A 71817-nucleotide genomic window follows, 5' to 3' on the forward strand; every position below is an offset into this window, starting at 1 on the left:
CGGCACGTCCTCGTGCCCCGGCCTGGGCATCTCTGCGCGCCTTACGTGGCTTGTCACGCTTGCGGCCGCCTGTCGCGGAAGAAGGCTCCCCCTTCCTCCGATCACCTTGGCTGGCAAGCCACTGCTCCCGAGTGAGGAGGAGCTTCCCGCCAGTGGTGATGGGCCCCGAGAGGGACTGTGGCTCATCGCTGTCGATGACCTTGAGGCGACCTATCGCCTCCTCGATCGACATCGTGGAGAGATCCAGCAGAGACTCGATCGAGCAAGCCATCTGCTTGTACTTCTCGGGGACGCAGCGGAAGAGCTTTTTGACAGCTCTCTCCTCGCCGTAAGTGTCGTCGCCGAACTGCACCATCTTCTGCAACAGAGTGTTGAGACGGAGAGCAAAGTCATCAACGTCCTCACCTGGCTTGAAGGCCAGGTTCTCCCACTCCTTGCGAAGTGCCTGCAGTGTGGACTTGCGGGCGCAGTCGCTGCCGATGCGTGCCACAGCAATGGCGTCCCAAGCCTCCTTGGCAGTCCGCTTGCTGGTAAGCGAGAACTGCATCTCGAGCGAGACTGCAGTGATGAGAGCATCCAGCGCCCGTCGATCTAGGTCGTAGTCGACGTCGCCATACCGGACTGCCTCCCACATGTGCCGCACCTGGAGCTTTACCCTCATCACCGCAGCCCACTCGACGTAGTTGGTCTTGGTGAGGGTAGGCCACCCACCGCCGGAACTGACGTCCCTGACAACAGCCTGGAGCCCGTGGTAACCACGGTACCGATCCAGGGAGAGAGAGCCACGCTGCCTGTGAAGGCCGCGCTCTCCATCGACCCGTCGGTACCGATCCGGGGAGAGAGAGCCACGCTGCCTATGAAGGCCGCGCTCTCCAGCGACCCGTCCGCCACCGTTGCCGTGCGCGCCTCCTCTAGGAGCGCCGCCACCATGCGCGCCTCCTCCAGGAGCGCTACCGGTGCGTCCGCGCCTGTCTGGGCTGCCGCCGTGCTCGTGGGCGTGCGCGGCTGCCCCAGGAGCGCCACCGCCGTGCGCGCCTCCTCCAGGAGCGCCGCCGGTGCGTCCACGCCTGTCTAGGCTACCGCCACGCTCGTGGACGTGCGTGGCTACCCACTGTGCCGCCCGCGCTCATGCTGCCTCCCTCCCTAGCAGCTCAAGGTCTGCGTCGGCGGTGTCGTCAGCGGAAATGGAGCTGCCGATGCTGCCGCGCAGAGCCTTGACCTCCGCTACCGCCGCACGCGCTGCATTCGCCACCGCCGCTGCCTCTGCCTCCGCTTTGGCTGCTGCCAGCTCCGCCGCTGCCAGCCTCGACGCCCTTGCCGCCGCCGCAGCGATCTCTATCGCCGCTCGCTCGTGTTCCTCTGCCGCGGCAAGTTCGGCCTCCTACCGACGCCGCGTGCTCGAGGTGACCAAGCGCTGAGACTGCCCTACGGACATGACGTGCTACCGGGGGGCTGCTATGTGGGGAGAGGGCTGCTTCAGACGAGCTAGGAGAGGAGTGAACAGGAGCGGCTGGAGGAGCTGCTGCTGCCAACAGCTGGGGCTGTTGTGGGGCTGGGAGAGAAGATGAGCAAGAGATGCTCAGGCTACAGGATAATACGGCTCCGATACCAGTTGTTAGTCGCTGAATTCTCACTCTTGGTAGTAGGAGAATTCTTACTCTCATCGAGAGAGGATGACACTAGGAGTTGGGGCAATTTTCTTGTCTATTTCTCACACAAGCTCACACAAATACTATGCCAACCCAAGGGGTTGGGGTTACATATTTATAGGCTGCTAGCCAGCCAAGCATATGCCAAGATGCTAGTCTAAGATGCTAATATGCTGTCCTAGCTAAGATGCTGTCCTCTAGTCTAAGATGCTGTCCTCTAGTCTAAGATGCTGTCCTAAAAACAGAAAACAGCCACAAGGACCATGACCATGTGAGCATCATAGCCCCACAAAGACCAGCCACACATGAGACTTATCCATCATTCTCCCCCTAAGTCTTGTGCATCATCTTGTGGGAGAGTTGAACCATCCCGGTCCTAGAGCAGAGCTCAAGGAACTTGATCCTCCCAAGGGGCTTGGTGAGCAGATCCGCAAGCTGGTCCTTGGTGTTGATGTAGCTCGCCTTGATGCTCCCTTCCTCCAAACAGCCTCGGATGAAGTGGTACCTCACCCGGATGTGCTTGCTGCATTCGTGGAACACGGGGTTCTTTGCCAGGGCCAGAGCGGCCTTGCTGTCCACCCTGAGCTCCACCGCTCTAGTGTCTCTGCCGAGGAGATCACCAAGCAGTCGAGTGAGCCAGAGCGCCTGAGTCGAAGCAGTGGAGGCCGCTATGTACTCGGCCTCGTAGCTGGACAGGGCCACCACCTGCTGCTTGACCGACTGCCAGCTAACGAGGCACTTGCCGAGGAAGAAGAGGATCCCGCTCATGCTCTTGCTGGTGTCGATGTCACCGGCGTGGTCGCTGTCGCTGTACCTGATGAAGTGTGCCACCCCAGGGCACCTCGGGTAGTAGAGGCCATGGTCGAGAGTCCCCGCAACGTAGCGGATGATCCTCTTCATAGCCTGCTGGTGCTCCGTCGTTGGTCGCTGCATGAACCGACTAACGTAGCCGACGGAGAATGCCAAGTCTGGCCGTGTGTGGGCGAGGTAGCGAAGGCTCCCCACAAAACACCGGTACTGCATAGTGTCCACCTCCTCCGTCGTGCTGTCGCGGCTCAGCTTCAGCCTCTTCTCCATCGAAGTGAGAGCTAGGTTGCAGTCGGTGAGCCTAGCTAGCTCAACGACGCGCTTGGCGTAGGTGGTCTGTCGAAGCGTGATCCTAGAGTCATCCTAGTGTACCTCGATTCCCAGGTAGAAGGAGAGAGGCCCTAGGTCACTCATCTGGAAGGTGGCCTTCATCTCTTCCTTGAATGCCGCCACCTCCGCATCCTTGGTGCCGGTGATCACCAAGTCGTCGACGTAGACACCCACCAGCAGGGCATTACCTCCATTGCCCCGTCGGTAGATGGCCGCCTCGTGCGGGCTTTGCTCGAAGCCCATCCCCTTTAGCGTGGAATCCAGCTTGGCATTCCACGCCCTCGGTGCCTGTCGCAAGCCATAGAGGGCCTTGCGCAGGCGGAGCACCTTGCCCTCCTTGCCGGGGATCACAAATCCCGGTGGCTGGTGCACGTAGACCTCCTCCTTCAAGTCGCCGTTAAGGAACGCCGACTTGACGTCCATGTGATGAACACGCATGATGGATAAGTCTCATGTGTGGCTGGTCTTTGTGTGGCTATGATGCTCACATGGTCATGGTCCTTGTGGCTGTTTTTCTATTTTTAGGACAGCATCTTAGACTAGAGGACAGCATCTTAGCTAGGACAGCATATTAGCATCTTAGACTAGCATCTTAGACTAGCATCTTGGCATATGCTTGGCTGGCTAGCAGCCTATAAATATGTAACCCCAACCCCTCAGGTTGGTATGGCATTTGTGTGAGCTTGTGTGAGAAATAGACAAGAAAATTGCCCCAACTCCTAGTGTCATCCTCTCTCGATGAGAGTAAGAATTCTCCTACTACCAAGAGTGAGAATTCAGCGACTAACAACTAGTATCAGAGCCGTATTATCCTGTAGCCTAAGCATCTCTTGCTCATCTTCTCTCCCAGCCCCACAACAGCCCCAGCTGTTGGCAGCAGCAGCTCCTCTGGCCGCTCCTGTTCACTCCTCTCCTAGCTCGTCTGAAGCAGCCCTCTCCCCACGCAGCAGCCCCCCGGTAGCGCGTCATGTCCGTAGGGCAGTCTCAGCGCTCGATCGCCTCGAGCACGCGGCGTCGGCAGGAGGCCGAACTTGCCGCGGCAGAGGAACGCGAGCGAGCGGCGGTAGAGACCGCTGCGGCAGTGGCAAGGGCGTTGAGGCTGGCAGCAGCCAGAGCGGAGGCAGAGGCAGCGGCGGCGGCGAATGTAGCGCATGCGGCGGCAGCGGAGGTCGAGGCTCTGCGCGGCAGCATCGGCAGCTCCATTTCCGCTGACGACACCGCCGACGCGGACCTCGAGCTGCTAGGGAGGGAGGCAGCGCGAGCGCGGGCGGCGCAGTGGGTAGCCGCACATGTCCACGAGCATGGCGGTAGCCCAGACAGGCGCGGATGCACCGGCGGCGCTCCTGGAGGAGGCGCGCACGGCAGTGGCGCTCCTGGGGCAGCCGCGCACGCCCACGAGCGCGGCGGCAGCCCAGACAGGCGCGAATGCGCCGGTGGCGCTCCTGGAGGAGGCGCGCACGGCGGCGGCGCTCCTAGAGGAGGCGCGCATGGCAACAGTGGCGGACGGGTCGATGGAGAGCGCGGCCTTCACAGGCAGCATGGCTCTCTCTCCCCGGATCGGTACCGACGGGTCGATGGAGAGCACGGCCTTCACAGGTAGCGTGGCTCTCTCTCCCCGGATCGGTACCGTGGTTACCACGGGCTCTAGGCTATTGTCAGGGACGTCGGTCCCGGCGGTGGGTGGCCTACCCTCACCAAGACCAACTACGTCGAGTGGGCTGCGGTGATGAGGGTAAAGCTCTAGGTGCGGCACATGTGGGAGGCAGTCCGGTATGGCGACGTCGACTACGACCTAGATCGACGGGCGCTGGATGCTCTCATCGCTGCAGTCCCGCCCGAGATGCAGTTCTCGCTTACCAGCAAGCGGACTGCCAAGAAGGCTTGGGACGCCATTGCTGCGGCACGCATCGGCAGCGACCGCGCCCGCAAGTCCACACTGCAGGCACTTCGCAAGGAGTGGGAGAACCTGGCCTTCAAGCCAGGTGAGGACGTTGATGACTTTGCTCTCCGTCTCAACACTCTGTTGCAGAAGATGGTGTAGTTCGGTGACGACACTTACGGCGAGGAGAGAGCTGTCGAAAAGCTCTTCCACTGCGTCCCCGAGAAGTACAAGCAGATGGCTCGCTCGATCGAGTCTCTGCTGGATCTCTCCACGATGTCGATCGAGGAGGCGATAGGTCGCCTCAAGGTCGTCGACAGCGATGAGCCACAGTCCCTCTCGGGGCCCATCACCACTGGCGGGAAGCTCCTCCTCACTCGAGAGCAGTGACCACTCTTGGTAGTAGGAGAATTCTTACTCTCATCGAGAGAGGATGACACTAGGAGTTGGAGCAATTTTCTTGTCTATTTCTCACACAAGCTCACATAAATGCCATGCCAACCCGAGGGGTTGGAGTTACATATTTATAGGCTGCTAGGCAGCCAAGCATATGCCAAGATGCTAGTCTAAGATGCTAGTCTAAGATGCTAATATGCTGTCCTAGCTAAGATGCTGTCCTCTAGTCTAAGATGCTGTCCTAAAAACAGAAAACAGCCACAAGTACCATGACCATGTGAGCATCATAGCCCCACAAAGAACAGCCACACATGAGACTTATCCATCACTCCACCCCCACCCCCACCCCCCACATCCAAATCAAAATATAAGCACGTAGTACATGCCTCCAACAGTCCAACTAGAATTGAGCTTCTTCAAGGATCGGCGCGCGGCTAATGGAAACCGAGGAGGAGCAGCGATCTACGCAGCGCTGGCAACGGCTCCAGCGAGCGGCCGCCACGGAGGATTTGGTGGTGGTGCCTGCAGCAGAGCTAGACGACGACTCATGGGATCGTCGAGCGCAGCATCATGCAGGTGCAGCAGGCAGTGACGACGACGACGACGACGACCCTGAGATCAGAAGGGATCCTATGGTGAAGGGGTGCGATGGTTGAAGGCCGTGTCCATGGTGTTCTTCACCGCCAGCCCCAACAAGACGACGACGAACACGGTAAAATATATGCTTCCCTTCTTCATCTTTGTTTTCCTCGTCTTCATCCTTTGTGCACAGCTTTCATCACAAATTCTGCACTAGCTTAGCTTTCATCACAAATTCTTGACCTGTATGTACTTTTGCTCCCAAACTATTTATTTGTGACTAGCTAGATCAACAACTTCAATCCTAATAAAAGTAATTATAAAAAAATCCTAATAAAAGTTAACTTTAATTTGCTGTTTTTCTTTTTTCTTTTTATATAAGATGCTTTTTAAGTTTAAATAGGAGTAATTCATATCATAGTGTCATATATGTATGTGAATTCGTAACTATGTCATAAAAATATCTTGATTCTTTCCTTTTCACAATTTCCATGTGTGTTTCCATATTAATTAAAGTAGCATGAGATGACATAGCACCAATCAAATTAATTAACAAACCAAAAAAAATCTGATATATACTTTTCACATATGTTATGGTGTTAACAATTAGCCTGCAATGTCAAGCCAATACACAACGACTGTACAAGGATGAAGGAATAGAGGGAGAGAGACTTTGGATCCGTCTTGAAAAGGGCTGATAATAGCACTACACTGAACATATATGCAACAGATTTTATGGACAAGTTATCTAGAACATCTTGAAACTTATTAGTAACACCAGTTGACGGATAGCAACGCCACGTACGACTCTGACTCCCTTTTCGCACCACGGATCAACAACTGCTAGCAATGACCAAGGAGCAAGCTCTGGCCAATTGGTTCATGTGGGAGTGACGCACCTTATTTAGGTTGTTTATAGTCTCTGAGTACTAACGACTTCCTTTGTAATTGAGTATTCGGTCGCATCATCAGGCTTGGAGAGGAGCGTACACTATTAATCAATCCTGAAAGAATTAATGACTTCTTAAATGTCATCGTAGCGTTAGCACGGGCATATACTACACTACTGGAAACCGGCAATTTGCCGAGTGCCTGCGGCACTCGGCAAAGCCCTAAATACACTCGGCAAAGGCTTTGCCGAGTGCCGCACTCGGTAAAGAGCAGTCGGCAAAGAACCCGTCGGCAAAGGTTTCTTTCCCGAGTGTCACATCAGCACTCGGCAAAAAAAAATCCAACGTCAACTCTGACGGCCTCTTTGCCGAGTGCCACCTCAGCGGCACTCGGCAAAGATTGTTTTCTTTTTTTTTGAAAATTCTTTGTCGAGTGTCATACTCTTGCACTTGGCAAAGAATTTTTTTCTTTTTTTAAAAAAAAATCTTTGCCGAGTGTCATAGCTCTGGCACTCGGCAAAGCTGGGAAATTGGGTCTCTGCTTCCCAGCTTTGCCGAGTGCCATGGTCACGGCAATCGGCAAAGCCCTCTTTGCCGAGTGTGGCAACATGCTCGAAACTTTTTCAAATTTTTTCCACGGCATATGCATACGATATGGCGACAACTCGACAAGTTTCATGATTTTTGGAATTCGTTCGCATTTTATACAATTAAAAAACCACTCCCACACAAGTTGACGGCGTTGCCCCGTGAGCACGTTGATCGAAATTTCGAGACAGTTCTTGGATTTAGCCTAAATTTACACTAAGAAACAAGGATAACATTTTTGAACGAATGTAATCCATTATTCGATGCACCAGCAGTTCAAACTTACATTTTCTGGAAAAAATCAACAAAACAAAATAAACTATAGAAATATGCCTAAAGGCAATGAAAATGTCCCAAATTTAAACATATTGTTTGTGGTAGTGTACTAAAGCTTCAAAAAAAATTGGTGGCAAAAAACCAAATTTTTTTTACCGAGTGCCAAGTTTTGGCACTCGGCAAAATAAATTCTTTTGCCGAGTGCGAAACAGCTGGCACTCGGCAAAGAGCTGCTGAATTTTTTTAAAACTTCGCCGAGTGCTAGATCACGACACTCGGCGAAGAAAATTGACTTTGCCGAGTGCCGCCGATTTGGCACTCGGCAAAGCCGCCCTTATCCCTTCACCCGCGCCCGGCTGGCGCGCTCTCTCTCTCTTTCTCTCATTTCTCTCTCCCTCACACCTCTCTCTCTCCCTCAGCCGCCGCCGCCGCACATTGTCGGCCCGCGCCTCCGCCCTGTCCACCGCGCCTCCCTACGCGAGCCCCCACGGCGCCCGTCCCCGTCCGCCTCCCCGCGCCGGCGCCTCACGTGGTGGCCCACGCGGCCCGTCCCCGTCCGCCTCCCCACGTCGGGTCCTCGCGCGGCTGCCCACGTGGCCTCACCGAGTGGTGGCCCCTCGCCGGCCGGCGCCCCCGGGCCTCCTCCCCGCACGGGCCCCAGCGCCGCCGCGACGTACCCCGACGGCAGCCACCTCCCCCGCCTACGCGCCCCCCTCGGCGGCCACCTCCCCCGCCGGCGGCCAATGTAGAAGAGAGGAGGAGGAGGCGCGCCGCGGCCACCGCCCCCGCCCGACCTCCACCGCCCACCCGGCCTCCACCGCCCGCGCCGGCCCCCTTGGCGGCCACCTCCCTCGCCTACGCGCCCCCCCTCGGTGGCCACCTCCCCACCGGCGGCCACTGCCCCCGCCGGCGGCCACTGCAGAAGAGAGGAGGAGGAGGCAGGGGAGAAGAGAGGAGAAGGGGAGAAGAGAGGAGCAGGGGAGAAGAGAGGAGGAGATGGAGAAGGAAGGTGCCGGCCTAGGCCCGTCGACCCTCACGCCACTGCGGTCGTCCCTGCCATCGTCGCCAACCCTCGTTGTTGCCATTCTCATCGCGAAGGTATGCCCTACACCTGTAGTAGTTAGTAGTAGTACTTAGTAGTGTTAGTAGTAGTTAGTAAGTAGTAGTAGTTAGTAGTTAGTATTGTTAGTAGTAAGTAGTGATAGTAGTAGTGTTAGTAGTAGTAGTGTTAGTGTTAGTAGTAGTTGTAGTGGTAGTAGTACTTGTTGTTGTACTACTTCGATACTTTCATCTGCTTGGAAAGAGAACTAAAGTACATGGCTCATCTTGGTATATATATGTTTGTTGGCCTTCGTGCCTATGTTTGGTATATATGTGGTTGTTGGCCATCGCGCCTACGTTTCTTGCAGGTTTTGGAAACCTCCCCGTGCAGGGAAGGTGCTACCGAAATTTTCAATGGATTCTAACCTATTGCCTTTTTATGTAGGAGAAGGACCCGTGGGAGGGACTCGGCGACCCTGATCGTCTTCGTCGGCACTGCTGGTCTGCCTGCACCACACCGCCTCACCACTACAACGACACGCCACTGCCCCGCTAGCCTGACTCCACCGCCACCCTAGGTATAACCCCCTCCTCCTTTGCATGCATGTTTTATATGGTCATGTAGCCCAGTTAGGCATCTCCCGTTTGAAAGAGATACGGTCGGAGGTATGCAGATCTTTGCATATCTGCGATCGTATCTCTTTCGGATTGTCCACATATTTTGGACAGCCCGCGGATGCGTAGATGAGGTTAGTTTCCATGGTTCGCTCCAGTCCGAGACAGACTTTCGGCATCATGTCCCTATTGTTCTCCGGATACACACTCTCCCTTGTAGGACGTGTATCAAGAGAACAATGGGGAGGTGCTACTGAAATTCTATCTCGGATAAGAGCAGAGCATTGAAACTGACCTCATATACGCATCCGCGGGTGGGATTAGGACCTATCCTCACCTATTAGATGGTAGGAATGCCGTGCAGATGCAATTGCTGGTTATATTACTCGCTTACATATGTATATGCCAGAGGATGGAGAACCGTGATTGGATGTACACGGGCCATGCAAGTATGACCCCAGCATGGATGACTAAGACTAATGCTTTCTTGGAGCATTCATTTGGCGAGGCTGCTAGAGGGTCGAGTCAGATGCCGTGTCCCTGCAGCAAATGTGACAACCATGTAAGAAAGAATAGGAAGAACGTGGGGGAAGATCTTTGCAAGTATGGATTCACGCCAAACTATACCTGCTGGATCCATGGTGAAGCTGATCGTATTAGAGAGGAGGTGGTGAGACCACGCCTCGAGGCTTTTGATGGAGATGCCGGGGTAGCAGACTGGATGGATGACTTTCAGGAGGCACGGTTCGGTGAAGGATTAGAGGACGAGCCAGAGGAATCCGCAAAGGCGTACTACGATATGCTGTCTTTGGCACAGAAGCCCCTTCACGAAAAGACAATGGTTTCGCAACTGGATGCCATTGGACACCTAATGGCGTTCAAGTCACAGTGTAGCATGAGTCGAGACAACTTCGATGGTATGTTGGTAGTTGTTGGATCCCTTCTTCTGGAGGGTCACATTCTACCGAAGAACTTGTACGAGTCACAGAAACTTCTTCGTGCCCTTAAGATGCCGTATGAGCACATCCATGCTTGTCCGAATGGTTGCGTCCTATTTAGGAAAGATCATAAGAAAGCAACGCACTGTCCAAAGTGCAAATCCTCTAGGTATCTGGAGGTCGACACTAGTGGTGGCAAGAAGGAACAGCTTGGTATCCCCGCGAAGGTCCTACGGTACCTTCCTATCATACCGAGGATCCAACGGCTGTACATGACAGAGGAGTCCGCGAAACAGACGATGTGGCACAAATATGGCAAAAGATACAATGCTGATAAGATGGTACACCCATCGGATGGCGATGCATGGACCCATTTCGATGGCATACATCATGGTAAAGCTAAGGAGGCTCGGAATGTACGTGTAGCGCTGGCAACAGATGGGTTCAACCCCTATGGATTGCTGGTGGCCCCATACACTTGTTGGCCCATGTTTGTGATCCCCCTCAATCTCCCCCCCCCCCGACGTCATGTTTCAACCCAAGAACATATTCTTGTCACTGATAATTCTTGGACACCCGGGGAACAAGATGGGTTTGTTTATGGAGCCTCTCATTGATGAATTGATCCTTGCTTGGCAAAAGGGGGTACTGACATACGATCGAGCAGGAGGGGGTGGCACTTCCTCTGACTTGTTGGACCATGGGGAGGCGGTGATAGCGATAGCAGGGGGTTCCACTTGCACTGCCTCTGGCTCTACCTCGTCGGGAGTCTACTTGCGCAGGCCCTCGCAGCTCTCAGCGTGGTCGATCCCACTTCACCGGTGTTCGGTGATTCGACCCAGCGGTGACAAGTAAGTATTATTTCACTACTATTTCATATGACATGTTGAAAATCAAACTGGAGACTAACAATTCTTCTTAATGACTCTTGCAGCAACTGGGAAGTTGTGTCCGGAACGGGCCGGCACATCAATGGCACCCTGGGCCTTCTGATTCGGCAGCACTACCCTGGCATGGTCACCTACGCCTCGGTGACTTCACCGCCCTGGACGTGGGACCACTTCTACGCTACCGAGGATAGCGAGTTCGGCACCGTTGTGGCGTGGATCAAGGCCGAGTTCTGGGTGAGTCTTCATCGCACTAAATTGGTCAATACTACGCATTCATTGGTCGTTCTTGAAATAATGAAATGATACATGATGTCTGTATGTAGGACTTCTTCAGGTGCGACGAAGGGTTTGAGGACTGGGCGACACGAGTGTAGGACAAGGTCTGTAGGTCCCAACTCTTAGACCTATACCACGAGACGCGACTCTAGTGCATCATCAACTACAGTGCCGACGTCCTTGGTCAGGTGGTGAGGAAGGCCGATGCCAGGACCAGGACGCTCACCAAGGAGCAGTACCTCTCGGTAAGTATGAAACATTAATACTGACTCCTTCCATGAAGAATAGGTAGGCTTCATTTCATCTTCTGACATATCAATAACTTGATGGCATGCAGCAATGTCCTGATTGGTGCGCCAGGCACCGCCTCTGCTGGGAGGCCATTGTGGATAGGTGGCTCTCGAAAAAGTGGGCAGAGAAGCACAACATCCGTCGGGACTGCTGCCTGTAGATGGGTGGGGTGCCACACCACCAAGGCAACCGGAGCCTCAGCGCGTACGCCCAGACATGGGTAATCTTCTTTGTGTTTTCATCTTTATTTATTTATTCTAACACTCAATTCTCATTACTTGTAATCATCTTTGTGTTTTCCTCGTAGTCCCAAGTGCACCAAGGTCAGGAATGCAACGAGTTCATGGCGTACGCCCTGGCACACAAGGGCAAGGCGACGGCCCTAGAAGTCACCTACAACCTGGCTGATGGGCCCGAGGCGTACACCAACGCGAGTGTCCACAGCAAGCTTAACGAGTACACCTCGGCAGCCTACGAGCGCCATGGGGAGGACTTCGATCTGACCACCCAGCCCCTAGACACAGACCTCCTGATGAGGATGGGAGGAGGGAAGCAGCACGGCAGGTACTGGATGGCGGACAACACAGTCGACTCTGCCTCTGTTCCCAACCTTGTCGAGATTCGAGCAAGGAGCACGAACTCCTCCCTCCCCATATGCTCTCGGCAGCAAAGCTCACAACAGCAGATAGCGGAACTCCAGGTTAGTACTGTTTTATTCGTCGTTCATTGCTTTTACACATCTACCTTGCCTTTGCATTGTTTAAACATTGCGGGTGAAATGTTGCAGGCCGACTTGCGGAGGTTGGAGGCCTAGCAGGCGGCCCAGGCGGAGGCCCATCGGCTGGAGATGGAGGCTGTACAAGCCTAGAGGACGGCCGAGGTGCAGAGGCTACAGGACATGTTCAGCTTCATGGCGAACCTTCAGGCCTTGCCAGGTGTGGTCGTGCCCCAGTCGCTGCTCGCTCCAGTTGTGGCTCCTTCTCCTCCTGTAGGGACTCCGATGAGTATATATGGTTGTTTATTCCTTTAGCTTGTGCGGCCCTTTTGTAGATACTCATGAATTCGCTTCTCCTTTGTGCAGCCATAGTCGGCGGGTTCAAACCCGACTCCTCAAGGTGGCCCTTCTCCATAGGCTGGGTGGACAACTGGCCCTCCTCAAGGTGGCAGTTCACACTTCGGGTGGGGAGGCTGGCAGCAGGTACCGTTTATTTGTTTCTTTTCATGTTGCATGGACTTGTGTTAGACTTAGCCTTATGTTGAACTACTACTAGAGACATATATATATTGTGATGGATATTGTCATGGATGATGCGAATGTATGTGATGGATTATGGACAATGGATTTGTATGTGATGTATTATGGATGGTGGATGTGTATGTGATGAGTTATGGATGTGTATGTGATGGAATATGGATGTGTATGTGATATATCCTGTGCTGTGTGTTGATATATATGTGATTTCTTTGTTTGTGCTGATGGAAAGCAAAAAACCAAAAAAAAGCATTCTTCCCCTCTTTGCCGAGTGCCGTGACCATGGCACCCGGCAAAGCTGGGAAGCAGAGACCCAATTTCCTAGCTTTGCTGAGTGCCAGAGCCATGGCACTCGGCAAAGATTTTTTTTAAAAAGAAAAAATTTCTTTGCCGAGTGCAAGAGTATGACACTCGGCAAAGAATTTTCAAAAAAAAGAAAAAATTCTTTGCCGAGTGCCGCTGAGGTGGCACTCGGCAAAGAGGCCGTCAGAGTTGACGTCGGATTTTTTTTTGCCAAGTGCTGACGTGACACTCGGCAAAGGCTTTATCGAGTGCCCGATATATGGCACTCGATAAAGAAACCTTTGCCGACGGGTTCTTTGCCGACTGCTCTTTGCCGAGTGCGGCACTCGGCAAAGCCTTTACCGACGGTTTCCAGTAGTGAGGTTTGGTCCCTCAGCTCTTGCCTTTGTCTAATTTTGACTATTAACTACAAAATTAGGTAATTTTGACATCTCAACTATTAAAACGTTCCTTTTAATCCCAGAGCCTGTCATAAATGGTTTTCATGTGTCTCAGGCCCACCTGTCATCTTGGACTCACCACTAATATTTATGGAGGGTATTTTCTGGATAGCTAGGTAGCTACACCCAGAAATAGAGATGATTATATATAACAATAGCATCAACAACAATAAATAATATATTAGAATTGGCTAACATTTTTTTTAAGACTCACAATACATACACATACACACCTGAACACTTGGGAACAGTTACAGGAACCTTAAAATGTAAGCACCAGTGATAAGTTAGAGACTACAACTCAAGTGCATGAGTTTCAACATTCAAGTGTTTCACCGCAACAAACATAACTAATTGAGCTACAGTCAATTCCTGAACATATTTGTGTAATAATTTTGAAATTCCAATTTTTAGCTGGTTCGTTTTACATATAAATTTTAAACTTCAAAGTTCAAATGCCTTCCTAATACTTAGACATTCAACTTCATGCATCAACGTGCTCTGCGATGCGTACTTTGGAGCCTTTGGTACGTCTGAATCCATGTTTGATGCCTAATAAGCCCTGCTTTTGATGTCAGGAAATGGAGCCCCTGTATCCACCCCAAGAGCCTCGAAGTGATGATCAGTCACGGATGGCGGCACGTGAGGCAGATATCAGGTTGAGGAGTCCACAGCGAAGGACACATGAGGTAGATGTCAGCAAGTTGAACACAGGGCCCTGGTTGAACAGTCCACAGCGAAGGACCACTGCTCAGGTTAGTTCGGTGTACGGCCACACACATAGCATGGGTTGTTCTGTCCGTGACTGTACCCTTTTTCTAAACTTTATTTCTTTAACAATTCCTTATTTCATATTGATGGAAATTGAAATCCCTTATCACTAACAGTGGCACATAATGGATTGAAAAAAAAATGTAATGGTTGGTAAGAAGCTAGTAGTGTTTTTTCCAATAGGGAAGACCACCAAACGCACACCAACTCATACACGCACAGTGCACACCAACTGCTGCAACAAGTGTGTGGTTCCTATTAAAAACCTATAAATAAAACCATTTTTATTTATAGTGTGCAAATCATGGGTATATATATCTATATATATATATATATATATATATATATATATATATATATATATTGATTTGAATCATAATTGGTTGTCATGCATACCTTTTTGTTCCAATCACCACATAAAGGGGTGGTTAATTTGTTTTGTTTTACTATTTTTCACATTTTAATTTGCTTAGCTTTTTGTAATATTTTTTTAGATTACACAGTACAACGCGGACACTCACTACACAAGTCTCTGAAGAAATTTGCATTAAGTCCATCCAAAAGTTTTGTTGAAACAAAAAGAGTTAACACTCATAGTCCAATTTATAAGAATTGGATTGGTGAACATTTTGTTTTGCACATCTTAAGAGAGAAACGTATGGACGCCATAGTTCCAAAACAAGTTTGTAGCCACATTCAAGGAATTATGTAGTTTGATGCCAAAGAAGCATCAAATTTCGCAGACTCATGGTGTACAAGTCGTTTGCATTCTACTGCACGAGAAAACACTCTTGGATCAACCCCTTCGGATGATATATAAGTATATTTTGTATGTATAGAGAAAAGTAAAAACGTCACAAACTTTGACCAACAATTAGTCAAATTATATAAAACTCAATCCATGGTGGCTAGATAGCCCCCGGGTATTCTGGCTTAAGAAGAAGATCTTCTCACATAGATCGAGAAAACCCCTGAACCCCTACCCCACCCATACACGGCGGCACCGCAGCTCCGTGAGATGAGCTGGCCACATACCTATGCTTTGGATGTGGGGCAAACGAGGGAGTTTTTTTCCCTTATCGTTGCGGCCGAAGTCACAAATAAAGAGTGAGTCCCTTGTGACTTGAACTTTAACCACCCCAGTGGGGTGGTACTGAGCCTGCACTGACCACTCGGTCAGCCATGTCGTTCCCTAGTCAAATTATATACATGTTTAGTCTATAAACTTTTTAAGTAGATTTTTTTGTATTCGAAGAGCATGTAAGATGATATTGATTCTCTTAACTCTTAAGCAAATAAAATATATTACGAGACAAATAAAGAGTCAAAATGTCTATTTTATGTCTTTTCCTCATCAAAATCAAGAAAATAATAACATGTTCCGAGTTCATCAACAAGAACATAGAAAAAAGATATTAAGCCAAGTATTATTGGTCAAAAAGATAATTTCATAATGGTCCAATTAACTAAAGCTATATATTACTCCATTCATTTTAAATTATAAGACATTTTGACTTTTCTAGATACATTGCTTTTAATTTGTACTTAGACAGTATATACATAGCTAAAACTATATATCTAAAAAAGTCAAAGTGTTTTATAATTTGGAACTAGGGAGTATATTCATTTCCATTTGGTTGCGCCTTATGCTTTCTGAACTACTCTCAAACTGTTGTATTCTGCATGGAAACGGGGAATGCCTATTGATTTCCCTTCCACAGTTTGCAACACTGTTATGGACACATCACTCGGGTTTATTCAGAATTTTGATATTACTTGGACTATTGCAATATGGCATATTCCCTTCGTACAAAAGAAATTTACAGAAGAAGCATATATATGAGGAATGTTATATTGTACAACTGCAGCATTATTGCAGTTAGGCCCCGTAAAATTTTGATGAACTGATTCATAATAGAAGTGCATGTTTAATTATTAGAAAGAGCATGTGGCAATGAAACTAGATTGGATACAGACGGGCATCAGTGATCCTGCATTGTTTGGATCTTGGAACTGGATAAATTTGGCTTATGCTGATGCTTATGCTAATTTATTGTGAGAGAAAAATAATGTTCGTTCGCTAAAAAGTATTGCTGAAGTAGTTCAAGCGAACAGGGAAACAAAAATTCAATTTGGAGTATTCAGATTCGAATATGGTACGGATATTAAATATTTGGATCGAAAAACAAACTATCCTTGTAGAATTTTGACCCTTTTGGGACGCACTACTGAAAACTCAAATTGTTCTGTGGGTGACGAATTTTTCTGTGCATTTTTTCGGTACACACAAAAAAATTACAATTATTCTATCGGTTCCAAAATATTCCGACAGAAAAATACGAAAACCCACAGAATAATTGTATGATTTTTCTGTGCGTGACAATACACACACGAAAAAATCAGCACTGACAGAAAAATACAATTTATTCTGTCGGTTCTTTAAAAACATACAGAAAAAATATATGCACACATAGATAAAATATATGCACCCATAGGATAAATACAAAAAATAAAGAAGTCCTAACCCTAACCCGCCGGCCGCCGCCCCCAAACACCCTCGCACGCACGCATTCGCGGACTTGCCTGCTTGGCTCTCCTCATGCACACACGCACACGATGCGCCGCAGCCACAGCTACGCACGCCCGCCCGCCCCGCCGCCTTCTTCTTCCCCGGCAGGCGGCCGCCCCTCCCCTCCCCCTTCTTCACCCGGCCCCAGCGCCCCTCCTCCCCTGCCGACGCCCCGCCCCTCCCCCTTCTTCTTCCCCGGCGGGCGGCCGCCCCTCCCCTCCCCCTTCTTCACCCAGCCGGATCCGGCCCTCCCTCTCCCGGATCCGGTCGGTGCCTGCGGCGGTGGTGGTGGTGGCCGGCGGCGGGGCATGGTGGCGGCGGCGGCCCTCCCCTCCCCCTTCTTCTACCCCGTTGGTGCCCCTCCACTTTCCCTTCTTCTTCCCCGGTGGGTGTCGGGTACCATAAAAAGGGGTCCCCTAAGCGAGAACTGAAAAAATCGCTTAGACATTGTAAATATCGAAGCCAAGAGACAACCACCGGTAAACCCCCGCCTTATCCGAGGCCCGGCTGGACCACCCGGCCCACCTTGAACAGTATCCAGGCTCACCCGAACCGGGCTCGGCCTAGAACGAAACCACAAGGCCTCGGACGAGGTATCGGTTTTCCGACTCGCCCGAGGCCCTGCACCAGAAGGCCTCGGACTAGGTACCGATTCTCCGACTCGCCTGAGGCCCCGCGCCACAAGGCCTCGAATGAGGTACCGATTCTCCGACTCTCTGAGGCCCCACGCCACAAGGCCTCAGACGAGGTACCGATTCTCCGACTCGCCCGAGGCCCCGTGCCACGAGGCCTTGGACAAGGTATCGATTCTCTGACTCGCCCGAGGCCCCGCACCACAAGGCCTCGGACGAGGTACCGATTCTCCAACTCGCTCGAGGTCCCACGCCACAAGGCCTCGGACGAGGTACCAATTCTCTGACTCGCCCAAGGCCCCACGCCACAAGGCCTCGGACGAGGTACCGATTCTCCGACTCGCCCAAGGCCCTGCGCCACAAGGCCTCAGACAAGCACCAAGTTACCGACTCGCTCGAGGCCGGCTCGGCATCAACCCCGTCACCGCCGCCTTGACCGACTTCTCTAACGGGACGTCACATCCAACCACTCCCGCGACGTCAGTCGAATGATGGCATGATACAGCGGAGTGGCTAATGAGACGGGAGTCACATCGATGCCATGCTGTCTGAGACAGGACAGGGTAGGGGTTACCGGCCGCTGTGCTCGGCACTGTGCCCACAGCTGACCCCTGTGCTGCACTATGCTACCTAAACCCTGCTCCAAGGACAGTGCGGCATGAAAAGTCAAGTTTGGGTCCCTGTAGCCTCGAAATCGACATACAAAACCGACTGCTCCCTCCGAGCCTCGGCTATCCGCTTCCGGGCTCCTGTAGCCTCGGGACTCGCACCCACTGAGCCCCCCACAATGGTTCAGCCTTGGCCCCGACTAGGCCTCGGCTCTCTATGTTGTCAGCACTCTAGGACCGGCACGTCGTCTGCAGTACGCACAATGCCCTGCATCAAGCTGCAGGAGCCCCCACGTCGTGCACAGGGCCAAGCTCCTGTAGCCTCAGAATCAGCGCACCCGCGCCGTCGCATCTACCCAGCATTGGCTCTTCGCGCCAGTCAAACATACAGTGACCAGCATGCCTCCAACAGAAGAAGGCGCACATGCCACCATAGGAGCTCCCACGTCGCACAGGATCAGGCATGACCGGCGCATCGCTCCAGTGCACTGAGGACAAGGCCGCACCACCGACCATGTTGCCATAGTGACAAGCTGCAGGGCTTGGACATACCGCCTCTACTCACAAAACGCCACATAGCAAATATATGTACTGCCCCTGTGCCTCCCTTCGACTATAAAAGGGAGTGACCAAAGCCGCTTCTAGGGGGGAAGGGACTCACACGTGCAAGCAACGCATAATGCTCTATAACACACATGCTCCCTCACCGCAAGAGATCAACATCTCAAGCAACTCACACCACTCTACGCAGAGACCTGGGACTAGCTCCCTCTCTCGCTCAGCTTGTAAGCCCCTACTACAAGCACCTCGGTGCAAGGAATACAAGATCGCTCTCTCAGACTAGACGTAGGGCACCTATTGCCTGAACCAGTATAAACCTTGTGTCTCTTTGTATCACCATCCGGGATTAGGGGCACGCAGTACACTTTCACTAGTGGGTTGAGGACCCGCCAGACCCAAAACACCGACAGTTGGCGCACGAGGTAGGGGCTATACTGCGTGTCAGCTTAGTCATCCCAACAAGTTCCAGATGGTGGACCCCGTGCGACCACTACGTCATGGCACGGTGATCTGGTTCAGGAGCCTAGAGTTCATGTCTCTAGGATATGAGTACAATATGGTACTCCTCCCACCCAGAGCCCCATCGACCGACGACAACATCACGCACCAACAGCCTAGGCGCAGACGGCGCCCAGGCCACCGCTCTCGTTGCGCTCGCCAGGCACGACGTGGGCGGGACCACGCCGACACCGCGTGAACTCAGGGCGACGCACCGTGCTTCGCCAGTATCCCATACCCGGCTGTTGGTACAGAGTCCCTGGCTGGGGACCTGTCTAGCTTAAGCCTAGGTAAGGGAAAGACGCTGGTGGCGTGCAGCAACGCCCCATCATCAAGCTCTGCCCCACCACCTCCTAAGGAGTCGACTCCGGTGGAGCAGAGCCCGGCGACGACATCATCCCCGTACCCCTTCGGGTTGGGCAATGCCGCCGCCATCTACGCTTCCGCTCACGCAAAGCCCCTAGGATGCCACCAACATTTTGCCCTCGACCTCATCGCCACAACCCCGACCCACACCCATGCTGACTCCTCAAAGGAGGACGTGGCATGGGCCAGAGCGGACTTCTTTATCTTTGTGACCCTAAAGCCATGCGCCACTTCATGGCCATGAGCGACTACTGCTTCGGGTACTCCGACTCCAATGATGAAGGCACTCACGATCCCACTCGTGAGTGCTTCAACATCGAGCTCGGGGTGCCAAGCGTGAGCGATGAGGACAAGAACCCCACCCCCGAGGAACTTCGACGCCTAGACCTGGAGTAGCTCTATGAGCTTCAGGCCAAGGTCAAACAAGACCGACTCCTTCTGCAGCAGCTCCAAGACACTCTCGAGCAAGAGCAGCGGGGTCGCGGTGATGGCGGAGCACCCTAGCGGAGGGCTCACGACGTCAACCACCGCATCAACAATGACGAAGGGGGCGAGCATCCCCCAATCTTCAATCGTGATAGCCAGAACATCACGGCAGCAGCAATGCTACTCCGAACAATGCTCGAGCCCTCTACCTTGGAGGGGCGACGGGTCCATGATGAGCTCCAAGACCTCCTTGAGACCGCCACGGTACAACAGGCCAAAAGTTCCACCTCTCGACAGTGCGGGGGCGCCTCAGAACTACTCGCGACACCGCCTCAGTAGGATAGAGAGGCCTCGGTTCGTCCTGAGCCTGCTCGGGCACCGACAGCTAACAAGGCCCCCTCGGTGCACGACTGCCTCAGCGACCGACGCGAGGCGCAAGGCGACCATGATGTGGTCAGCAAGCAACGGCGCCATGACAACGATGAGCCCACCCAAGGCTACCACCCGCACCAAGGCGGTCGCTACAACAGCGAGGAGGATCGCAGTCCTTCTCCTAGGCCACCTGGCCCTCAAGTCTTCAGCAAGGCCATCCGCGGCGCCCACTTCCTAGCCCAGTTTCGGTAACCGGCCAACCTCTCAAAGTACAGCGGTGAGACCAACCCCGAGCTATGGCTGGCCGATTACCGCCTGGCTTGTCAGCTAGGTGGCGCGGACGATGACCTGCTCATCATCCGCAACCTCCCCTTGTTCCTGTCAGACTCAGTGCGAGCCTGGATCGAACACCTCCCTCCCTTGCAGATCAACAACTTGCGCGACTTGGTAAAGGTCTTCGTTGGGAATTTCCAGGGCACATACGTGTGCCCCGGGAACTCCTGGGACCTCAAGAGTTCTCGCCAGAGGCCAGACGAGTCTCTCCGAGACTTCATCTAACGCTTCTCTAAGCAATGCACCAAGTTGCCCAGCGTTAAGGACTCAGAAATTGTCCAGGCGTTCCTCTCTGGCACCTCCTGCCAAGACCTGGTTCGAGAGTTAGGCCGGAATGTACCGACCATGGTGGTCGTGCTCCTCGACATCACCACCAACTTTGCCTCGGGCGAAGAGGCTGTCGGTGCCATCTTCCCCGACAACGACGCCAAGGGGAAGTAGAGGGACGAGGCCCCTAGGGCCTCGGCCCCCACCTCCCCAAGAAAAAGAAAAAGGGTCGCCAGGGGAAGTAGGAGGTCCTCGAGGCCGATCAAGTCGTGGCCGTAGATCGCAAGAATCCCTGAGGCCCCGGGCTCTTCGACGACATGCTTAAGAAGCCCTGCCCTTACCACCAGGGCCCGGTGAAGCACACCCTTGAAGAGTGCACCATGCTCCAGCATTACTATGCCAAGCTCTGGCTCCCCAGCGACGATGCCAAGAAGAAGGGCGCCGGCGATAGGGACAACGACAAGGACGATGGGTTCCCCGAGGTGCACAACGCCTTCATGATCTTTGGCGGGCCTTTAGCGTGCCTCACAGCGCATCAGCGAAAGAAGGAGCATTGGGAGGTCTTCTCGGTTAAGGTGGCCACTCCCTGATACCTCGACTGGTCTTAGGAGGCAATCACCTTTGATCGGGATGACCACCCTGATTATGTCCCAAACCCTGGGCAGTACCCACTCGTCGTTGACCCGATCATCGACAACACCCGGCTCACCAAGGTGTTGATGGACGGAGGCAGCGGTCTCAACATCCTCTACGCCAACACCCTGGAGCTCCTGGAGCTTGACCAGTCATGGCTCCAAGGCAATGCCGCGCCCTTCCACGGCATCATGCCAGGGAAATGCACGCGACCCCTTGGGCGCATCAACTTGCCCATCTACTTCGGCACTCCCTCCAACTACCGCAAGGAGGTCCTCACCTTCGAGGTGGTTGGGTTCAAGGGGACCTATCATGCCATCCTAGGGCGCCCGTGCTATGCCAAGTTCATGGTGATCCCCAACTACACCTACCTCAAGCTCAAGATGTTGGGCCCCAACGGCGTCATCATTGTCGAGTCCACGTACGAGCATGCATATGACTGCGACGTCGAATGCATCGAGTATGCCGAGGTTCTCGTGGAGGCTGAGACCCTCATCGTCAACCTCGACCGACTTGGTAGCGAGGCGCCTGACTCCAAGCGTCGTGCTGAGACTTTCGAGCCCATAGAGGCCATCAAGCAAATCCTGGTCGACCCCACCTGCTCCAACGACCGAGCACTGAGAATCGGCGCCACCCTTGATAGCAAATAGGAAGCCATGCTCATTGACTTTCTCCGCGCGAATGCCGATGTATTCGCGTGGAGTCCCTCGGACATGCTGGGCATACCGAGGGAGGTCACCGAGCACACCTTGGACATCCGGGCCAGCCCCAGACCAGTGAAGCAGCACCTACGCCAATTTGATGAGGAAAAGCGTAGGGCCATCGGCGAGGAGGTGCAGAAGCTTTTGGCGGCCAGATTCATCAAGGAAGTGTCCCATCCAGAGTGGTTAGCTAACCTCATATTAGTTAAGAAGAAAAATGGGAAGTGGAGGATGTGTGTAGACTACACCAGTTTGAATAAAGCATGTCCAAAAGTCCCATTCCCATTACCTCGAATCGACCAAATCATTGACTCCACTATGGGATGCGAAACCCTATCTTTCCTTGATGCGTATTCTGGTTACTATCAAATCAAGATGAAAGAATCCGACTAGCTCATGACTTCTTTCATCACCCCATTCGGCATGTACTGCTATGTGACTATGCCATTTGGCCTTAGAAACACTGGGGCCACATACCAGCGGTGCATGACCCAGGTCTTTGGTGAGCACATCGGGTGAACCATCGAGGCCTACATGGACAACATCGTGGTCAAATCTAGGAAGGCCAATGATCTCATCGATGACTTGGAGATAGCCTTCAGATGCCTCAGAGAGAAGGGCATCAAGCTCAACCCCAAGAAGTGTGTCTTCAGGGTCCCCCGAGGCATGCTCTTGGGATTCATAGTCTCGGAGCGTGGCATCGAGGCCAACCCAGAGAAGGTCTCGGCCATGACCAACATGGGACCAATCCGAGGCCTCAAGGGAGTGCAGAGGGTTATGGGATTCCTTGCGGCCCTGGGCTGCTTCATCTCGCGCCTTGGCGAAAAAGGCTTGCCTCTGTATCGCCTCTTGAGAAAATCCGAACACTTTTCTTGGACCCCCGAGGCCGAAGAAGCCCTCACCAAGCTCAAGGCACTACTCACCAATCCTCCCGTCCTGGTGCCGCCGACCAAGGGCGAGGCCCTCTTACTCTATGTCATCACGACGACCCAAGTGGTTAGCGTGACCGTAGTGGCCGAGAGGCAGGAAGAGGGGCACGCTCTACCCGTCCAATGACCTGTTTACTTCATCAGCGAGGTGCTCTCCAAGACTAAGACGCGCTACCCCCACATCTAGAAGCTTATCTACGCCATAGTCCTGGCTCGACGCAAGCTGCGTCACTACTTCGAGTCCCACTCGGTGACCGTGGTGTCGTCTTTCCCTCTGGGAGAGATAATCCAGAACTGGGAGGCCTTGGGTAGAATAGCCAAGTGGGCTATCGAACTCATGGGGGAAGCCCTGTCTTTTGTGCCTCAGAAAGCAATTAAATCCTAGGTCTTGGATGATTTTGTGGCTAAGTGGACCAACACCCAACTGCCACCTGCTCAAATCCAGGCGGAATGCTGGACCATGTACTTTGATGGGTCCCTGATGAAGACCGAGGTAGGCGCGGGTCTGCTCTTCATCTCACCCCTCGGAGTGCACATGCGCTACATGATCTGACTCCACTTCGCTGCCTCCAACAACGTAGCCGAGTACGAAGCCCTCGTCAACGGCCTGCAAATCGCCATCGAACTTGGAGTACGGCGTCTCAACATACGGGGTGATTCGCAGCTCATCGTCGATCAAGTGATGAAGGAGTCAAGCTGCCATGAGCCCAAAATGGAGGCGTACTGCAAGTTGGTACGTTGCCTAGAAGACAAGTTCGACGGCATCGAACTGAACCACATTGCGTGAAAATTCAACGAGGCCACGGATGAACTGGTAAAGATGGCGTCGGCACGGGCCCTGGTCCCCTCGAACATCTTCGCCAGAGACCTCCACAAGCCTTCCATCGACTATGCCTTGATGGTGGAAGAGGGCCCACCGATCGAGCCCACCACAGGGCCTGAGGCCCCCTCTGTCACCGAGACCCCTGTGGCCGAGCCTGAGGCCATGGAAATCAACGCGGAGCCTCCCGAGGCCGACCAGGGCTTGGATTGACGAGTTCTGTTCCTTGATTGCCTCGTTCGCGGAGAGCTTCCTATAGATAGGACCGAAGCTCGATGGCTTGCGCGACAAGCCAAAAGTTACGTCCTCAACTATGGCGAGTTGTACAGGCGAAGCCCATCTGGCATCCTCCAACGGTGCATCACCACCGAGGCAGGCCAAGCCCTACTTTCGGACTTGCACGCGGGAGCCTGCGGGCACCATGCAGCGCCTCGGACGCTCGTTGAAAATGCCTTCCGCTAAGGGTTCTACTGGCCAACGGTGGTTGCTAACACCACCAAGCTGGTACGCTCCTACAAGGGATGCTAGTACTATGCACGGCAAACGCACCTCTTAGCCCAAGCCCTCGAAACCATCCTCATTACATGGACATTCGCCGTGTGGGGGCTGGACATGGTTGGGCCTCTACAGAAGGCCCCCGAGGGCTATACCCATTTGCTGGTAGCTATTGACAAGTTCTCCAAGTGGATCGAGGCTCATCTGATCACTCGAATTAAATCCGAGCAAGTGGTGATGTTCTTCACTGATATCATCCACAGGTTCGGGGTTCCAAACACCATCATCACTAACAATGGGACACAATTCACTGGCCACAAGTTCCTGACATTCTATGATGACCACCACATCCGTGTGGCCTGGTCGGTTGTAGGACACCCTAGGACAAATGACCAAGTAGAATGTGCCAATGACATGATCCTACAGGGTCTCAAGCCAAGAATATACAACCGGTTGAAGAAATTTGGCAAGAAATGGCTTGCCGAACTCCCATCGGCCATCTGGGGCCTGAGGAACACTCCGAGCTAAGCCATAGGGTTCACACCGTTCTTCTTGGTCTATGGAGCTAAGGCCATCCTCCCCACTGACTTGGAGTATGGTTCCCCGAGGCTACAAGCCTACAACGAGCAAAGCAACCGCACTGCCCGCGAGGACGCCCTCGACCAACTAGAGGAAGCTCGAGACATTGCGCTGCTACACTCGGCCAAGTACCAGCAAGCCCTACGACGCTATCAAGACCGGCACATTTGAAGCCGAGACCTGAAAGTGGGCGACCTGGTGCTGAGACTGAGGTAGAGCAATAAGGGCTGCCACAGGCTGACCCCGCCATGGGAAGGGCCGTACATCATCGCCCAAGTGCTAAAGCCCAGGACCTACAAGCTAGCCAATGAGAAGGGCGAAATCCTCACCAATGCTTGGAACATAGAACAGCTACGTCGCTTCTACCCTTAAATTCCCAAGCATTGTATACATTATTTCTCAAAATACAATAAAGAAGCGTTCTTTAGTTGTTCTAATTTTTCGAGAAACCCCCCGAGCCCATTGATGGGGGATCGGCATTACGATAACACTATAAAGGAGACTCGGCTCTACCTCTAAAGAGGCGCCCACCGTGGGGCTCAAACAAGACTCAGCTCTGTCTCTATAGAACCAAGCCTCCCTCAGGGGCTAGAAGGGGGGACCCCCTTAAGTCCTAGACACTGTTTTTAGTCATTTTTCAAAAAAATTCTACGCCAAACTCTCTCGCGTACTCTGACAAATCGATTGTATAAAACATAAGGACCAAAAGTCTATCTCAGGGCCAAAAGGCCGACCAAGCCGTGAGATGGCCTACACCTCTGGGCTACGGCAACTCCCTCACCACCTTTTGCCCGAAGGTCAGCTTAGGCTCTGAAGAAGTTTTTTGCAAGAGATATGTTCAAAGACGAGACAGAGGGTAGAGGCTCGAAAATACAATAAAAATGATTAAAAAGCATATACACACAAGTACATTAAAAGGCCTCGACAGCCACAAGCGTCATGGTACAATGATATAAGTCCTAATCTACTTACATGGCCCCTTAGGCCCAGGTCAAAACTTAGGGTCTCCAGCATTGGCGGTCGGCGTAGGAGGAACCACCTCCTCTTTGAACAACCTAGCCAGTGTCGTGCCAGGGGCCTCAGCCGCCTCCACCAGCTTGATGACCTCCTCCTTGACCTTCTCATCATCCTCAGCCACGACGTAACCATCGCTGACGGCCTCGAGGTTGATGCCGATGTAGTGCAAGGAGACGACGGCCAGGGCGCGCTTGACGCCTGTATGCAGCGCCCCCTAGAGCCACTCGTGGACTCGACCGCTCAATGCGATCAAGCGGCTCCTGAGGGAGCTGCCCAACTCGACCCCCTCGACCTCTAGGGCCTCATAGGTGGTACGAGCGGCGCTCCACAGTGCATTGTGCTCCTGGATCTCGACCTCGAGCACCGCCTGCACTGCGATGGAGGCCTCAGCTGCCTGGGAGGTCTCCTTCTCCAACCCTACGCTGAGACAAGCGAGATGGGGTTAAGCACGAAAGAAAACAAGCCAACCAGGGGCGCAAGCCTATGAGACTCACCCTTGACTTTCTCCCTCTAGTTTTGGACCTCGACCCGAGAGGCCTCAACTGCCCTGGAAGCCTCCCTCTCTAGCTCTGCATCACATCGGGGAGTTAGGGGTCGAACGCAAGAAGAACAAATAAAACAAGGGGTGTGGCTCAACAGGACTCACCCTCGGCCTTTTCCTTCCAGACGAAGGCCTCAACCCGGGAGGCCTTGGCCACCTTGACAGCCTCTGCTAGGGCACCTTTCGTCAGCAGGTGCGCGCCCTGCTCTGCCTCCAGCTTCTCGGCGACGGCCTTGGCAGAGGCTGCCTCTTGTTTGGCCTGGGACCTGAAGGTGTCCCACTCACCGTCCACCCGGGTCAGCTCCTCCTCTAGCTCCTTGATCCGTGCTGCCAAAGGGGTGGCCTGCTCCTGAGCCGTGGCCACCTCGGCCTTCATGTCAGCATAGCAAAGGCGGAGGTCCTCTACCTCCGCACTTTGCGCCAATAGAAGCTCATTAGCATTGGTGAGTAGGTCTTTCTGCTGCCGGAGCTGGTCCTAGACGTCCCTCTCCCGCCGGAGGAACATCGACTTCTCGAGGGACCGGTCCTTGAGCTCCTGGATAGGCAGAACAAACGTCAAGAACTACGAGAAAACTCAGGAAAAAGACGACACAACATGAGAAAAGAAAGTGCGTACCTGGGCAACGCTGGGCAAGTTGTTAGCCACGATGGACAGTGCTGTCCATAGTGACCGCTCCGCCAGCTGGCAGAATTGCTAGAAGGAGCCCTAGTGCCTCCCCTCGTCCATGTCCTTGAGGGCGAATAGAGGTTCCCCCTCAGGGTCATCCTAGCTCTGCCACAAGACACGCAGGCTATCCCACCCATGGGGCTCAGGTCGTACCCAGACGAGGGCCGAGCTCCCCTCACCGAAAGTCAAAGCTGGCTGCTCCATGGTGCTGGCCACATCGGCGTCTACCACCTCCTTCCCTCGAGAAGTATCATCGGAGGAGATTGAATGAGCCTCCACCTCCTGGGTGCTCTCCTATGATGGCGGTGGGTCTTGGACCGGGGGCGGTACCGAAGCTTGCCCCGCCTCTGTCTCCACATCCTAGGCCGCTGGCTCCGCCGCGCCCAAGCTGGCCTCCGCCACCTCGCCCTCGGTGGTCCCGGGAGCTCCAGCCTCCGCCACCTCGGCCTCGGTGGTCCTAGGAGCCCTGGCGTCTGCCACCTCGGCTTTGGAAGCCCTAGAAGCCCCGACCTCCACCACCTCGGCCTTAGAGGTCCTAGGGGCCTCAACCTCACCCTCGGTGGCCTCAACGATTGAAGGCACCTTAGCTTCACCTGACTCGAGGGCCCTGGCCTCATAGGGCGTAGGCGCCTCCTCCCTCGCCTACTTCATGGCCACCTTAGTAGCCTCTCCTTGGGTGACCGGCTCCTTTAGGTCGGCCCTGGCTGACGCCACGCCACGCTGTATGGCGGCCTACACGTCCACCACCCATCAGGCGGTGGAGTTGGTGCTCACCTTGAGTGCCTTAAGTGGTGCCAGGGCGAGTGCTTCTGCCTAACGCTTCTGGCTAAAGACAAAACACTCACGAGGTCAGCATATGACCAAAGAACAAGTGGGAGATGCTGCAAACTCCACTAACAAAACACTTACCTCGAACGGGGAAGCAATAGCTTCCGCACCCCGTCCCTCATCCTCGGCAAAGGCGGCGGCGGCGGCGGTGGCACGACCCCTGTGTCCACCGGTACCGGCCGGCCCTTACCGAACTCCAACGCCACCTCGGCCCTCTGTGGAGGCAGTTGGGTCACCCCCGCCATCGCCCGCTCCACCTCCGCCGTCGAGCCCATCGGGCTGACGACGCGCTTCCTCAACGCCCGTGTCTCGGGCATGTCGACCTCGGCCCCAGGGCGAGCGATCGCCAGCCTCAAGGCGCCCTCTCCTCCTCCTCCTAGAGATGCCAGGCCACTCGCCGATGCCCTGAGCACCATCTCCCTGACGTCAGGGAGATGGTCCAGGGGACCCCGCCCTGCCTCGCTCTCATCGTCATCGCTCGAAGAATCCATCGACGATGATGACGGAGATGGCTCCTCCAGGAGACCGTCTTGCCTCTGTTGCCGGCGACATTTCTCTAGCTCATCGCACTCGAGGCTCTTCCTCTTGTGCCTTGCCTCCTCGACATCCTTCCACTCCTTGTATGCCTCAGCGTGTGCCCTGTTCTCCGCCCGCCGCTCTGCGTCCTCAGGAACGGGCGGCGGGGAGGCACGCACATCCCTCATCCCATTCAGGAATGGCAAACGCAAATATGGGAACAAATTGAAAACGTAAGGAGCAAGGAGGCCTTGGGGGCCGCAGCGATGCGTGACTCACCAGAGAGATGTACCCCCACGATGGGCGCATCAGGAATGGGGTCAGATCACTGCTCCTCTACCGCCCCTCCACCATCTCTCTCACCCAACGTAGAATCTCCTCATCAGAAAGGGCGATAGCGGACAACCGGATGCCGTCGATTAGCTCACCCAGTGTCATCTCGAACAGGCATTGCCGCCGAGCCATCAGTGGCAGCACCCTCCGGTGGTGGAAGGCCACAATGACCACAACCGCCATAGGGCCACGGCTACACAGCCTCTCCAGCGCCTTCAGGAGTGGCTGTAGCTTGGACTAATCAGCCAATGGGACATCGTACCTCCACCTCTCCGGCTGGCTCTCCATGACCCGCCCGGTATAGGGGGGAAGCCCGCCGTCATCATTGCGGAGGTAGAACCAGCTGTTGAACCAGCGGCGTTTGGACGACGCGAGCTGGGCCAGGATGTAGAAGGGCTGTCTGTCTTGGCGCACTTGGAGAGTGCAGCCGCTAGCCCTCAACGCCTTCTGTGTGCTCGTCGTACCCATTGGCTTGGTGTTGAGCCCCGCCCAAAAGAAGTGGAGCCACAGCTCCTAGTGGGGGGTGATGCCTAGGTACCCCTTGTAGACGGCGATGAAGATGGCAGCCTACGCAATGGAGTTGGGGTTGAAGTTGTGGAGCTCCACACTGTAGTAATGCGGGAGCACCCACATGAACCGGTCCACCGGCAAGCCGAGGCCACGCTCATGGAAGGCCATGAAGCTCACGATGTAGCCATCACGTGGCCTTGGCTCTGGCTCGTTCCCCAGAGCAATCCACTCTAGTCTATTGGGGTCGGTGACCGGGCGGAGGAGACCATCATCGACGAGCGACTGCAGCATCGTCGCGGACACGTCGGACAAACCCTAAGGATCCTCCTAGAGGACAATGGCGCTGCTGGCCATGGGTGCGGTGGAGAATGTGGCTATGGTGGTAAGGCGTGCTCTCGCTATCTCTCTCTCTCTCCTTTCCTCCCCCTTCTCCCTTCTTCTCCCCGGCACTCTCTTCCTCTGTTCTTAGCAACCGCTCGAGGGCAGAAAGGGCGAACGTAGGCAAAAAAAGGTAAGGAGGGGTGGGGTGCGGCTTGTCACGTATTTATGAGGGAGGAAAGAAGGCAAAATGGGTGGGTGATGAAACCGGGAAAGTTTCCCTCAGATCTAGCGCAGTTAATCCGGATCCGACCAAACCACCCACACGTCCACCTTTTTCTTATTAACCGCGTGCACACAAACATCCCATCCATAGACGTCGTGCCGCATTCGACCACAGCAACGGCAGGCACCGTTCTGTCTCCCTGAGGAACCGCCTCAAAAGGCGCACCCGCCGTCGTCAGCCAATGGGAAGGGAATATCCCCCACCCGATTCCTTTCAGACTAAGGAACTGAGCACCGAGCCCGTTATGGTCCAGGGGTTTGAAGGCTGGGCCCCCGAGGGTCTCAACAGCCGCCCCAGGACAAACAGAGTTAGGGATGACTATGGGCGAGCCCGTACATGGCTGAGGCCCAAGCAAGCAATTGCTTGGGATGCCCTAAGTCGTGTCTGAGACCGGCAGGGAGATCTTTGAATGGGATCCCACCGTAGGGAGGCACCGAGCCTCCGGAGCCAATCAAATGGCCCTAGGACCCACTAGAGAAGCCCTCTGGTACTTTTGGAGTGCATCTCTGGACCGCTAGCCAACCCCTATCGAATGGGGCACGGACCTCCACTCGGACTTACCCGGTAATAGCTCACCGGAGGTGTCACTGCTCACCCACCGAGGGTAGTCTGGCATACTCCACCCCTCCTTCCGAACGAAAAGGATGCACAAGGGCCGCACAAAAAAGACAGGGAAACTCCTGATTGCCCTCTTGCTCCAAGCAGAGGCTCGAGGGCTCTTCCTGTAACCAAGCCGAGGCCCAGCGACCCGAACTCACACTCGGGGGCTCGGCAAACATGATAAAACCCCTCACTCAACATGAAAAAAGCCCCTGACGGAATAAATCCACTCCTCCAGGGCGTTGGGGGCTACACCGGTGGGTGCGCTCACGCGCACCCACCAAAGCCTCAAGTACGAAACACCATCCTGCCAGGAGCTACCGCGGGCCAAGTAGTCTCATCAAAACCCTTAGGGAGAGCGCTCACACTCTCCTTGAGGCTCGAGGGCTACTATCGGGTACCATAAAGGGGTCCCCAAGCGAGAACCGAAAAAATTGCTTAGACCTTGTAAATCTCGAAGCCAAGAGACAACCACCGGCAAACCCCCGCCTTATTCGAGGCTCGGCTGGACCACTCGGCCCACCTCGAACAGTATCCGGGCTCACCCAAAGCAGGCTCGGCCCAGAATGAAACCACGAGGCCTCGGACGAGGTATCGGTTTTCCGACTTGCTTGAGGCCCCACGCCACAAGGCCTCGAATGAGGTACCGATTCTCTGAGTCGCCCGAGGCCCCGCGCCACAAGGCCACGGACAAGGTACCAATTCTCTGACTCGCCTGAGGCCCCGCTCCATGAGGCCTTGGACGAGGTACCGATTCTCTGACTCGCCCGAGGCCTCGCGCCACAAGGCCTCGGACAAGGTACCGATTCTCCGACTCGCCCGAGGCCCCACGCCACAAGGCCTCGGACGAGGTACCGATTCTTCGACTCGCCCAAGGACCCACTCCACAAGGCCTCGGACAAGGTATCGATTCTCTGACTCGCCCGAGGCCCCATGCGAAAAGGCCTCGGACAAGGTATCAATTCTCTGACTTGCCCGAGGCCCTGCACCACAAGGCCTCGGACAAGCACCCAGTTACCGACTCGCTTGAGGCTGGCTCGGCATCAACCCTGTCACCGCCGCCTTGACCGACTTCTCTGACGGGATGTCACATCCAACTAACGCGTCCAACCACTCCTGCGACGTCAGCCAAACGGCGTTAGTCGAACGACGGCACGATACAGCGGAGTGGCCGACGAGACGGGAGTCACATCGACGCCATGCCATCTGGGATAGGACGGGGCAGGGGTTATCGGCCACTGTGCTTGGCACTGTGCCCACGGTTGACCCCCGTGCTGCACTGTGCTGCCTAAACCCTGCTCCAAGGACAGCGTGACATGGAAAGTCAAGTACGGGCCCCTGTAGCCTCAGAATCAACGTACAAAACCAACTACTCCCTCCGAGCCTCGGGTATCCGCTTCCGGGCTCCTGTAGCCTCGGGACTCGCGCCCACCGAGCCCCCCACAATGGTTCAGCCTCAGCACCGACTAGGCCTCAGCTCTCTACGTTGTCAGCACTCTGGGATCGGCACATCGTCTGCAGTACGCGCCATGCCCTGCGTCAAGCTGCAGGGGACCCCACGTCGTGCACAGGGCCAAGCTCCTGTAACCTCGGAATCAGCGCACCCGCGCCGTTGCATCTACCCAGCCTCGGCTCTCCACGCCGGTCAAACATACAGTGACCAGCACACCACCAACAGAAGAAGGCGCGCATGCCACCACAGGAGCTCCCACATCGCACAGGATCAGGCGTGACCGGCGTGTCGCTCCAGTGCACCGAGGACAAGGCCGCTCCACCGACCATGCCGCCACAGTGACAAGCTGTAGGGCTCGGATATACCGCCTCTGCTCACAAAACGCCACGTAGCAAATACATGTACTGCCCCTATGCCTCCCTTCGACTATAAAAGGGAGTGACTAGGGCTGCTTCTAGGGGGGAAGGGACTCACACATGCAAGCAACGCACAACGCTCTGTAACACACACGCTCCCTCACCGCAAGAAATCAACATCTCAAGCAACTCACGCAACTCTACGCAGAGACCTGGGACTAGCTCCCACTCTCGCTCAGCTTGTAAGCCCCTACTACAAGCACCTCGCTGCAAGGAATACAAGATCACTCTCTCAGACTGGACGTGGGGCACCTATTGCCTGAACCAGTATAAACCTTGTGTCTCTTTGCATCACCATCTGGGATTAGGGGCACGCAGTACACTTTCACTAGTCGGTTGAGGACCCGCCGGACCCAAAACACCGACAGCGGGGTGGCCGACGGCGGGGCGTGGTGGTGGCGGCAGCCCTCCCCTCCCCCTTCTTCTCCCCCGCCGGCGCCCCTCCCCTCCCCCTTCTTCACCCGACCGGATCCGGCCCTCCCTCCCCCGGATCTGGCCGGTGGCTGTGGTGGTGGTGGTGGTGGCCGGCGGCAGGGCGTGGTGGTGGTTGTTGGTTGTTGTATTTTTTATGTGCAATCTGTGATGCAAATTCCCATTTCCTGAATCACTGTGATTATTGCAACAAAAATCACCATCTTTCAGCTGAGATTGCACCGCAAATTTAGTTTTTATTGCATTCAGAGTATGTTTTCTAGTGTAATTTGTTGTAGTCAATGCCATTTGGTATCTGACTTGCAGTCATTCTTTGTGATTGTGTGTCTCGAAACATGGCAGAATACAAGGGGGAACGGATCTTGCGACACTGGTTGCTTATTTATGAGTTTCCAGTTATTATATGCCCGTTTACATGTTCTGATTGTTCTAATGATTATGACTGAAAAAACTGATGATTGTTTTTTCTTAGCTAGTTAGCCAGCTAGGTGTAATTTGTTTTCTGAATATAGTCTTTTGTTTTTTCTTAGCTAGCTAGCCAGCTAGTGTAATTCGTTTTCTGAATACAGTCTTACTATTATTATTGGAGTTCACTTGATTAGCCTTTCTGCTAGTGGCATCTTGACTGAAAACTTATGTGAATGGATTAGTAGCATACTTAATAGTGAAGTAGTTGATAAGTAGAGTTTACAAATTTCCTTGGTGTTGAGATGGTAATGCTTTTGAATTTCAAGATGCTTTTGGCCTTATCATACTATAAGAAGTAAGAACCAATTGATAAAAACAATTATCCACGACCACCTCTACATGCTTGTTTGTGCATATAAAAAGACAACAATACTCAGAAGGTTGCTATAACATGTCCACACTCCACTTATGTGGTGCTAATACTACTCTCCATTTGTACTTGCTTTTTTTATTTGAAGCTACAAAAAGAAAGTATACAAAAACTAATAGATAAGAAATGCTACTACTCAATTGTCAATTCAGAACTCATATTGTGGGTTATAAGGTTATTTCAGTGAAATTGTGTTGGTATTGGTATACAACCTTTATTAGTTGGTGCATCTCCCATTTTCCCAAAGTCTTCGTTACACTTTATTGAATTGCTGCAGCCCTAGAAATCCATAGTTTCTGTTTCACAATTCACCCAAAATTTCATTCTTTGTTTCATAATTAAATAATCTTCTGTAGTTGTTTTTACTACCTTTACCTGGCCTCTCTTGCTCACAGATAGTGGAAGCTAATGCAAGGAAGGTGGGCAAAGTCCTACTTAAGCCAATAAGCAGTGAATGTGTTGGTGTTGACAACAAGGGTGTGAACCGCCTGATCTCCAAGAAGATCGTCAAACGGAAGAAGAAGGGCTCTGATGATTCCTCTGGTGATGACAACAAGGGTGTGAACCGCCTGCGGTGGTGGCTTTGTTGGAAGATGCAGGCAGTTCTAGTGCCAAGAGGTGACAATAAAGGAACTCCAAGACCATCGTACTACTGGTAATAATTACAGCACACCGTCAACCCTCCTAATACCCCTTGTTACAACAGAAGAAGAGAAGAACATAGTAGTAGGCTACCAAAAAAACTGCGAGAGCAACACCAAGAGGTTAACAGCAGTTTAAGGCATTGCAACATTTTTCAGTAGCAGGAGTAGCAGTAGCAGTCTAGAGGTGCAGCGAGGTGTCGACGTTGACTTCACCAGAGACATGTTTGTAGTTGTAGGTCTTGTAGGTCTTACTGGGCCACAGCTCCACCGCGATGGGGTTGCTATCGTCGTGGAGCTGGAAGCTTTTACATTCACAGACAGTGGTTGGCACGGCCGGGAATAAGGAGGCGGCGGCGACAGCGGCAGTGGTGTCACGCAGCGGCCTGCACGGGTAGAGCAGCTCCGGGTGGAAGAACCACTTCACGGGCATCTCCCTCAGGGAGGCGGTGGCTGCAGGGCGGGGCGGGGGGGGGGGGAGCACATGGAGAAGCCTCTCCTCCCGCTTCTCCCTGATCCTCTCCAGCTCCCTGAACCTCTGCTGCAGCAGGGCGATGGAGGAGAACATCACCTGGCCTTCGCTGCTCTGCACCCCCATGATTATTGAGGAGAGGGAAACTGAAGTAGTGAAATTCATGAACTGCTGAGATGAGATGGTAATGCTTTTGAATGTATTGATGTCGGAATATTTGGACATCATCTACATGTAGCCTGGATGCTATGAATGAATGTGTTGAACATTTGGACTCCATCTTTATATGTTGTGATGAAATTACTGTATGGACAGTCCATATTTTAATATGTTGTTGCTACTGTTTTCAAATAATTATTGTATCCAATTTGCTGCATGGGTAAGTGTATATTACTCTGTCCGTGGTCTGTTAACACCTGTGTGTTCACCTAGTCCCACAGAAAAATACAATTTTTTTCCTGTGAGTGCACCTCTGCAACTTTGACAGGACAACACTAACAAAAAGATGATTTTTCTGTTGGGTTTTTCTTTTTTCTGTGAGGAATAATGCACAGAAATTTTATTTTTAATCTGGCCGAACACAATTTTTCTGTGCGTGTAACACTCATAGAAAAATTGTTTCCGACGGCGAACACATAGAACAATTGAATTTTTCTGTCATTATATTTCCATGTGTATTTTTCGAGGGTACACCGTCAGAAAAATATTTTTCTGACGGTATTCGCATTTGAAGAATGCGAGTTTCCAATAGTGACGGATGGATATCGGGAAATATCCATCCTATTTTCATCCCTAAGCATGTGCGGCGAATGCTTAGTTGACACCTTCCTTTTCATTGCAGGTACAACCTTCTCTACCTCCGCAACAGCCAGCCGAGTTTGGAAGCAAAAATTAGGTTGTAATGGACGCTGCATCGCCGAGAACTGCTCAGGCTTGTTTCCTGGCCTGCTGCTGTACGTGGAGTTCCGGACATGAGGAATTTAGATATGACTAGCCATATATATCAGTTTTTGCAAAAAGTCCTTGTTTAATTCTCGGTCAACAAATACTCGGTTTGTGACAAGGGATGAACCCAGATTTATTTTCATTATCGTTATGGTTTTGCAATAAATGTATCAAGGTTCTGGGATTCATTTTGGAAAAAATTTCGGTTCCAACCGAAATGGACGAATTTCGGTAAATTTCGGTCCAATTTCGGACTCAATTCGGTGAAATTTTGAGATTTGAAGCACAGAATTCGTTTTGGACCTAACCGAAATGGACGAATTTCGCCGAAATTCGGACTGTCTCGGTCGAATCCCAGATCCTTGAAATGTATGTTGTATTATGAAAAAAAAATCCAACACCGAGTGCAACTTCTTGCTGTCATTAATTTATAACTCCTTCATAACAAAAAATAATATGGAGTAATATGCTAATTAAGAAAAAAAGGATAATAAATACAGGAGCATCACACGGCTACTACCTCCGATCTTGTTCTCCATGCATGTGCTTTATTCATTCACAAACTTTTATTCATATACCCTGCAACTGATCTTTAATGTTGTTTGGAATGGAATAAAAACAGGTCGGCGTTGTCCATGGCAACGCAGATGACGATAAGGAACAGCGTGGGCGCTGCCTGAAATACTCGCAGAAGGCCCTCGGCTTCGCCGTCTGCACGTTTATCGGATACGCGGCCAATGCATCCTTCAAGATGGCGATCGCACCCTTCTTTCTCGCCATCTGCGCCGACCTCCTGTCGCTCAAGACGAAGGCGAAGCTGGGTAGTGCCCTGGTCTACTTCTCATCGCTGCACCTGCTCCTCATGACGTACCTCATCTTCATCGCGTTCGACATGGACCACGCCTACGCCATCCTCTTCCTCGCGCTCGTCGTCTTCGCCTCCCACCTCCAGCAGAAGCTATGGCCGCCCAAGCCGCCGCCGCCGGACGCGCAGGCGGCGCAGCAGAGCGCCGATGAGAGGAACAAGGCTTGGAGCAAGGAGCTGGACAGCATCTTCGAGATGTCCGCTCTGATCCTTAACTGGAGAAGCTTCGTCAGCGTGATCATGACCGTGGTCCGGCACTTCATCACTGCTGCTGGGAAAGACAATGACGAGATCGCGCCAGGGGCTGTTGGGCTCCTATTCTTCCTCACCATCATTCTTGGCATCTATCTGATGCTGGCCTCGACTGTGAGGAGTCCGGCACTGAATCTCCCTACCAAGTATCTTGATGTCGTGCTCATCTGCCTTCTCCTCGGCACTCTTATCGCCACCGTCATGACGTTCAGGTAAGCAGCAGATTCTGTGGTGAGTTTTATTTATTTATTTATCTCGATTGTTTGATCTCACTTAGGAGTATATTATTGACGTGATTATGTATATACTTGTGTTTGATTGACGACAGTGGTGATTATGTATATACTTGTGTTTGATTGACGACGTGATTATGTATATACTTGTGTTTGATCTCACTTAGGAGTATATTATTTATTTATCTCGATTGTTTGATCTCACTTAGAAGTCAAATAATCAAACTTCTAGAGTTGTACGTCTTAAGTTAAACTTTCTTAAATTTAACTAAATTTATCGAAAAGGTAAAAAATATTTATGGCACCAAATAAGTAGACTATGAAAATATATTTCATAGCATATCTAATTATGTTAATTTAGTGTCATATAAATATTGGTGCACTTTTCTATAAATTCAATTAAACTTAAAGATATTTGACTTTAAGCAAATTTAAAAATTGGTTTATTGGGGAAACGAGGGAATAGGAACCATGCCGCTCCCCTACAGCCAAAATCGATCGGTTAGGACAGAAATTGGTTCTAACGAAGAGAGATGCAAATGGAATTTTCATATGGCGCAACATCCATGTGGAATTTTCACAAGAGAACTTGATATAGTGGCTAGGTGGAAAGGCTTAGGTCTAGTGTGCGATGGTACTATTTCTTTTTATAACAAAAAAGTACGTTATAATAAATTTCTTCTCCGTTGCTAAAAAGCAGTAACGTCATCATCTACTCGATGAAACCAACTCTCGATCCCTGCTCACATATCTACGTCCGGGTCTGATAAGAATCATCCTCCACTCAGAGCTCATGCATCCACGTCCTACCCGGTTTTGATACGAAAACTAGATCCACGTATCCGCGTCCAATATGAAATCCTGAGAGCTACACATCCGTGTCTGATTATTGAGGTTCAGTCAAAAAAATGTGGCCCCAGTCCAAAGCATGGCCATATATCTAGTGATAAGATGATATAACTACCATATCTAACCCCTTAATCGTTTGTGATACGATGAACGTCACTGCCGCCTGGTAAGGAAGAGACCCAAATCGGACAGGGTGCATCAGGTACTTGGAAAGCAAGATATCGATTAGATAGCCTTGACGACCAAGTTGATCCAATAAGATCTGATAGATTCTCCTTGTAAGAAACTAGAAAACTGTTGATATATATCATTCAACATTTCATCTGTAACCCTACCCCCAGACTATATAAGGAGAGGTAGGGGTAAGTCATTCATATATTAGACATTCATAGTTAGGAACACTAGGCACATTCATCAGCGCCCCTATAAATCACCGAGCATATTGTCTAAGTGATTTATTCTCCACTGGACGTAGGGTACCCTCTTTGATGTACAGTACATTCCATTGTACCTCACCGACTTAGCCCATGTCTAGCTCGAGCATCTTCCTCGCACACCATTGAAGAGTTGAGCGACCTCGAAAGGCACCTCATCGACAACTTGGAGGGGACCTACACCAAGCCCAGCACCATGTGGGACCTCACCAATGCAATTGCCAATGCGAGCGCGAGGAACAACTCCGCCACTACATCCAGCGCTTCACCTACAAGCACAATGAGCTCCCCAACATCCCGGAGAACAAGGTCATCAACACCCTTCATGAGAGGAGTCGGTGCCAAGAGTTGGTGCACAAGATCGGCAGAAAGGAAGTGTCGATTGACATGCGCACTCCTCGACATCGCCATCAGGTATGCCAATGGTGAACCATGAGGTGTTTCCTAATTCTTGGAAGATTGATCGCCCATCCATTCCCCTAATCCCCATGGAGTTGATTGATCCAAAACTGACGCTTCTGTAATGTTGGGGTGAGAAAACACAAATGGTAATGCTACCATTAAGATGTCCGGAATGCCAGATGCCTCACTCCACTCAATGCCGCATGCGCCGCACATTTCAAAAAACACGCCTCACCAAAGAAAATCAACTCCCGCATGCCTTGCTCAGCTCCGCTCCCACCCTTACCCATTCCGCGCTCCGCACCCCTGCCGTAGCGCACCAACGCCCATCGTCCTTCCCCACCGGGAGCCCCAATGCCTGCAGATCCAGAGGCCCTCTCCCCCACCCCGGCGAGATCCATGGAGGTGGCGCGATGGTGTTGCAAGGGAGTGGGCAGCTCTCCTCCACCCCGGCGCAGCGCCCTCCCCCACCCCCGGCTGCGCCCTCTCTCACCACAGCGACTGAGCTCCTCCCACCCTGACGGCCATGGCACTCCTCGCCCCCCCATCTCCCACCGTCGTCGTCAAGCCAAGCCTAGTACTAGTGGCACTGGTGGCGGTGGTGCTCGTGCGTCACCGCTTGCCGCCGGCTCTGACCCTGATGGCTAGAATCGATCGGCCCAGGCTTTCCCTCTCCTATGTTGCAAATGTATGTTTTAAGGTGTTTCAGTCGTTTCAAAGGTATGTTGTAGTTATTTCTTATGGATGTTGCAAAAGTAGATCGCGGGAGGTTGCACATGTTGCTTACGATGCAAGTGTTTTAGAAGCATGTTGCAAACTTTTGTTCAAAATATTTTATCTATTTCCAGACGTATGTTGGAATCATTCTTTATCTGGATATTACATATGTTTTCACACATATATTGCAACAGTATGTTCCAAATGTTTCAGCCGTTTCAGTCTTTTGTTGCAGTAAATGTTGTTTCATGTTGCAGTTGTTTTATTTGGATGTTGCATATGTTTCATACATGTTGTAAGTGTGTGTCCCAAATGTTTCATCTGTTTCAAATGTATGTTGCATTCGAGTATTTCATGTTGTAAGTGCAGACTGCTGACGTTGTTGTCCATGAGGGCGGGTAGGGCCAAGCCGCGGCCACCGACATGTGGAGGAGGCGCAGGCCGCCGCTTGCGGTGTGGGGAGGAGGCACAGGCCGCGCGGTGCTGTTGCGGAAGAGGTGGGGGAGAGTCTTCCGGACGGCCTGTAAGAGACGGGCACTGCGCCGGTGTGGAAAAGGCGGGGGCGAGTCATCCGAGCAGCGTGAGCACTGGATCTGAAGCGAGCGGATCGGACATGTGCGCTGGAAATAGAGCTGGCGCAAATCCAAGCAGACGGGGCGGAGCAGCCGCGGGCATCCGGACGGTGCTAGTGCTGACTATAGGGATCCTGAATCTTGAACATCAGAACAACAAAATGGTTCACCACTCTTGCACAAATGTGAGCAGCTGGCGTGATTGCTGTGTCGTGTGACAACAAATTGTGCTCTTCCCACTCATTTGGGGACCCAGCACCAGGGCTAGTAGGGCCATGCCCCTAGTCGTGGCCCAAATAAACAGGGAGCAACTCTTCAATTTTTTTTGGCCCATCAGCCAAACAAAGAGTCAGCCCAGCTGGGAATAAGGCAGCTCGTTCACCCGACTCACACCACCTCGCTCGCGAGTCGCATCTCATCCTCGTCCGTCACTCCGTCTGGAGTCGCACCGTCGCCCGCCTCGCCACCAAGGGCGTCGTCGTCGCACGTCGCTCCCTGCCTCCCTCCGGCCCTTCGCTCTGCCCCTCGCCGGCACCGTGGCTCGCCCTTTCCGTTCCGCCCTTAGCGGCTCCGGCCTGCGCGGCTGTCGGCTGCGCCCTCGGTGGCTCGGCCGGTCGCCGGCTGCCCGCCTGCCGCCCAACGCGGCAGCGCCCCAGCCCCCAGCCCCCAGCCCCTGCGGTGGCCGTCCCAGCCCCCTTGAAGACAGGAGCTGACAACTGAGGATCAGAGCAGCTGCAGCCCTGGTTTGCATTGTTTTCCAATTTCAATTTCAATCCTTATCAGTTTGTAGAGGTTGGATTCCAGTTACATTCTAAAATTACAGTGTACAATATGGACTAGGACTTTAGTATCGTATTTCTCTTGAGTTCCTGGCTTTCAGAGTTTGGCCCCTAAAATTTGGCCTAGTCTTTTACAAATCGTGGGTCTGCCACTGTTCCCACTGGAACTACGCGATACAAAGTTTTGTTTGACAGATCGATAGATAGAATATCATAAGCCACGCACCACTCAATATAAAAAGAGCAACATGGTACTTACGCAGAATACTTAATCAGAAATCATACATGGTAACAGGCATTGAAGCTTTATAAATCAGCCGCCTTATTGCAATAATGAAAAGGCTTGCCAACTGCCATCATATCCATAGGTAGATTCTCCGTTGTACAACAAGAGGAGACGTTTAATTTGTTGGAGCTTCTAGTCATACTTGCCCTGGACATGGTACTTGCACATCTTTTTCTGGGCGCAGTTGATGAGAATTTCAGCAGAGTCGATACCTGTCAACATATATACAATGAAAATTCACGCCGTAAGTTTCAAATTAAGCTTATATCACTAGCTAGAAGTCTTGGCAAGCTCAAGGGTAGGCAATTGAAGACCTCATGTGAATACATATATCTACCTGAAAGATAAGCGCCATGGACATAGCCATTGTAGTGCTCGCTGGTATGCTCACCGGTGAAGTATACCCTTCCAACAGGTGCCTAGAATGCAGAAAAAAAAATGAGAGGTTCAAATTCAAAGGATGAGGCCTTCAAAAATAGGAGCATAATAGCAACATATATAGAAGCACAAAATTGAAGATCCATATGGTAGTACCCTAAGCTGGTCGTATTCGTAGCGGTTGACACCAATTGGCCAATTGGAGAAGGTGCCCTTGTAGAACCTGTCAGACCACCATCTCGGGACAAGGATGTCGGTGGCATCCGGGACGTCCTTGCCGGGGAACATCTTCCTCAGCACTTGCATGATCTCTGCCTTGGTCTGGTTGTCCGACTGCTGCTCAATACGCCTCGACTCCTCGTCGGTCACGGTGACAAGGAGGACGTTGGCACCAGGATACTGCTTCTCAAACTCCTGAGTAGATCATATATTGTTGCAAAATGTTCAGTATTCGTTCAAAATTTGATTTAATTCTGCCCATCAAAAAAAAAACTATATGCTAACAATAACATCATTGATGCTTTCTGTACCTGCCACACTCCATAGTAACCTCTCCTGCTGCTCGCGTAGAGGAAGAACTCTCTCCCTTTCCCTTCAGGCCAGAACTTCTTGGGGAACTTAAGGAAGATCTTGGTGTACACGGCCATGTCGAATTGGTAGATCGCCGTAACCTTCCATGCCTGGGACAGACAAGGGAAATTGCTGAGGAAATATATATGCAATGTAGAAGGTACCCTTATATATATATATACATATATGGAATTATGGATGGGAATATATATAGTTGAGGTAGGAACTACTGACAGGTAGCTGCGGCTTGAACTGAATGAGAGCGGATTGCAGGACACCCAGGCTTGCAGAAACCATAACATAGTCTGCCCTGTACACCGAGTTGTCCTCCGTCTTCACGGTGACGCCACCCGGGGAATAGCTGATCTCTCGCACCACCTATTTATTATGTATATATACATGCATGTGATTTGTTGTATTATCTACGACCTTATACATCGCAGCATCAGAGAAGAAAAATGCAAGCATGTATACCTTGTTGAGCTGCAGCCGCGGGTCGACGATCTTTCCAGACCTGTCAGTCTTGAGGAACTGGCCGGCGAGGTAGTACACGACGGCCTCGTAGCCCCGCTGGTCGGCGACGAAGTAGACGTCGTCGCCAAAGTGGCTGAAGGTCGAGAGAGGGACGACGTTCTGCAGGCTGGTCACCCGCGGCGGCTCCGCGAACTCGTAGTCGAACTTGTAGTAGTCTACCACCATGTCCACCGGCGTCGCCGGCCCGTTCGGCTGGCTGCCCATTGCATGCATTAGTTAGTTTGCAGTTTTACACAGTCCTTTTTTTTCAAATTACAGACCACTACTCCTATTCAGCAACACCTCTAGCTCAGAAATTATTCCATCGGTATAATATATAGGACGTACTGATCGTTGAGGCGCTGCATTGCAAGGATAGACATGTCGTCCCTGCCACTGGCGTGCAAAGTGCCAGAGAGTTTCTCCCCGAGCTCTTCCACACCATCAGCTCGGTCAATTCTCTTCTGAACATAATCTTCATCGTAGAGGCCACCGCTGCAGTTTATATATACAGCAAAATGCACACATGAATAAATGCAATAACATGTTGTCAAGTATAATATCTGTAGTAACTCCCAAATTGCTCGGAATTGAAAAACAGACGGGTAAGATTGGTGCAGAGAAGTCAAGCACAAGCTCCACCTCCATCTCGAAGCCAGGCGAGCAGCGCGCAAGCTCTTGCCGGGAGTTTGAGGATGAAACCGTTTACAATGATCTAGCCAACATTTTTCATATTAATTAGCCTTTCTTAGATCTTATTTCCATGCTCCTTTTTCTTAAAAAAAAAATATGAAGCACGTTTTTTCTACATCCAATGTTTCAAACCAAGCTATGATATATGGCTAACTCATCCTATAGTACTACCTCAAGGAAGAAATATTTGATACTTTGCCTATGATCTACAGTCAGCGTAAAAAAGATTTATTTTACGGTCAAAAAATATTTGATGCTTTGCCTATAAAAAAGATTACCGAAGACAACCCAATTTATTTTCAGAGACGTTCATGTGCATCTTCACCTCCTAAAATACCCTTACATTTTCAGAGGCAGATGCCTAAACAAGCCACCTCTCGAAATGAAGGTGGAGCGTCTTCAAGAGCCATCGGATCTAGGCGTCTTCATCGCCGTGGCGGCCATGGGGATCCAACAGTCTAGCTATTGAGAGTCGACCGTGGCCAAAGTGCAGTTTTATTAAATTATCCATGAAATATGTTTTGATTGAGCATCTGTTTAGATTTTATGTATATTTTCTAAAGGTTTCGTTGAAGTTAAAAAATGTTGACTTATAACAAATCAAGGTGAACTATAGTTTTAACGGATGGAACGGAGTAGCTCGCAGAGCTCATCAGCTCTCTATAGTCGACGTACTCCTCCTTGTAGACGTTCTGGGCGAGGTAATCAAAGTCGGAGCGGAAGTTCCGGAGCTTGAGCGTGGAGTTGACGATGGGCCAGATGGGGTTCATCTTGCCGCCGTTCACGCCCTCCACCCAGTTGGCGCCAACCTCGACGTTGATGCCGGCGAAGTTCTTCTTGTGCATCCGGCCGCCGATGTGGTCCGTCGCTTCCAGGATCAGCAGGTCGGTTATCCCGGCGTCCGACAGCCTCTTCGCCGCCGAGATCCCTGAAAAAGTATCCACATATATAACAAAATACCTCATCATCTCATCAACATCGTCGTCAGGGCAGACGTGTTGTTTGATATGTATGACATATATATGTTTACCGGACATGCCGGCGCCGACGACGACGACCCTAGGTCCGACAGTTGCGGCGAGGGAGCCATGCTGGGCTAAGGTCAGTGCTAGGAGTACTGCTGCTGCTAGCACGAGAGCACTAGACGTGGAGGAACTCATCTCTCTCTAACTGATGTCGCTCTCTAATCTATACAGCAGTCTGAAGTGAATGCATTGCCCGGCCGTATCGACGCACTTCGCACTGTGCAGACACAGTCACACACGTATATGTAGCGTGATATATACTAGTGTGTTTGTTTGTGTGTATACACATAACATGTGATAATGCATGCTGGTCCATCTCCATACCAGTTTATTTTAATATACTGTGAAAATGCCGTTGGATCTTGTTACTTCTTTTACACGTTCCCGTCTATAAGTTTTGGATTCTATAATTTCAAAAGCTCTGGATTCTTTAGTTCACTCATATAAGTTTTGGATTATATATATATAATCTCAAGTTCTATCTCAACATACGAGACATCTCCACATCATATTCCACTAATAGCCATATCATGTCACTAACTTCCAACCTTTTAATGCAAGCTATCCACGTCATCTCAAGTTCTATCCAAACACGTAAGACAACCACATCATCTTCCACTAATACGCATGTCTTGCCACTAACTTCCAACCTCTTAATGCAAGTTATCCACGTCAACATGCAAGACATCCACATCATCTTCCACTAATATCTATTTCAGGCCTTCCAACCTCTTAATGCAAGCTATCCACATCATCTCAAGTTCTATCTCAGCATGCAAGATATCCACATTATGTTCCACTAACTATCCACATCATCTTTCACTAATAGACATGTCATGCCACTAACCTTCAACCTCTTAATGCAAGCTATCCATGCCATCTCTACTTAATTTTATTTTTAATTTTTTGCAATCCCTGTAGCAACGCACGGAGTATCTTCTAGTTAATATGATAGTAAATACCCAAATGTACTCAAGATGAGAATGACCAACTGATGCATGGAATTATATATGCATAGGAGCGGATATATGTACATCACATCCAACCCATATTAGAGCCTATTTGGATCACATGGCTAACAACTACCCCCGTTTCAAATTATAAGTCACTTGACTTTTTTTAGTACATCAATTTTGCTATGTATCTAGATATAACATTTGTATAGATACATAGCAAAATCTATATACCAAAAAAGTCAAAGCGACTTATAATTTGGAACGGAGAGAGTAGCAACTAAAAAGTAGCTCAACCTAGCTCATCTAAAGAGGACAGCAAATTGGAGGACTAATTTTTAGTCAAGATCTCAACTAACAACTAGTCCACGAGCTAACCAAACTCAGCTAGCAATCTAAAATGTTTAACCAATCAAACACTTTAGCTAGCTAATTTTCAGCCAAAGTCGGCCATCAATACTGGCCCTTGCTCATGTTGGTCTGGCGATACTTGGGATATATGATTAGCAATCTTATTATCAATAAAAAGAAACAAAGGTAAAGGTACTGTGTGCAGGGTGGGACACCCGGCCCGTAGTTCCATGCTGTCGATCGTATGCCTACAATACATATGCTTTCCCTCAAAAGAAACAGATTCACACACAAGTCGATCAGCATATGCCAGCAGCCAGCCACGCAATTCCCAGCAGGCGACGTGTGAAAGGATGTGATGTGACCCAACCACAACCAGACAATGCATGTTTGTCCGCACCGCATGTGCTACGTGCACGTGCTGTCAAAAAAGCATATTAGTGGACGCATCTAGACAATTATTCTTCATGCATGTGTGACAGTCTGAGCACAAAATTCACGCAGCAGGTAGCCCTTGTGATGTAATAATTAATGGATGCTCAAGCACAAGTCACACGCACCGCCGTGAAGATAAGATCTCATCCGATCCTCTCGCCAGAAAGAAGAATAGAAAACAAAGAAAGAGATGAGATCGAGATGCAGTCTGTGTTCAAACCGGGGTTTTCTGTCTTATCACTCAGCTCTCAGCTGCATTAGCACGCCGACGATTGTATCTCTCAGTCTCAGTGACTCAGTCTGAGTCTCTCTAATAAGCGCCAGTATATCGTCTATCCCTGCTGTGCTACGCTAGCTAGCTGTTGTCTTCCAAAAGTAGATCTTCAAAATTGGTGTAGAAATTGTTCACATGATTAATTCCAGAATATAAAGCACGACGATGTCAGATACTAGAATGTATAACCCTAATATACTAGTTGAATCAAACATCATGAATAGTATCACAGCGAGCAGCAACATAACTGAATCAGAGGATATGTTGAAAAAATAGATCGGATCACGGTGTTTGCATACCTCTAGTTTGCAGATGGAGACGCAGTGGCTGATGGTGGAAGGCGAAGCCATTAGTGGCAGAGACGTCATCCTGGTGCAGGATCGCAAGAACGATGGTTTTCGAGACCTGCTCTTCTGATTGCCGGTGCACACAAGCGTTCGAGATGGAGAAGCTACAATGGTTGCACATCAGTGGAAGGAGGCAAAACCCAAGATGTGTTTTTCTAGTATTGGATGATAGGTTGTTTGAGACAATCTCGTGTCGCGATCACGATATAAAGCATTCTAGAGGACAAGAAACCAACAAAGGAGGTTGTGCTCCTGCAAGGCCACAGACCAGAGTATATGTATCATATCAGTGAAGGCAAAACCAACAGAAAAATTTCAGTTTCCAGTAGTGTAGGAGGGAACATACATCTTTTAGGAACAAAACAAGGTGCAAAACAGTTATATTCAAATGCCCAAAAATTTCACAATGAAACAAATGTTGGTGATTTAAATACAATTTTAGAGGTTATTTTAGCTCTTTTCTATAATGACAAAACCATGTGGGTATTTTTCTATGAGCAGATTATATTTGATGGCTTTTCGTGTCAACGATGATTTTGGATCTACCAAACTGATAGTAGAATTAATGTTTTTGAATTTTGGTGAGAATTTCTGATATTATCTATTTTTTTCTAGCACTACACCACAGCCCCAGAATAGCGAGGTTCCATCGGTCGGTGTAGGTCGATATAGCGACGTTCCATCGGGGGTATAGATCTATGCCGACACTTACTTGGAGTCGCTGAAAATGGCGTCAGTATAGCCTATGCCGACCGACACGTTTTTAGCGACTGACAGTCTGATGCCTTATGGGCTATAAATACCGACACATAGTTTGAGGCTATAAATACTTTTAGCAACTAACGGTCCAACGCAAATCATTTAGAGACAATACATATGTTGCTAATCAATACATAATGACCCCAAAATTATCTATTATCAATGCAGACATTCATTGTTGGATACGTTAACCAAACAAACATGGAACATCAATTAATATGAGCATAAAGCACTGACAGTGATTCATTCGTATATGGGCTAGCCCAATGTAAGGCCGGTTAGATTGAGCATCATAAGTAAAAAAATAGATTAGAAGCTCACATAGTTTCCGCATGAGCAAGCCATCATTATTTCTATCTGTACCTCCTATGACCAAAAGCTATACATCCACCATTTCTGACCATGAAGCTGCCTCACTAAAACTGAGTATATGAGATGTGACTTCGGCACTACTACTCGGAAGGAGGAAGATATTAGTTTGGAAGGTCAAGTAGTGCCTAGGATCAATCCTACAGAGAGACGGAGATATTGATGAAGATGTTAGCCATAGAATCAAAGAAGGGTGGATAAAGTGGCGCCAAGTATCTGGTGTCCTATGTGACAAAAGGGTACCACAGAAGCTAAAAAGCAAGTTTTATAGGACGGCGATTAGACCTGCTATGTTGTATGGTGCAGAATGTTGGCCTACGAAAAGATGACATGTTCAACAGATAAGTGTCGCGGAAATACATATGTTGCATTGGATTTGCTGTCATACAAGATGGGATCAAGTTCGGAATGATCACTACCGGAGACCGGCTCTTTGCCGAGTGCCAAGTGGATTGCCGAGTGTTTTGTTTCGGGCTTCTTTGCCGAGTGCGGAAAAGAAAACACTCGGCAAAAAAAACACTTGGCAAAAAAACACTCAGCAAAGGGCTTCTTTACCGAGTGTTTTTTTGACACTCGGCAAAGAAGCTTCTTTGCCGAGTGTTTTTTTTGACACTTGGCAAAGAGCTTATTTGCCGAGTGTTTTTTTTTTACACTCGGCAAAGAAGCTTATTTGCCGAGTGTTTTTTTTACACTCGGTAAAGAAACTCTTTGCCGAGTGTTTTTTTTACACTAGGCAAAGAAAATTTCTAAGCACATTTTGAAGCAGTAAATTAATTCAAATGAAAAAGTTTTCAATTACAAAGTTGTATAACTCATCAAGATGTACAATGTTTGTTTTGGTGATTTTTTCATATAACAAAATGAAAGTAAATTTGTTCACAAATCTAACATATCTCTCTTGTAGTTTATGAAACTACAAGAGAGATATATAAGATTAGTGAATAATGTAAGAACGATCATGTCGGATGAACAGATGATCAAACAACCAAAATAAACTTTGTAGATCTCGAAAAGTTATGAAACTTTGTAATTGGCAACTTTTTGATTTAAAATCATCTTATCATGCAAAACTGCGTTTGAATTAAAAAAATTTAAAATTTGAACTTTTCAAACGCCCTCGGATGGAAAAACTACCAAAATAAACTTTGTAGATCTCGAAAAGTTATGAAACATTGTAGTTGGCAACTTTTTGATTTGATATCATCTTGTCATGCAAAACTGCATTTGAATTTCAAAATTTTGAAATTCAAATTTTGTAAACGACCTCGGATGGAAAAACTTCCTAAACTAAAAGTGTAGATCTCGAAAAGTTATGAAACTTTGTAGTTTATAACTTTTTTATTTGAATTCGTTTAGGGCCTCAAACAAGCAATTTACACTCGGTTTAGTATAATATGTGGGGAACCAAAACGGAATCTAGACATAGGTGACAGTGTGGTGCAGTGGTTAGAGGAGGGGACGCACAAGCCACTGAGTCTGGTAGTGGATGATATACGTGATAGATTAGGGGTAGCACCAATTGAGGAAAAGCTTGTCTAACACCGGTTGAGATGGTTTGGACATGTCCAACAGAGACCTCCAGAGGCACCGGTGCGTAGTGGAATCCTAAGCCAGGATAGTAACGTGAAGAGAGGCAGAGGAAGACCGAAGTTGACTTAGATAGAGGCAATAAAATGAGACTTGAAAGGATATAATAATACCCAAAGACTTAGCCTTAAATAGGAGTGCTTGGAAAACAGCTATTCACGTGCTTGAACCTTGATTTCTTCTACTGGGTTTCAACTCTAGCCTACCCCAACTTGTTTGGGACTTAAAGGCTTTGTTGTTGTTGTTGTTGTTGTTGTTGTTGTTGTTGTTGTTGTAGATCTTGATCTGAAATGTGTGGCATCATTTTATATTAGTTCATATTTTGGGCCCTTGCATTTTTTTACTTTCATCAAATAGCTATTTGTGGAAGGGCGGGCCTGGTTCAAGCGGTAGAGTACTACCGACTGTGACCGGAAGGTCATGGGTTCGAGCCGCAGCCTCCTTGCATTTGCACATCGCAAGGGTAAGGCTTGCTACTAATACCCTTCCCCAGACTCCGCACAGTGTGGGATGCTCTCAGCATTGAGTATGCCCTTTAAAACATCTATTTGTGATATTGATACACTGCAATCACACTCTTCAATAATTGTATTTGAAATTTCTGTGATTTGTCCATGTCCTAGAAATTTTAGATTCTCTACATTGAAAGATTGAGGGACATGAGCTCTCTATCTTACTGTCCAAACACTCAAATTCAATGCATGGAATGTATGTTTTAGAGATAAGCATCCTCTAGCATCATTGCACACTGCTGGATTTTTGAGGTCAAATAATGTGTAATATTATTGGCAGCCTTTCTCCAAGTTTGCTAAAAGTTGTTGCTAATTGGGTATTCATATTGCATTTCAGGTCATTCTGTGAGGTGCTATGTATGCGTGATGGTGTCGACAAGTTTAGAGTGCTCATGGAAGTTGTGTTTTGTTTTGAACTTATTAGAGATATGACTATGAGATTGCTGTTAGTGAAATTTGAGCACCGAGCTCTTACATGTTAGTGAGCCAGCTTCAACAACAACAACAACAACAACAAAGTCTTTAAGTCCTAAACAAGTTGGAGTAGGCTAGAGTTGAAACCCAGCAGAAGTAATCAAGGTTCAACCTTTAATTTTTGGGGAACCCGCCTTTTTTGGTTTCCAGCGCTCTCGAGGCATGACCCTATAGCGACCGAAGGTATGTCTTTTTTTACCATTTTATGCCAACTGATGGTTCAACATTACAGCTAAATATTTTTAGCGACCAATATTTCGTCTGAAAAAGTACATTTACCAACACTTAGTCTATGGAGCAGTTATAGTGACCAACTGTTCAACGGTATTATTGAACTTAGAACGACACACATGTGACGCTATATCAGTGTTGTGGTGTAGTGTAGTGTAATAATGCGCGAAGAATATTTATGTGGAGGCTCTAAACGGTGTAGTTCCAATTAGTTTAGTAAAATATTGATGGAGTATTTGGTTGAGAATCAATGACCCATATATTAGACAGAGTGTGCATCATGCATGAGTCAATTTCCCGAAATTAGTGGAATATATAACTTCATTTTTTATACTAGTATTAATTATTAGCTTGCACTACTACACAAACTTTACTGGAGGCGGCCGTTTTCGGTTTCCCGCGGCGGGCAAAGCCTTCCGCCGCAGCCTAGAGGCCATGGTAAATCGTGGCTTAACCACGGCGGGTGGCTTTGCCCGCCGCGGTTCACCGATTTACCATGGCGGGCGGTGTAACGTGCCCGCCGCGGTAAATATACTTTTACCACGGCGGGCACGTTACACCACCTGCCGCAATAAATTATTTTACCGCGGCGGACACCTTTTGTGGCCCGCCGTGGCTATGTTTATTAGCCATGGCGGGCTTTATTATTTGCCCGCCTCGGTAAATTATTTCCTGAATTAAAAAAATACAGCAGGCATATAAATTCAAATTCAAATCACATCCAGATTTCACAGATTAAACTTAAAAAGTATGCAGGCATTAAACATGAGATAATATACATATATATACATTCACTTAGTCGTTCTTGTCATTGTTAATTCATTATATTTACATATTAAAGTCGTTATACATGCGCTAAGGAGTAATCCTGCGGACACATCATCGTGGGCCATTTCCTCAGCCTCTCGTACTCCGGTAAAATCGCTAGCGGGCTGTTCTCATTGAAGAACATGTCCCCTTCAAGCACGCATTTGTCTAAGACAAACTTACATATGTCCGCCTTTGTCTGCTTAAAGGAGTGTTGGGTGCTCTGCACGTCTCTCCACCAGTTCAATCCATTCTTGAGCACCCTCCAACAGCTGCTGTACTGCTTGCACGCCCTCAGGAACTCACAGGCGTAGAAGCCATAGGTTTGTGATCCTATCGGTTGTTTGGCACACTGCATGATCGATACACAAGCATTACAACACAGGCATTAGAACGCTTATGAATGGAAAGCACAATTAAACCTTTCAAATACTTACTGGAAAGTTACATCTGATTTTGATGCGGTTCTTATGCTTAGCCTTAAAATTCTCTGTTCTTCAATCATAGCATTCAGGATCCTTCGCGTACTCCTTATAAGCGCTATACGAAATGTACTAGTATTAGGCAGGGCATTAGAACGCATATGAGAAGACAGTTCAGTCACTTACACTCTGAGGCAATCTTCAAAGGCCTTGTACCCTTTTAAGTTTGGCACTGTCAACGAAACAAATACGCAGGCCCTGCCATCCTGAGGGTAGATGATAAATGCAACCCAGTGACCCTCGAGGCCTTGGCTGCGCCACTAAAACAAAATACAGGTTACGATGAGAAATAATAATACTAGCTAGCTACCCACTTATCTCTACAGACATGTCTTCGACTTACCCAAAGTGGTAGGCAGCTAGGATAAACCCATTTCCCCTAATCTTCTTCATTGCTCCTAGTATGTACCTTGAAATGTTCAACTTCTCATTGTCCATCAGTTTCTTCCTGTGCACCTCTCTTTGTCGCTTGGTCAAGTCTTTCATGGTTGGATGATTGTCATCTAGGTGGTAACCAATGATGATTCTCTAAGCAATATGCATTGGAGATAGATAGATAACATCAAGTTTTAGTTCCTTGGATATATAGGCCATCAACCTGCAAGGACAAGCCATCATGGCATATATAAGTAGTCTTGACTGATTCAAAGGCAGGTGATATGTGAAACTCGCAATTCATCACTTACATAGAGAACAAGGTGACTTGGGCGATGTCAAAGTCTTGTTCCCGCAGTAGTCTGTACATGTCGTGGAAAACCACGGGGAGTTCTACATCATTGTCGGGCAAGTAGAAGTACTCCACCACAACCTTGACTAGAAAACCATGCAGGCCAGCTTTTGCCGCTTCCATGTACCAGAGATGAAACCTCCTTCTCTCCCACCTTTCCTCGTCGACGAGCTGGGCCTTGGTTATCATGAACTTCCCATGCTCGTAATGGCCGGGGCAGTCATCTGATTCAGGAAATAGATGGAAAGGTGATCTTGGCCTAGGATAGAAATGTTAGTACCATATTACAGCAAAGAAAAGTTATTAGCAAATTATGCTCACCGCCACCATACCTTTCGAACTCAAGTGAGTATGTGAGCAACCCTTGGTCACCTTTAGTCTTTGCCGGCGGTGGAGGGCAGTGGCTTGTGCTCGCAATGGCAACAGGCGGTGTCTTTGCCCCCGGTTCCTCCGTGCCTCCCGGTCCTTTGCTCGTGCCCTTAGACGGACTACCGGGAGGTGGAGGTGGACTTGTTGTTGGAGGAGGAGAACGAGGGTGAGGGCTTGTGCCTTGGGGTGAGTTCCTTCCCTGGTCATCCTCTCCATTGCCTTCGTGATCGCTGTTGCCGTGATCCGGATCATTGGGGGGACAAGATCCGGCAACGGATGGTTGTGATGCTGGTGTCACTGTCGACGTAGAAGTCGGCGTCGAGAGAATGATCTCTATGTCGTCCTTGTTCCATAGGACTTCAGAACCCATGGTAGCTCCAAGGATCGTTACCCCTTCTGCAGTTGGATATTCCATTTCAAATTCTTCATATTCGGTCGCATACCATATAAGTATCATGGCAGCATAGTTGGCAGGGATCTGGTCTTGGTTGAAATCTTTGATATCTTCTTTGGGGTGCATGTAACCCTCACCCATGGTCAACTTTTTCGCCCTGCCTAACGAGATCATGAGGTGGACACGCATGGGTTCCTGCATGTCGTCGACAGGGTGCCTTGGGTGTTCCTCGATCATCGGCAGTGGCTGCCCTTGTGTCTGCCCTTGTGGAACTTGAGGCACGGCCACGCCAGCCTAGTGAAGCATCTATGACCTCATCGATACCATATCTGGGTCATTGCTCGTGAAGGCTTCTTTTATGGACTGGCTGATCATTTCGGCCATGCCTTGATCATAGCCCTTCTGAAAGATGCCCTCCTTGTACCTCTACCTTGACTGGTATGTGGCAGCGTCGGATTGCCATGACTCCACTGAGTTCCAGCTCATCTTTGACGACATGCCACGGACGCGGCCACGGTGCTCGGGGGTTCCTAGCGCCAGGGTTAGCAAGTCCTAGACCCTGCGAACCTCGAAGCTATCCTTGGATTTAGCGGCCTCGATGAGAGCCCTCTCCACCTCCTCGAACTTAGGCTCATTGAACTTGCTCGTGCCCTCCTTGAGCTTCTTTGGCTTGCGGGCATAGATGAAGTCCTTAGCCCTCAAGTCTACACCGTCGTACGGATCGAGAAGCCCAGCGGCAGCTCTAGCCCTTTCTTCCTCCCGCCACTGGGGCCTCTTACCAGCAAACCCAGTCATGCCCAAGTGGTGGGGGTGCAGGTTCTTCTTCGTGAGTGCGCTGAACTTAGCGCTCTTTGCCTTTGCTTCTTCTGTTGTTCTTTGTTTGCAGAACTCTTCCCAGTGATGTTCCTTTACCATAATGTATTTGACACAGGGTGACTTGCCTAGCTTTAGGTAGTACCTAGTCAGCAAGGACTTGAAGTTTCTAAAGGCTCTTCCTGCCACATGCATGACCCACTCCCTGCACTTGTTCAGATCGGCGTCCTTGGGATAATGGAAGCTCCTTGTCACCTCACCCCAGATATGTGTCTTGTAGTCGACTAGGACATTGTTCCACTCCTCCCAAGTGATCTCCACCTTGTCCTTGACTATACATGCCACCTGGTTGCTGAACTTGGCAAGGACCGTGGGTGGCGACAACGGGTTTCCCTCTAGTCCCACCTCATGGATCACATGGACTTCGCCGTGGGTTTCCCTCTGGTGCCTCCCGTGTTTCCCCCTTCTTAGCTTTGTCCTCTGACCCCTAGACTTGCCTGAAGTGGTTGGAGATGGAGCGGGGGGTTCTTTGTCCCAGACTTGTTCCTCCTCGAAATTCAATTCTCGAGGCACCACCGGCATCTGTTTAGGGTTTGGAGACCGCGCACTTTCAACTTCGTCGTCCCTCGGTTGGTAGGTCAGATCATCTTCCTCCTCTGTACGACGTTTCTTTGTTGGCCTTGGGGTCACGAACACTTGGCTCTCGAGGCTAGTTGATGATGATGCACTAGGGATAGGGTCGCGCCATTCGCTTATCGGTTCCTCCACCATTGGAAAGCTACAATGAATACATATTTCAGTAGAGTAGTACTAGAGTAGTAAAGTAGAGTAGTACTAGAGTAGTAAAGTAGAGTTGTAAAGTAGAGTAGTACTAGAGTAGTAAAGTAGAGTAGTACTATAGTAGTAAAGTAGTAGTAGTTGGCTCAGATTTTCCCAATTGTCATCATATCGCTTTTAAACTGGTTGCTTGTATCTAGTATACAAGCCATCCTAGTTTAGTGGGGGCACTCGATCATCATCGCCGCTGCCTCAACATTATAGAGAGATAGGGGTAGTAGTAGGGACAGGGGAGGGGGACTGGGGAGGAGCTGCGTGAGTTGATATGCATGAAACTAGAACTATCTCATCATCGCTGCCTCAGCACAAGAAGAACCACATCATTGCATGCCACTGCCTCAGCACATGTTTTTATAAGTTTAACAAAAAATCATCATCGCAAATGCCACATAGATAAGACAGTGTCAAAAAATAGATCCCAAATCCATCCCAATTTATCAAAATTCATCCCAATTCCATCCCAATTCATCCAGGCATTATGCTTAGTCAAAAAAAAGCATCACATGTAGCTGCAAGTTGAAAAAATCATCAGAGGCAGCATATAGGCAGTGGCATTGCTCATATTACTATTGAAGTTAGGCATCATAGGCAGTAAGGGCATCACATATGCCATTCATCTCAAGTAGGCAGCAATAGTAGACAGCCATTTGCTCTGTTCAAATTAGGAAATAGAAGGCATTACATGCACTGCTCAGTTCAAATTAGGAAAAAGAGTAGGCACTGCTCAGTTGAAATTAGGAAATAGAAGGCATCACAGGCAACATGCACAATAGGAGCAGTAGCTGAACATTGGCAGTGGCATCATTGGTAGTGGCATCTGCTTAGTTCTCAATTAATTGCATCATAGGCAGCAGTTCGAATTCATCACAAGCAGTTCTAATTCATCATAGTTCCACATGTAGAAATAGGCATTGCTCAGAAATGGACACAGAAGGGAGAAATCACATACAGTTTCGAACCTCGAAGATGGAGCCGGGGAAGAAAGGAGCGAGCACGGTGCTAGGGTTTCGGCGCGCGGACGGAGGCAGCGGCCCTTGCTGTCGGTGTGGTCGACCAAGGTCAGCGGGGGCGATGGCGGCGACCCTCCGTGTCGGTGGCCGGAGCTATGGCTCTGGGCTCCGAGGACGGGGGCAGGGCACGGGCACGGGGGAGGAGGACGGGGGGCGGGGGTCACCACGGAGGAGCTCGGCGGTGGGGATGGCGGCGGCCCTCGGTGTCGGTGGTCGGAGCTATGGCTTCGGGCTTCGAGGATGGGGGCGGGGCACGGGCACGGGGGAGGAGGACTGGGGCGGGGGTCACCACGGAGGAGCTCGGCGGCGGCGGCGCTAAGTTTCGGCAGCCCTTCGGGGTCAAATTCGAGGGCGCAAAAGACTTAGAAAATTTGGGCGAGCAGCGGCACATATATAGCCATGGATTAACCGCGGCGGGCAATATAAGCCGCTCGCCGCGGTAAATGTTTACTGTAGCGGGCACCTTAGACTGCCCGCCACGATTAATCGATTAACCGCGGCGGGCGCTATTATGTGCCCGCCACGGTTAATATTTTATAGTATTCTATAGTAGTAGTAGGTTGAGTAGTACTAGTAGAGTAGTAGGTTGAGTAGTACTAGTAGAGTAGTATTGTATAGTAGTAGTAGTAGATTCAGAAGTACTAGTAGAGTAGTATGGTTCCATAATATTAATAATAAGTTACAAAACTTGTCTTCAATAGATCGAGCTATATTATTACATATATGTCTCTGGGATACATATATCATTTTGGTGCAGGTGCTTTCACCATCCTCTTCTCACCGTCGGGGCGGGCCCACAACATCATCCTAGACTTGTTGAATCGGTCCTCGACGGCCTTGATCTTCTTTGGATGATCGGTAAAAAGCTCGAGCTCTACGTAGTTGTTGTATTGTTCGGGACTCTACACCCCATTAGCTCCCACAATCCACTGCTTTTCGGACATAACCACATGCCTTTTTGGGTCCTCTGCATATATATAGTAGGCCACTTGCGCGACATTGGTTGCTAGTACCCATGGGTCATCTTTGTAGCTGATACTTTTGAGGTTCACGGTGGTTAGCCCATAACTGTCCACTGCAACCGCATTCGGTTTGACCCACTGACAACGAAAGACGGTTATGCGTAGGTTTTGGCCGTAGTCAAGTTCCCATATTTCTTCAACTTGCCCATAGTATTGCCTCCTTTGGCCCATGGACTCTTCTTCGCCCTCGTATCAAACACCGCAGTTCTGTGCCAAGCTCTTCTTGTCCTTGTCTTTCGTGTGGAACCTGTAGCCCAAGATGTCATACCCTTGCCACGTGGTGATTTGGCTGGATGGGCCTAACACAAGCCTCTTAACGATCTCCATATCTTCATCAGGGCATCCTTCAAGGGGTATGTGTTGCTCTCTGAGCCACTCTATGAAATTGCTCTTGTGATGGTTCTGGACCCATGCCTCCGTGCACTGTTCATCATTAGCGGCGTGGATCTCTTCTAGGTGCTTTTCAATGTATTTCTCCATGCTCACTAACTGATGAAGGATGCTATAATGAGCTTCTTGCACCATTCAGTTTGCCACATTAGTGCGTACTTTTTGGCCTGTGCACCCCATCCCTGAGGTTTTGCCTTCGTGGTGATGGACATGCAGTCCAATCACCCTCCCATCTCTTATGTACCTCATACACCAGTTCACGGCCTCTTCCGTTGTGTATGCCTTGATCATAGAGCCCTCTGAGTAAGCGTGGTTATGGACGTATCTATTGAGGGTGGACATGAACCGCTCGTACGTCCACATCTGGTGTAGGTACACGGGGCCCAGTTGATGGATCTGATCGACCCTATGCATCATTAGGTGTGGCATAATATCAAAGTAAGATGGTGGAAAGCACATCTCGAGCTGGCAAAGGGTCTCCGCGATGAACTCCTTCAGGGCAGGCAGCTCAGCCTTATCAATGACCTTCTGGGTGATGCGGTTAAAGAAGTATGACATTAGTGTGATGACCATCTTCATGTACTCTGGACTGATAGCCCTAATCGCAATTGGTAGGAACACCGTCAGCATGACATGGCAATCGTGTGAGTTGTAGTCGGTCATTATGAGGTCTTTCATGGAGACCAGGCTCTTGATGTTGGAAGAGAAACCAGTCGGCACCTTGATACCCCTAAGCAACTTAAGAAAAGCCGTCCTCTCGTCTTGCGTTAGGTTGTAGGCCGCACCCGGGATATCGACTTTACCGTTCTGAGGCGGTCCCGGGTGAAGGTTCGGCCTGATGCCCAGATTGACAAGATCCATCCGTGACTTGATACCATCCTTTGTCTTGCCCTTGATGTCCAGTAGGACACCGATCGTGCTTTCGAAGACATTTTTCTCCAGGTGCATGCAGTCGATGGCATGGGGTGTATTCAGTGTTTTCCAATACGACAGGTACTTGAAGAAAATTGACTTCTTCTTGAAAGGAACGGCGGCGAGGACTTCCTCCATCTAGTCCCTCTTTCGCTTCCTTGTCTGCTTGGTCCCCTCTTCAGGTGGCTTCTTCTTCTTTCCAAACTCCACCTGATCCATGTCCTTGACCATCTCATACACCTTTGTCCCCCAACTAGTCTGCGTCGGTTGATCACGCTGCGGCTCGTCCTGATTGTCAAAGTATTTGTTCATAATACTTCTTCTATACCTATGATTTTTGGCGAGGAACCGTCTATGCCTCGTGTACACCATCTTATTGGATCCCTTAAGGTAAGTGTAGCAGGTCCTGTTGATGCAAATTACGTAGCTGGTCTTCCCTTTGATCTCCCCCGACAGTGAGAAGAGACTGGGGTAATCGGTGATGGTGACAAAGATGATTGCTTTTAGTGTGAACTTCTCCTTGCGGGATGCATCCACCATCTAGACCCCAACATCAAATAGTATCTTCATTTCCTCCATGAACGGCTCTAGGAACACATCTATATCGTTGCCGGGCTGCTTCGGTCCGAAGATAAGCATGGTCAGCATAAGGTACCTACGCTTCTGACATAGATGGGGAGGTAGGTTGTACATGGTGAGCACGATGGGCCAAGTGTTGTGCGAGCTGCTAAGCTCACCGAACAGGTTCATCCCATCGGTACTCAGCGCGAACCTAACATGCCTGGGCTCCTTGCCAAACTCCAGGTAGGCCTCGTCGAAATCCTTCCACTGCTTGCCATCGGATGGGTGCCGTAGCTTGCCATCGTCTTTTAGGTGGTCAGCTGATGCATGCCAAGACATGAGCTTGGCATCGTCCGGGTTCCCGAATATTGCACGTAGGCGATCGGTCACGGGCAGGTACCACACAGACAGTGCTAGACTTTTTCTGTGCGTGTAACCCTCTTCTTCATCGTCCTGCTGAGCCGAGATCTGTTTGGCCGCACTGCTCTTCTTTGCTCCCTTCTTGCTCTTCTTCCAACCACCCCACAAGCCTCCCTCATCTTCTGCATCCACGCGACAACCAGCATTTTTCTTGTACCGACTAAAGCTGCAGTGCGGACAACTCGTCAAATTCTCATACTCATTGCCCCGATACAGGATGCAGTGGTTAGGGCATGCATCAAACTTTCTAAGCTTCATCGCCACTGGCCGGATCAGCTTCTTGGCCCGATAAGTATTGGCGGGCACCTTGTTAGCCGTTGGGTACATGGTGGCAAGGTAGCTTAACAACTCATTGAAGCTAGTGTCAGACCAACCATGATGAGCCTTCAACATCAACATATGGAGGTTAAAACGGAGCATCGTGCACTCCTTCGGACAATCGCCGCCGTCCTTATAGAGAGGATCAACTGCCTCCTGCTTCAACTCTCTGAAATTCTACAACCGCTTTGGGCAACCCAACACAACGTCGTCTTCATCGAAGTGTTTGACTAGATCTTCAACAAGCTGCACATCCTCGGGTTGGCTCACAGTATCTTGACCATCCCCACCGTCGCCGGCTTCGTCGGCCATGTCTTGCATTAGATCATCCATCGTGATGTAATCACGATAACTGTTGTCACTGTCGGCTGGCGTAGCTGCTGCTGAAGATGATGAGGAGCCGGGTGCTCCTAAAGGATCTTTATTCACCGGTGGTGCTATCGTCGGCGGCGTCGAAGAGCTCACTCCAGATGCACCGCCGCTCGCACCAACTCTTTCGCCGTGAAATGTCCAGACTGTGTAGCCCTCGATGAAACCATACATGATCAAATGAGTTTGCACCTCGCTGTCTCGGTGGGCTTTCAGGTTCTTACAACGAGAACATGGACATATGGTTGTCATCTGCTTCAGTCTCTCACGGTGAGCTTTACCGGCAGCAATAAACTTCCTTAATTCAAAGAGGTACCGCGGATCATTCACTCTATCGATCTGGTACATCCATTCCGACCTATCCATCATACCTGCGAACATTATTCGTCACAATCAACAAATAAAGAAGAATTAGGAGAAATTGATGATTTTTACGTCCAAAATCATGAAAAAGAGAGAAAATGACGATGTGAAAGATGAAGCATGCATCTATGATGAATCTAAAGTTCAAGAAATACATGACATCATTTTTTCCATTAAAATTGATCTAGATCTAGAGAGAACTCTAGGTGATGGAAATAGAGAGAGAGGATGGAAGGAGAGAGGGAGAGCCTTTATGAACCTCTTATGATGTCCTCCTCCCTCAAATCCAAGCCCTTCAACTCAAATCAAAAGTTTCCTCAAATTTTAGGGCAAAGCCTCCCCCTGAGTTTGAGAGAGGAAGACCCGTGAAGAAGATGAAGGGGTGGTGATGTGTATTTGTACAGGCTTTACCGCGGCGGGCAAGATAAAGCGCCCGCCTCGGTAAATCAACTCTTTACCGCGGCGGGCAGTTTAAAGAGCCCGCCACGGTAAATCGTATTAACCGCGGCGGGCGATTCATACCGCCGGCTGCGGTAAATAACGATTTCATGCGGCGGGCAAGTAAGGTGGCCCGCCGCGGTAAACCCTTTTCCCGCAGCGGGTGCCTCGGTGGCCAGCCTCGCTGGTCGGCCACCGGTTAACCGTGGCGGGCAAAAGAGGTGCCCGCCACGGAGCCCATTTTAGCCACGCTGCGCAAATTGATTCCTATAGTAGTGTTGTAAGGAATAAGATGATGATGGGTCAACACATTCCATTATTTGTCAAACCAAACAAAGAACTAAAGAGTGAGACGATGACAGACTACTTCGTACAACAAACAAAAAAAAGCATTAGTGAAACAATTTGTTCTCCTCCGGGGGTGAAATATAGCTTCTACCTTGCTTTTATGTCGAAAGAAGTTTCCTCATTAGAGCACAAAATACGTACTGTATTACCATATATTATATTCTTCATTCAAGACGATCGATCTAGGATACCATTTTTCGAAGTGTGGAATTTTAACACGAGGCTTTGTCAGGATAACCGTTACACGAGGCACCGTGGTTGCAGTTCGGCAGTTTTTTTTTCATAAAAACAGAAAAGAAAAGGTACTCCAGTCCTGTCTGTGCAGAATTATCTCTAATAAAATAGATAATTGCATGCGGGCAGCAGTCGTGTCTCTGGGGCATCCACTAATACCACCTGTGGTGCCAGCTTATTAGCTTTGGAATCATTCCTCTATAGTGATAAAAAACCCCAGCAGGCAGCAGGGAACCCCACTCAATGATGAACTGCAAAATTCCGTCCGACCGCAAGCACGTGATCGAGCTTACAACTCGTCTGCAAAACACGTGATCGAGCTGCCAGTAAAAGGCTCGCGAGTCTCGACATGAGCACCATTCAATAGGCCAGCCGGTGTGGACTCACCACCACTGTCGTCTTTTTTTTTCTTTTTCTTTTGAGGAACCGGCAGGGAAGCCTCCTACCTATTTTTTTCTTTTTCTATATATGTATGAACAGGGGTACAAAATACAAATGTACAAAATACAAGGCTTGTAAAGCCCAAGTGAAAAAGCAAAACAACATCATAAGCTACTCTCTCGCCACATAGAAAGGGGATCAGCAATGCTCTTCTTAGCTTTGATACAAAACCAAGCTAAGATCTTCTCACCACTGTCGTCTTAGCTTGTCAGGGGCGAAAGGCGCGCGGCAGGACGCCACCAGTGGTGTTTAATTAACTGTTTTATAGATAATGGAGACGATGTATCGTCCAACATTCCAATTTCATCTTTATTGATTGAAGAGCAAACAAAGTAGTTTAAAAACAAATTGCACATTCACATGTATGATCTTGTAAAATTGAGGATATGTGTGTGATTTTGTGAAATAAGAATGGAGGAGAGTTTTTTTTGGGGTTATTTTGAGTTATTTTTTGTTTTTCGCTTTGCCTTTTACTTCAATGATTTAGTGGATGCGAATGCAAATGTTCATTGTTTATATGGTGCTGCCAACGTTTTCACGAAGTGAGAGAATGCATTGTAAAAAATGTTATGAAACATTGGTTTGAGATAAAAAAAAATGGTATTGCAAAGTGGCTGGATTTTTTTCATATAGTTAGTATGCATTTAGTTTTTTATATACGTTTGTGTGATAGCATGATGGTTTGATTTTGTTGCATTGATATATACTCGACTACTCGTATGAGGTAGTGTCTGAATTGACTTGAGTCACGTCGTGAACTTGTGTTCATAAGTGGTTCCGTGTTCATGTCCATGTGTTGCTCCAGGTTGAACGTGAATTGGAACTAGCTAGGCCGCCCGACGCCCCGACGCCGTGCGAGTGGGGTTTGCTACTAAAATCCGCTGCAATTAGCAGGCGAGCTACCCGCCTGCATCAGCCGTCTGCCATGGAGGCCCACCTGCTAATAACCAAGTATAGTAGAAACAAACGAAGAAAAAGGTGAACTGTTATTTGTCCATCGAACCGGTATTTGGGCCTAAATGTGTGCTGATCCCTTAACATTTAGCCGTGTAGCCAGCCCGTGCCCATCTCCATTAATCAGCCTGTTCGCTTGGTTGTAAACGATCGTAAATTTTTAGTTAGTATAATATTTTTCTCTCGTACTAAATCAGTCAGCAGTAATAATTTACGATCGTATCAGCACCAGCCGAACAGACTCAATGTCTTCTGATGAGCCTGGGTGTAAAGAACTTGGCGCAGCGCACAGAGCCGCTGCCCTAGCTCTTGCGACACCAAAAGACGCAATGCCCGTGTGATGTGATGTGATGTGATGTGACGTGACCTTCAATCCCGCAACAGCGAGTCAGCGACGCCACACTCTCACTATCACATGAACCACCGTCGTCCCTGCCGACCTATCATGGTCAGAAGTTTAAAACCAATCGGCAGTGATCAGTCCCCGAAACCATATATTTTATTCAACGCAATTAACTCCATCGTGAGCCCCCTTATCCTTCTCTCTCCGTGCCCTCAGTCTTCCTCCCGGTATCTCCTCGTGTCGTCGGACTTTACGTCCCACAAGTAGATCAACGCTTTGTATGTAGGAAATTAGAGAGGTAGCACACGGGATAAATTTATACTTCTTCATCAGTATAGTCGTGTGAGGTAGCCTAGCTATGTCCAGTAGAGAGAATGCTTCTGTTGTGTCATTCGCTCGGGTTACAGGGTGCTGATGATCGGAGTTTAATTTGTCGAGGGTTCTAAGCTACGGGATTCCAAGATGATCAATTAATAGGCTCTTTATGATTTTCTTGTTTGTTACGAGGGAATCTACTCGTACTCGAATGGATCGTCACGATTTACTTGGGTTCTAAACAAATCTGGTCGATGTCCTTCTTCCCAAGTAGTCGATGTACACTGCTACAGAATAAACAATCTCTGCCAGTCTTATCACTGTTGGAATTTCAAAACCGACACTGATAGTTACATCACTACCGGTTTGTAAGGAAAAAAATCTATTACTATTGGATTTTCTAACAAACCGACAGTGATAGATATTATTACTGCCGGTCAGTGGCGGAGCTGGGCTGGCCCAACGCCTAGGGCCACTTCATGGGCTCATTTTAGTAGATTAATTGGGCCTTTTTGGAACAGTATGCTACAGTGTAGAGAAAATGGGCCGACGCCTGGGGCCGTGGCCATAGTGGCCCTAGGCTTATATCCGCCACTGCTGCCGGTTGGTATAAAAATCTGATAGTGATAGATCCGGATCCGAAATTTTTATCTATCATGGTTAACTCCTCGCTCCCGTCCGTCAACACTTTTCTTCCCCTCTCTCTCCGCCCTCTCTCCTGGAGATATTTCCTCTGCTCCAGCAGTCAGCACCCACCTGACCACCTCCTCCCCAAACCTCGTCTTGTGCCTCACCTCGCCATGCGCCCGTGCCACCATTCCAGCAGCGCCGACGCTCTTGGTCGCGCCACCTTACCGTGCGCCCGCGCCCGCAGTCAGCCACCGGGATCTCCTCCGCTGCGGGCCGGGAGCGTGGATCCACTCCGACGCCAGCTAGTGCGGTAGTGCGGGAGAGCATCTCCACTTCCCGATAATCTCCCCTTCCCGGATCACGGTGCTCTCTCTTTTCTCACTCTTTCTTCCCCCGGCAATTTTCCCTTCCCGATGCTCTCTCTCACACTATCTTCTCAGATATGGTGTTGGAGCAGAGAGGGGCGCAGCCTCCGGCGTGAGACCAAGCTCGTCCTACTCGGCGGCATCTCCACTCTCTCCCCATCCTGGCCTCCCCTCCCCTTTTTCTATGTTGTATGAATCAATTTGTGGTTGAGTTGACTGTGATGCGCTGAATTCTTCTCCTTTGTGATGTACAAATCGATTTGTGAATGAGTTAATTTGTCATGTGTCGAACCTCCTTTGTCTGTGATGTATGGATTGTTTTTGGATGAACTGTTTGATGGAGCGGTGGCGGTAGCCAGCGAGCATGGTGGTGGCGGCAGTAGCGAGCATGCTCCAGCAAGCAAGAACCATGCTTATTGTATTCTTTTTTTTGTTTTTTAAAGCCTATCACTGTCGGGTTAGATACAGGCACTGATAGCCAGAGGCATCATTGGTGGTTTGTAGTAACCGACAGTGATGCGAACTCCCCATCACTATCGGTATGCCACTGTCGGTTCGAAATCCGGCAGTGAAGGGGTTTTTTGAACCGACAGTGATGTAAAGAACTGGGGTAGTGGTACCTTGTACCGTTTAGGCCTTCTCCTTGGTAGGTTCAGCCCATCATGTCCCAGTCGGACTTATCTTGCTGCGGCGAGGATACTTGGGGCCCAAGATACCGACAATAACCCTCGTGAGATAAAAAAAAGATAGCAACCCTTGAAGGTCTTTACGATGAGTTGATTGTGCGTTCAACCCATCGGTTACTCTCGGATATTGCTCATCATGAAGGACTATTGAAGTAAAAGATGGAGACAGAAGGCATCTAGGCCCCTAGTTGGGTTTCGGTGATTAATGACGACATGAGATTACTATGACTAACGTGTGTTTTGCAGAGACAATTTGAGTTAGGTTATGGTAATAAAAATTAATTGGGCAATCATGGTTGTCATGCCCCTATCGATGGAAATCGTTTCGGTTTTCAAAGGATGGACGACAAGATTAAGGACGGATTAGTTCTAAGTGTCGTTTGATGTTGGAGAGACACTTAGAGTAGTTTAGGACTTTGTTTTTCCTTTGGTCGTACTATTAAGAGGGTATGGACTAGTAGCTTGACCTAGGTAAGTCTAGTGGGTTAGGTGTGGTGCACACTTGTCAAACCTAGCACTAGGCAGCTCAGGAATAGCCCTAAGATCAATTGGAGTCAACTTCATTTACATAGGATTTCGAGTTGGAAGTGAATGGAGGGTCAAATGACTGACCGGACGCTGGTCTGGTTGTGACCGGACGTTGGAGGGTGAGTTCGATAAGTTTATTTGATCAACTGCAGTCGTCTGGTACAGACCGGACGCTGGTCTGGTTGTGACCGGACGCTAGAGGATGAGTCCGGTCAGTTCATTTGATCAACTATAGTCGGCTAGTACTAACCGGATGCTGAGTGGAGGAGCACCGGACACTGGGGTGCCTGCATCTAGTCAACTCCAGAGAGGTTCTAGAGAGGCTTTTTCTTGACCGGTCACGTCTGGTGGGTGCCGATTGGATACTTGTCAGAGTCCGGTCAGAAGCTTAACGACTCTCTCTGACATAGTGGCAGGCACAACTAACTGGAGCATCCAGTCACCCTGACCGGAGCATCCGGTCAGTCCGCAGAGTGATGACTCAGCCTCCAAACGTTATGTTTTGAATGAGGGGGTATAAATACTTACTCTACTCATCCATGGGAGGTCTCTTGCCCATCTGTTCAGCTGAGAAACACCTTTGGAGTTCAAGGGAGAGCAAGAGCCTAGTGAGGTGATTGAGATTTGATAATCCAAGATTAAGGACCTCATTAGTGCATATGGAGTAGCAAGTGTGCATCGAACTTTCTTATTAGGCTTGTCTTGATCAAGTGAGAGTTTGTGCTTATTACTCTTGGTGATCGCCATCACCTAGATGACTCGGTGGTGATTGAAAGCTTGGTGATCATTCGGCGGAGCTTGTGGATGACCCAAGTCATGTTGTGAGCGGTTGTGGGCGATTCACCACGACGAAGTGTCAAAGAATCAGCCCATAGAGAGCACTTGATCATTGCGCGGATCAAGGGGGAGCTACACCCTTGCGTGGGTGCTCCAATGAGGACTAGTGGGGAGTGGCGACTCTCTGATACCTCAGAAAAACATCGTCGTGTTCCTTTCCCTCTCTTTACATTGAGAATTTATATTTGAGCAATTCATTTCATGTCTTTACATTCCTAGAATTGCCATGCTAGAGTAGGATTGGAACCTAGGATGCAAAACTTTTGTGCAGAAGAACAATAGAAACACATTCTCGGCACAAGGGGTGAAATGGGCTAAGTGTAGGGCTTAATTATTACAAAAATTTAGAATTAGCCCAATTCACCTCCCCTCTTTGGCATCTTGATCCTTTCAGAGACCAACAACCTGAGTCATCTCATTTTCCTCATCTCTACTACTCCACTCATGATCCTAGAATAAATGGATCATCAGTCGTTCGATCCACCTACCCCTTAGGTAGAGGACTATAAAAGGCATCCTCGATAGAGTTTGCACAGACCAAATCACATCGGCGACTCCCAAGTTTGTCCTTGAGAGTGAGTTCATCGAGTACCCACACTATTTTCTATTCCAACAACCTTTAGATGCCAATGCTAGTTATGGGAGAAAGCTCATTGTATAAGCCTCTTCAAGTGCCTCGATGTAGCAGCGACTGCTTGACCAAGGTACAAGAAGAATGCTCATGATGCAGGGATGGACATTGGCAACAAAGGCTCTAGGATGGACTCTTCTATGTGTTCATCTCTCTATCATAGTCTTCTGTGTGGCTTTAGTGTTCCCTTGGAGTTGGCAAGGGCTTGGGCCTTTCCCTTTCTTAGGCTTCTGCTCTCGTCCCCATAGTAGAGCATGGGATGGACGTTAGTGGATACTAGAAGAAGATTCATAATGTGCCCCCATGCTCCATTCCTAATTGAAGCAGTGATGACCCAGCAAGCATCAGGGCGAGTTTGCATGTGTAACTGGTTCTAATGCCCACAAGCGTTCGAAGGCAGTGTCTTTGAGTCATAGGGTAGTGTCAAACTTGAAGGTCTTTGTTATTGTACATTGAGTACCCCTCAAAAAGTTTATGTTATTATACTTTGACAAGGAATAAACGTTATTCACTACACCTCCATCCCTACAGATCGACCATAGGTGCTAGTGGGATCATGAAGCACATCGAGTGTAACAATGTTTGAATGATGTTTCCATTAACACCATCTAGTGAGCAATAAACGTTGTTTTGCATCATGAGCAGTGAAGCCTATGCTTGTCGAGCTACAGACAGGATGAGCAAGTGGCACCTGAGGGTTCATCGTTAAACACCTTGCTCTAGAGTCCTGACTGGGAGAGAGCCATAAACCACCAGTCAAATTTTGAGTAGCAGACTTGGTCTGAGTCGATTGATTGCCTTCTAAATGCCCCTATGGGCATGATAAAAAATTTGGGTAGAACCTCACTCAAGAACTACAATACTCAAGCGCATGTGCGGTGCAGTTCTGGGACTAGTTGATATTCATCGCAAGTACTCCCCTTGCTCTAACTTTGACCAGGGCAGTTTAAGTGGTCCCAACGCTTGGGCGTACCTTGCAAACCCAATCGCTTATGTGGGATGGAAGGTGAACCATTGAGGCCCACATCGTTAAGCGCCCGATATAGATAGAAGAGCGTGGGAGACCTCATCCTCTCCACTAGCCATCTTTGTGTTTCACCCTTTATCTTCCTCCCCCAATCCATAGTAAATCCAAGTTCTCCATCAGTTCCTGTTATCTCTCTTGTCCACATCCATCTTCCTTAGGGTAAGCTCGTCATCCACCCCTACCTCCACCGATGAGAAAGCACCACAAACAAGTCCATGGTCTTCTGTTTGCCAAGGTCAAAGGTTTCTGACATGATGGTCCTCTAGAAACGTCAAGTGTGATGAAGGTCTATCTCCGCGGCTTTGTGAGAATAAGGGTTAGATGTGACTGCAAGAGCATGTCGGGTGGAGGCCTGCTATGAGGGAGAGATTCCCATCCTATATACTGGCAAGATTATTGTCTTCACACCCTTCTTCGAGTAAGCATTCTCCATGCCAGCGCACAAGTTTTTCAAGGATTTGTTGTACCGCTATGGGGCCTAGGTTCGTCACCTAAACCCAAATAATATCTTGCGTATCTCGACATTCATCTATCTCTATGAGAACTTCTTGGGAACAAGCCCCATTTTGCCTCTTAGGTGGAGTTCTTTGGAGGACGACTCCAAAATTACATGGCGCCCCCTTTGCTAGTGCGGGGCTTGAACTTGCAACTCAGATGCAAGAGCGCCTACTTCAATATCCCCTTTGTATCTTCCTTCTTGGGCTAGCATAGACATTGGTTCTATATCAAGGAGAAGACCTTTCCCAAGTATGTTTGCATACTACTGGCCAGTGGCAGAGGGTGAAGCAAATTGTAGGGGGTGCCAATTTTTTTTCAAAAACAAACACACAAGTGAACTATCATACTAGTTATTGCTTCTTCTTCTTGATGCTGTTCTTCAGCTAGCTCAGGTACATGAAGGAACATGAAAGAATCGTCCTCAGTAAGTAGGGGATTTGGTCTTTGGAGATTGAAGAAATAACCTTTGTAAAGGGCGGGGCTCCTCCACTCTTGCAGTTGACGTCTTAGAGATTGCAGAGCGAGGATGGCACCGTCTTGATTATGGGAGAGCAAGATAGGGAGACACAAGCTCACGAGTTATTGCTATCACTGTTGGCTGCCTAGACGCTGTTGAGTCATAGGCCGCGGCTGGCTTATTACGAATGGTGGGGCTAGTGGGCCTTAAAATTATGTTTTGGGGAAGGGGGGTCAGAGCCTAATTTCGCCTCCATTGTGCTCCACCCCTGCTACTGATGCCTCCTTCCCATGCTACCACCGAGGTGCCCTTGGTGGAAGCTAAGCAGGTGGAGTGGCTTTATGATGGAGATTGAGGACTTGAAGTTCAAAGGTGCAGTGTGTGTGAGCCTAATCAAAGTTTTCATCCATCACCAGGTGCAACCGATCAAGAGTCGTGTGCACCCAATGTATCAATATAAGGGTTAGAGGGATTCGACAAAGGAGTCAGGTCAGAGGGATTTGAACTTTGATGGTGCTTGCCTTAGGCAACAATGTATGGTCGAGGAGGTAGGGAAACGACATAGATGCAAAGAAACAACCACTTGCGCTAGGATTCAACGAAGGGAAAACATCGGGCTGAGATTCTTGTGGCAACTGCCACTGACAGGGGCCGAGGGATTTAGGAAATTACGTTGGGTAGCCAGCTGGGCAATTCGAGATATGAATGACACATATGGCCCTGATTCATCGGGAGGAAGGACGGACGACCAGTGATAACAATTTCAATAATCGTATTAAGCAGACAATTGTCTTGGTAATTTGACAGTATCATCCAATGGTTGTTAGTTGATAAAAACACTTCATTGCACACACTCAAACAAGTCTATTTCATTATAACATCATCTTCAGGAACAGAGACCGCATTCAATCTAATTCTTGATAGAATCAGTAGCCTTTACTTTAGTGTATGTATGTAGCATAAGATATACGAAGTGTATGTAGTAGGATGTATGATAAATAGAATGTTTAATAATTAGCAGTCTTTCTATTTCTTTGCAAAGTCCCTTCTTCAATCTTAGATTGAAAAAAGACGGCCCCTTAGAGACCTTTGGCTACGAAGATTTCTGACATCTTAGCGTCGTAGTTTTAAATTCCTGAATCGAACCAATTTCAATTAACAACAGAATAAGGAAATGCTACCGCAAATCTATTGGTAGTCGTTTGGGCCATTGTCCACTAACAAACCCTAGTTTCAGGGTAGAACTATGTTATGGATTCTCAAAATCTAGTATCTCCATTACTCTCCGACCCTAACTTAGGGGGGTACAGAGACACTTATGGGGCGCCCATGTCTGCCATAGACCCTCTAGGAGTCACCAACACTATATTTTCCTCACGCGCAGGTGCATTGGCCGTTGCCACTTTGTCCTCTACTTGTAAGGAAGACAAAAGCAAAAAACACGCAACAGGAAAAAAAATAAGGGAAACTGAACGGATAAAAAACCTAACAGGAAAATAAAAAACGAATAAAAAAGAACAAAACACACAACGGAAAAAAATAGTGGAACGGACAAAAAAATAGCAGGAGGACGGCGTGCGGGTAAAAGGCCAGGAGCAGGGCGTCCGGCGCTGCGAGAGGCAAGCAGGCGTGCAGCTGAGCGGAGTAGAGCAAATAGGTCGTGTAGTTGGGCCGAAATAGAAGAACAACGAAACTAAAAAACCCGCCACAATAACTAAAAGAAAACGAACAACGACGGCCGGTTGGCATGGAACACCGTCCCTGCTTCACACAACACCGTCCCTGCTTGATGTAGGTGTACACTGCCACTCCAACGCTCCACATCACCTTTTAAAAAAAACACTCCACATCCCAAATAGTCGGTTGCTGCAATGCACCACCATCCTCAGAAGCCAAAGCCGTTAGTTGGTGAGCCAATGTCACTGCTTGCGCTGTCGTCGCTAAAGATGTCCAGCACCTGCTATGCAGAGCTGGCTGCCACAATCCGCTACAAATTGTGTAGCCGTCACAACACCAGATCCACATCCACTTGCTCCGCCATATGGCGTTGTCCCACATTGGACTAGCACTTGCGATGAAAGGCTATCCACCCGCCGATGCGTGAGCGGATACCTTTGGCCACTGCCATGCTGGCATGTACACTGAGATCCGGACAGATGCATTGAAGCTCCCAGCAACCATGTTGCCTCATCGAAGATAGAAGAAATGTTACAGGGGTTATCAACGACGGCCATCGCTTGGCAGGACCACCCACCTGGCCACCTCCACACCATGCTGGTCACATAGGTAATGCTGTTTTGCTGGCCAGCACCATAATGCATGCTCTTCACGTACCTAATCTCTTTTTGGTATATTGCTCCACAAATAATTGCTGTCTAGTTTTATCTTTTTAATTAAAATTAAATATAACTAGAAAAATCTCCGATGAAAATACTCTGCGAATTTAATTTCAAATGTTGTATTATTGCAATGAAACACTTTTTTTATGTATTGCTTAAGCATTTTGAATTGGTATTGTCCTTTATGTTCTTTGTTTTATCTGTTAGTGTATCGCTATTAACATTTTTAGTCTTCTGTTATTTATTCCGCTTGCCCTATTTTTGGGTCCGCCATTGCCA

General features: G+C 49.5%; 2 protein-coding genes, 2 non-coding genes and 2 pseudogenes across 4 annotated transcripts; 4 read left to right on the forward strand and 2 right to left on the reverse strand.

Annotated features, from left to right (window-relative positions):
* Positions 1–820, forward strand: part of LOC136500463 (uncharacterized) — a 939-nt pseudogene extending 119 nt beyond the window's left edge.
* Positions 821–11605: 10785 nt separating this feature from the next.
* LOC136499651 (uncharacterized) lies at positions 11606–37146 on the forward strand (annotated as a pseudogene).
* On the forward strand, positions 33057–33138 carry LOC136502379 (small nucleolar RNA Z196/R39/R59 family). The gene has a single exon (XR_010770534.1). It is a non-coding gene; the product is annotated as a small nucleolar RNA Z196/R39/R59 family (small nucleolar RNA).
* LOC136502419 (small nucleolar RNA F1/F2/snoR5a) lies at positions 33197–33336 on the forward strand. The gene has a single exon (XR_010770560.1). It is a non-coding gene; the product is annotated as a small nucleolar RNA F1/F2/snoR5a (small nucleolar RNA).
* Positions 34454–34994, reverse strand: LOC136498948 (uncharacterized). The gene has a single exon (XM_066494647.1). The coding sequence runs from the start codon at positions 34992–34994 to the stop codon at positions 34578–34580; it is 417 nt and encodes a 138-aa protein (XP_066350744.1). The 3' UTR covers positions 34454–34577.
* A 4025-nt stretch (positions 37147–41171) lies between the features above and the next one.
* Positions 41172–44572, reverse strand: LOC136501772 (polyamine oxidase 1). The gene is made up of 9 exons (XM_066497308.1): positions 44387–44572; positions 44032–44284; positions 43012–43158; positions 42625–42880; positions 42385–42528; positions 42111–42260; positions 41737–41994; positions 41540–41621; positions 41172–41414 (listed from the first exon to the last, which is right to left on the reverse strand). Exons 1-9 carry the CDS (start codon positions 44514–44516, stop codon positions 41335–41337), a joined length of 1500 nt encoding a protein of 499 aa, XP_066353405.1. The 5' UTR covers positions 44517–44572; the 3' UTR covers positions 41172–41334.
* Positions 44573–71817: the final 27245 nt, after the last annotated feature.

The sequence above is a fragment of the Miscanthus floridulus genome, chromosome 13 (assembly GCF_019320115.1).
Source record: "Miscanthus floridulus cultivar M001 chromosome 13, ASM1932011v1, whole genome shotgun sequence".
Classification (NCBI taxonomy): Eukaryota; Viridiplantae; Streptophyta; class Magnoliopsida; order Poales; family Poaceae; genus Miscanthus; species Miscanthus floridulus.

Excerpts from the sequence above, each read along its gene's own strand:
- LOC136498948 (XM_066494647.1), bottom strand. The coding sequence starts at position 34,994 with ATGGGGGTGCAGAGCAGCGAAGGCCAGGTGATGTTCTCCTCCATCGCC.
- LOC136501772 (XM_066497308.1), bottom strand. The coding sequence starts at position 44,516 with ATGAGTTCCTCCACGTCTAGTGCTCTCGTGCTAGCAGCAGCAGTACTC. Across the intron at positions 42,529-42,624 it reads CGCGGCTGCAGCTCAACAAG|GTGGTGCGAGAGATCAGCTA; the intron begins GTATACATGCTT and ends CATAATAAATAG. Across the intron at positions 41,995-42,110 it reads GTTACTATGGAGTGTGGCAG|GAGTTTGAGAAGCAGTATCC; the intron begins GTACAGAAAGCA and ends TGATCTACTCAG.